A 72,089-nucleotide genomic window follows, 5' to 3' on the forward strand; every position below is an offset into this window, starting at 1 on the left:
ATCTAAGAAGTTCAAAGAATAAGAAATGGAAGAAATTCACATACACAATCATATTCAAATGCTGAATCAGTCATATATCTATAGTAATATTTTCTCCATTTCTTCATAGATTCATCAAATTTCAGAATATAGGGAAAACAGTGTTAACCTTCTCCATTTCAGAGATAAGAAAATTGAAGTCCACAATAGAAACTTGCTCAAATTGAAAATGTTTTGTCATTTTATGACTAACAAGTGGTTAAACTATAATTATTATTCAAATTGTTAGAAATACCAGACAAGGACAACATATACAAATATTTGGTAGTGACTGGAAGCACAACTGAAGATAGTTTAGAGATATAATTGTGATGTAACAATACATTTTCCATTTTGGAGGAGTAAAAACTGAAAGAATGTAATGATTTTGTTTGAATTATTACGCTAAGAGTTTGGATTAAATATTATAGAAGACATTTGACAAAAGAACTAGAGTCCATCCCTCACTCTTCTCAACTTTGATCACTCCCTTTTATCCAGCTGTTAATATGTATTAATTTTATCATATTTATATAGTCTGTAAATTATGCTAACTTAGAGCTATAAGAAAACTTTAAATATAAACTTAGGCCAATGTATTAGTGAGAGTTCTTCAGAAAAATAGAACCAATTAGATATATTCAGGTGCTCAAGGGATTGGGTAATGACAACTCACATTGGTGAGAGAGATTTGCATTACTCAGTCTCTGATTCAATGCTAATCTCATTCAGAAATATCCTTACAGGCAAACTCAGAAAAAAATTGTTTAGCCAAATATCTGGGCACCCTGTGTCTTGGTCATGTTGACATTAAATTGCCATTATAAGTCCACTCTTTACAAATTTTATACCCATTCAGTTCAGTTCAGTCGCTCAGTCATGTCCGACTCTTTGCAACCCCATGAACTGAAGTACGCCAGGCATCCCTGTCCATCACCAACTCCTGGATTCCACCCAAACCCATGTCCATTGTGTCAGTGATGCCATCCTATCATCTCATCCTCTGTCATCTCCTTCTCCTCCTGCCTTCAATCTTTCCCAGCATCAGGGTCTTTTCAAATGACTCAGTTCTCCGCATAAGGTGGCCAAAGTATTGGAGTTTCAGCTTCAACATCAGTCCTTCTAATGAACACCAAGGACTAATCTCCTTTATGATGGACTGATTGGATCTCCTTGCAGTCCAAGGGACTCTCAAGAATCTTCTCCAACACCACAATTCAAAAGCATCAATTCTTCTGCATTTAGCTTTCTTTACAGTCCAACTCTCACATCCATACTTGACTACTGGAAAACCATAGCCTTGACTAGATGGACCTTTGTTGGCAAAGTAATGTCTCTGCTTTTTAATATGCTGTCTAGGTTGGTCATAACTTTTCTTCAAAGGAGTAAGTGTCTTTTAATTTCATGGCGGCAGTCACAATCTACAGTGATTTTGGAGCCCAGAAAAATAAAGTCAGCCACTGTTTCCACTGTTTCCCCATCTATTTGCCATGAAGTGAGGGGACCGGATGTCTTGACTTTAATTTTTCTGAATGGTGAGTTTAAGCCAACTTTTTCACTCTCCTCTTTCACTTTCATGAAGAGGCCTTTTAATTCTTTTTCACTTTCTGCCATAAGGGTGGTGTCATCTGCATATCTGAGGTTATTGATATTTCTCCTGGCAATCTTGATTCCAGCTTGTGCTTCTTACAGCCCAGCATTTCTCATGATGCACTCTGCATATAAGTGAAATAAGCAGGATGACAATATACAGCCTTGACATTCTCCTTTTCCTATTTGGAACCAGTCTGTTGTTCCATGTCCAGTTCTAACTGTTGCTTCCTGACCTGCATACAAGTTTCTCAAGAGGCAGGTCAGGTTGTTTGGTATTCCCATCTCTTTCAGAATTTTCCACAGTGTGTTATGATCCACACAGTCAAAGTCTTTGGCATAGTCAATAAAGCAGAAATAGATGTTTTTTTGAACTCTCTTGCTTTTTCAATGACCCAGTTGATGTTGGCAATTTGATCTCTGGTTCCTCTGCCTTTTTGAATCCCAGCTTGAACATCTGGAATTTCATGGTTCACATATTGCTGAAGCCTGGCATGGAGGATTTTGAGCATTACTTTACTATCATGTGAGATGAGTGCAACTGTGCACATACACATCTCCTCAAGCACATACGCATATGTTTACCCATATGCATCTCTTTAATTAATCTGTAAGTGAAGACAGAAACACAGTCATAATTCTACCTCACATGATACACTTTTGTACAAATAAACCTTTCCCAAGAAAAGGAGGTAATGTTTTTGACTTCAGCTCAGTTCACTCGCTTAGTCATGTCTGACTCTTTGTGACCCCATGAACTGCAGCATGCCAGGCCTCTCTCTCCATCACCAACTCCCAGAGTTCAACCAAACTCTTGTCCATCGAGTTGGTGATGCCATCAAGCCATCTCATCCTTTGTTGTCCCCTTCTCCTCCTGCCAATTCCTCCCAGCATCAGAGTCTTTTCCAGTGAGTCAACTCTTCCCGTCAGGTGGCCAAAGTATTGGAGTTTAAGCTTTAGCATCAGTCCTTCCAAAGAACACCCAAGACTGATATCCTTTAGAATGGACTAGCTGGATCTCCTTGCAGTCCAAGGGACTCTCAAGAGTCTTCTTCAACACCACAGTTCAAAAACATCAATTCTTTGGCACTCAGCTTTCTTCACAGTCCAACTTACATGTACTCTTTTCCTTGATATCCCATTCCTCAAGTGATATGATATAAAATTGACAATACTTTAAATACTATAAAGTAGATTCAATATATCTTATTTTATATAAAAGAATAAATAAGGAAAGAAAGATATTTCCTGACACACATATTCATAACAAAATATAGAGGGAACACTGATGACAATTACAGTCCCCTTTTCTGTAACTGCTCTGTGCCTGTAATGTGGTTGTGATGGGTATTTATAACTACCTTATTCCACTTCCCATTCTGTATTTACTTTTCCCTCAGCAGGCACCTCAGCTAATCATGATTTCTTTACCTGACAGGGTGACTCTCAACTTCATTTGTGAGGGGTCTGTGACATTAGTAGTCTCGCCTAGATTAGATTGTTGTAGTTTTCTATTGAACTTAATCACAGGGCATGATAATACTAAAAGTCACTCTATGGGATCTCCTGTAATCCAGATTATTACCTTACCTCCATTGTGGAATAGCAGTTCAATTTCCCATTGGTTGACAGGATTATTCACTCAGTCAGCACAATAACTCCTTGTTTTGCCTATTGAGTTAGAAACATGAGGAATCTAAATTAACTGGGTGACAGTCTTAACTTCCACTTCCATAGAATCATTGTTGTCTCCAGATGGAAGTATTCCTCCCTCTTGAACTAAGACATCTAGTTCAGCAAAGCATAAGGATATGGAAATGGGAAGCAAAAATCTTGATTGCTGTTAATTAGGAGTAATAGAGAATGGTGGCAATCTCATTTCCATTCCTTGATATGTGGACCTGCACATCTTCACTACAGGAGAAACAGGACCTTGTATTGGATACTTCCCTGAGAAGCTTGCTTCTGTCTGCAAGCTATAGAGATCTAGCTAGTATTGCATATTCAAAAGGCCCTAACACTGATCTATCAAGCCAGTCTTTTCAGGATGGTAGAGAGTATAGTAAGACTAATGAATTCCATGAGTATGGGCTCACTGATGCAATTCTTTTGCTGTGAAGTGAATTCTTTAGTTAGAAACAATACTGTGTAGACTATCAGGATGATGGATAAAGTATTCTCTAAGTCCATGGATGATAGTTTTGATGGCAGCATTGCATACAGGGAAGTCAAATCCATATCCAGAGTATGTATTTAGTCCAGTAAGAACAATTTCTACCCTTTTCATGATGGGAATGGTCAAATTTAATCAGTCTGCTCTCAGGTAGCTTGCTGATCACCCCAGGGAACAATGTCATATAAAAGACTCAGTGCTGGTCTTTGTTTTCTGACAGATTGGACATTCAGTGTTGGCTCTAGTCAGATAAGCATTGGTGAATGGAAGTGCATGTGGCTGTATCCTCAAAGAACCTTCACTCCTGCCAATATGGCTCTTTGTTCACGAGCCCACTGAGCAATGACGAGGGTGGCTAAGGAAAGAACTGACTGGTATCTGCCAAAGAGATTAATCCACTTGATTATTAAAATCCTCCTCTGCTGAGGTCAGCCTTTGATAACCATTCACATGAGATACAAATATGTTCTTTTATTTTGTTTTGTTTTTGCCCATTCAGAGAGAGGTCTATGCACATATCTTTTCATCACCTAATGATATTAACAGGATGATTTTGAAGAACATTTCTTTATTCAGTACTGTTCAGGCAATCTAAGTGTCAATATAAGCTCTTAGAAGTCCAGGTCCAATACAGGATCCTTGGGGCTGGTGCACTGGGATGACTGGGAGGGATGGTACGGGGAGGGAGGTGGGAGGGGGGGTTCAGGATGGGGAACATGTGTACGCCTGTGGCGGATTCATGTTGATGTGTGGCAGCACTAATACAATATTGTAAAGTAATTAGCCTTCATTAAAATAAATAAATTTATATTAAAAAAGAAGTTAAATCTATTCATACTAAGAGTTTGCTTTGTTATGCAGATATGTTCTTAGGGCATACACGATTTATAAATAAATTTGTATTATCCAAGCACTACATCTCACATTATAAAGGATAAACAGGAAAAGGAGAGTGAGGAGAAAGAGGGAAGGGAAAGGAAATACAGAATGAGTAAGGAAGAGAAGAAGGGGAGAGACTGCAATAGAGGGGAAAATAAGTTGGTCCGCTCTCACTATTATGTATCAGTAATTGCAAAGTTCCCTCAACTTGAGCCTTTGTACATCAGAGTGAGATTAAGAATATTTAGCAGATTATCCCATTGGAAATATTGTGCTTTTTAAAATTTACTACCTGACAGTTTTTGTTTTACATATGTCACAATAAGTTATGCGTTATATGATGAGGTGAATTAACCATTATTAGAAACTTAATTCATGTTTTGGGAATTTTGTTTTAACTCAATATTTAAAAAGAAAGGAGAAGATATTTTAAAATAAAGAAACACTTCAGTAAACATGTGTTTAATTATTTCTTCTGCTAATATAGGGAAAAATATTAGTTTTTTCTCCTTTCCTTCTTCACAGGAAATTAAACCTTTGAGAATGATGAAAGTATATATTGTATAAAATACATTAATATAAATTCCAAGGTACTGCTGTACCACAGATTTTGGATAGGGGAAAAAAGTCATTTTATAAATAGTTACCTTGAACAGTAGTTTAATTTTTAGTGTCTTTGCAATCAAGGGCTGACACCAGCCAATGTAGAACCATTTTATTTAAATATAGGTGAAAAATTGTAAGAAATAGTTGATTTGATAAATTGATCATAATGATAATTTACTCAAAATGACAATGTGATCAAAAGTAAATACTTCTAAGTACAGGTTTTCAATTATTTATAATTTTTGCATCACAGGAATAATTTTGCAAGTTTCATGCTGCTTTAAGAATTTTTCATCCTTTTATCAGACTTTTTTTTTTGTAAACTCCTTGAGAAGGGCTTTTAAACTGTTTCTTAGCATTTGGTTCATTTTTCTATACCTAAACTTGTCACAGATTGCACAGACTTCTTTCTATAGCTTCAGTCTTGAAAGTAAAAATTGTTTCAAATTGTAGCAATATAAGGAAATAGTGTAGGAAATTATACTTAAAATTGTACTCAATAAAGCTCCTAAATTGTAGGAAAAAACTGCATAGAAAATGTAAAAAACAAGTTTAAAGAGGTAACTTTAGCATAGTTAATGGAATATAAGTTTTATCTTAAAAATAAAGATACTTGAAAAACATGATTTTTTAATTAAATAGTTTTTATATTTTAAATGAATGGAAACTAATGCATGGAAAATAGTATTTGAAGAAAAATTTCCAAATAATTTTTGTCAATTAATTTGTTTTCAGATAGTTACCTGAGAGAGACAAAATATAAAAACCTAAGAAATATAATTCACTGAATACTAAATAGAATAAGTCTAAAAAGAAGACAGAATGCTTAACCATTGCAAAACCACTGACAATGTGGAGAAAATTATGTGGGAAAAAAAAATCGGTGACAGGCAATATGTTTCTAATTTCAATCAGTATATTTTTGACCTTGTATTCAGTTCAGTTCAGTCGCTCAGTCGTGTCCGACTCTTTGCGACCCCATGAGCCTCAGCACGCCAGGCCTCCCTGTCCATCACCAACTCCTAGAGTTCACTCAAACTCATGTCCATCGAGTCGGTGATGCCATCCAACCATCTCATCCTCTGTCTTCTCCTTCTTCTCCTACCTTCAATCTTTCCCAGCATCAGGGTCGTTTCAAATGACTCAGTTCTTCACAACAGGTGGCCAAAGTATTGGAGTTTCAGCTTCAACATCAGTCCTTTCAGTGAATACTCAGGACTGATCTCCTTTAGGCTGGGCTAGTTGGATCTCCTTGCAGTCCAAGGGACTCTCAAGAGTCTTCTCCAACACCACAGTTCAAAAGCATCAATTCTTCAGCCCTCAGCTTTCTTTATAGTCCAACTCTCACATCCATACTTGACTACTGGAAAAACCATAGCCTTGACTAGACGGACCTTTGTTGGCAAAGTAATTTCTCTGCTTTTTAATATGCTGTCTAGGTTGGTCATAACTTTCCTTCCAAAGAGTGTCTTTTAATTTCATGGTGGCAGTCACCACCTACAGTGATTTTGGAGCCCAGAAAAATAAAGTCAGCCACTGTTTCCACTGTTTCCCCATCTATTTGCCATGAAGTGAGGGGACCGGATGCCTTGATCTTAATTTTTTGAATGGTGAGTTTAAGCCAACTTTTTCACTCTCCTCTTTCACTTTCATCAAGAGGCTTTTTAGTTCGTCTTTACTTTCTGCCATAAGGGTGGTGTCATCTGCATATCTGAGGTTGTTGATATTTCTCCCGGCAATCTTGATTCCAACTTGTGCCTCCTCCAAACCTTGTATTATCAAATTAACTCTTTAGCTTATCTGGAAATATCTTGATACTATTATTATCCATAAATGAAAGGGGATACTTTTAAATATGCATAAGATAAATTACCAAATGTTGATATGTAAATGTAAAGCAAAACATAACCTTTACTTATGACTTAGTAGTTGCAGTATAGCTTTTAAGACATCTTGATCTGATATAATCTAATGAAATTAATTCCTTGAAAATGCATCATGTCTTCTAATCCCAAAGATTAAGCTATCTCACACTTTTTCTTCAAATACTTTGTCTGATAGCTGGTATAATATCAGAAACTCCCATTACATATCTTCTTGTACTTTATTCTTTACAAGTTTTGATTACTGACAGCATGCTCAAAATAAACAAAAGACACTAACATTTTCAAACACTGCTCCTTTATGAAAAGTTATTGATTTTTCTATTTTATGGAAACTGATATAATTAGCTGATATTAGAAATTTTAGGGATAATGGACTTCCCTTCCAATATTATAATTATTTTGAAATATCTCTATTTAGAAGAGATATTCAAATTGATTGATGAGCCTTATCTCTTCAGAAAAAAAGTATTACTTGGAATACAGATATGAACTTCCCTTATTTTTGTAATAATAATCTGGTTTTGTATAACTCACCCAAGTCATTCCAATTTATCCACTCAGGCTATGTGATGTAAAGAAAGGCAGATGTGTGTGTGTGTGTGTGTGTGTGTGTGTGTGTGTGTGTTTATCTCTTTTAACTTACTCTGATAAGCCCAACAACAATAATCTATAACTAGTCTACAACACCTTAAGTGAAGTGGGAATGTATTCGGTCAGCGAGTCTTAGTGTAATGTTCCTATATTACATGAGAGGATGTCTTCACCTCCTTGGCATTCAGCTAAAATTCTTCCTTTTCCTTCAAATTTTGCTTATGAAAATTACATATAAAAATTTCTGGAAGTCAGAAAATTTGTTTCTTTTTGAAATGGATTTTTGTCTTTGGGGGTTTTATAAGAGTCTGTTTTGAAAAACTCTTGCTTAAAAGACAAGTTCAATGATTTCTCCCTTTTCTTTGTTGACTTCTACCCTCATTGAGCCTCACATGGAAGGCTCTAAGGAAGCAGAATTTACCACTTACCCCACAGAAATGTCAAATGAAAAATAAAAATTACATAAGTTAGTATTTTAAAATACAAACTGTCTTGTTTGGGCTACTATGATAACCTGGCTTATAAACAACAGTGATGTATTTTTCACAGTTCTGAAGGCTGGGAATTTCAAGATCAAAGTGTCAGCACATTCACTGGTGTCTGGTGAGCACCACCCCCTGGTAGGGCACCTTCTTGTGGTGTCCTCACATGGCAGAAGGGGCGAGCTAGCTTTCTGAAATCTCCTTCATAAGGGAAGCTCTGCCCTCATGACCTAATTAACATATCAAGGGCTACACCTCCTAATACCAGCACCTTGGTGGTAGTATGGTTAATATTTCAACATAGGAAATTAATTTATTGCAGAGGCATTCACATCATAACAAAAATCTATTTCACTTATTTCACATTAGAGCCAATAAATGGGCTGTCTACCAAGGTTAGATCCAAAAAATGGGCTATCATCTTGGGAGGAACAGAGTTATCTTTTAAATAAATGATATAAATGCCCAATTTGCTTCCTTTTTTAAAACCCAAAATATGATTGTACTTTAAAGATTAGGATATAAGAGTCTTATAAGAGGGCTGAAACATTTCCATTATTACCTCCCTGGAATTTGATCATACATTTGTTTCTTTCCTCCTATATTGATAAAGATGAATTGCTCAAGGTTTGTGGCCTAAAAGAATAATTTCTCTCACTCCTTAGACCAACTGTTTCAGTTTCTGTTGGTCACTCCTTAGACCAACTGTTTCTCAAACCACCAGTTAAGGCTTGTTAATGCCACCTTTCTGTGAGGCAGAACACTGCTTCACAACTCTTGTAACACAATGACATGGAAAGAGAAGCCTCAATTGTTTGCATTTTTCTCAAAAAGACTTCCTTCCACATTAAAATGCTTCTTACAGATGCACTATAAGCAATGTATTGACATTGTAACCAATAAAAGGGTTTGTTAGAACTGTCTCTAGGGTTACATATTTATTGAAGAAAGCAATAATATACACTGCAAATTAAAATAATATTGCAAAAGCATTTTAGATAACTTATTTTCCTGTCATTTAAAAATATCAATTCCCCTTAAGTCATGATTCTTCTGATTTTGTATGGCAAGTTTGGATGTTCTGAAAAATGCACATATACAGAAATTACATCCTGTAATGTATAGTATGACTAGTATAACTTTGTTTATATTCCAAAGTCAATATGGAGTACATTTATGGCCAAGGTAATTATGTTACATGAAAGCAGGAGCATTGTTTGTGATGGAGGGGAATGCCACCAATCACATGGCAACAATTTAAAAGATTCTGATGGTGCTAGACTAAGTAAGAGAATGAAAAAAAATATTTTATGTATGCTGCAATCATGCATTTAGTGACACCAATGACTGAGGCCCAGAGAAAGAAAACTGATTTCCAGCACATCTAAGTTGGCAGGGAGTTGCTCTGGTACTTAGTACTTAGAACCAAGGCTATGATACTCTAAGTATATATGGCAAATATACTGCATGGAACCAGAGGGAATCTGAATTAGGAAATTATACCTTACTGAGAGCAAAGTTATGTTGCACATCCCTTGGCACACTGAGTCTCTGAGAGACTGAAAACATAAGTATGGCACTTCATCACACTCTGCAACCTGAGACTATAAGTGATGTGTAAGCTGATTCACTAAGTCAAGAAATAATAAGCTTAAAATAATCACTAAGGAAAATGTACACATAATTTTGAACTCAAGCAGGTAGTAGCAGCACAAGCAAGTTCCATGACAGATGTTTCACATCTCAGTACATTCCTGCTACATAGTCAACAGCATCCTAATCCATCCCTACAACATCAGAGAGACTTCACTCTGATATGTTTATTGAAAAAAAAAAAAAAAAGAAAGAAAATTAAGCTTAGACCCTTGAATGTTAAATTCTATGAGCTTTCTCTGTCAGTAGAAATAGGACTTTTTCCCCTGTCTCAGGTGGCTGATTTCCTCTTAGCTCACTTTCCACTTCTAAAGTAGTTTTCATGCATGAGATTGTTCTTCAGAATCCACTTACACCTCTTCTCACGGCTTCTAAACCAGAAGTAAGACCTGCACACTACAAGAGGTCAAGTGAATAGTCTGGCCTTGAGAGGTGCCAGACATACCTAAATAATTCCAAGATGTTGGTAGTTTACTACCAACAAAGGCTAGAGAGCATGTGTGGAAAAGTCCCCTGGGAGTTGGATCAGGATAGAATAGAAACACTGAATTGGGAAAAGTTTGTTCTCTACGTACCCATGGTACACCCAGCAGAGATTCTGTATTCAATGTGTCAGCTTAAAACAAGCTGAGAGTGTTCTTTTCAGTTTGTTTGGCTGAATAAAATCTGGAAGCAAAGGTAGATGACAGAATAAAAATGAAATACCAAACTTTATTTTTATGTTGCAAGGTAAGATAACTAAAGATATTGATAGATGGAGAATCAGAACTGAATTCTTATATAAGAGCTGCTGACACATATGCTTACTATAGACACTGGCATACCTGCAAAACTGCAAAAAATACATTAGTGAGGGGGATATTAACATTCCTGAAAGTTCTGTGGGAATATCTTTGTAATAAAAAAAAATGACAGTGAGAATTGCTGTCATTAAATTTGGCTTCCCGTATTCAATGAGGGCAGAATCCTGGGATGGGTGGGTCAAGTGGTGGCACTTAAATGCCAGAGTCAGCGGAACATATTTACCATAATTGAAAAATATTCAGAATCATGATCAGAATGCTTTTACTCTCAGATACATTTGTCATTGATTTATGTATAATAGTGGAGAAGGAAATGGCAGCCCACTCCAGTATTCTTGCCTGGAGAATCCCACGGACAGAGGAGCCTGGCAGGCTACAGTCCATGGGATCGCAAAGTGTCAGACATGACTGAAGCAACTTAGCAGCCTATATATAGCATCTAAAGAACTGAAATAGATGGGTAGTGTACTAAAATCTTACTTGGCTTGTATAAACAGAAAAGTTTTAGCTCTTTTGAACAAAACTTTGAATTCTTCAATCGCAATAAAAATTGCTCCTCAAAAAGTTTCTAGATATGAAACAGTTCACAAACTCAGAGCCTTTTGAATAAAAGATGAGCCCCCTTTCTGCTCGAGAAAATGTTCTGCTACCCAGGTGAAAAGTTACACCGTAAATCTTTCGTAGCCTTTTCTAAAGGAACTTGAAATCATTCACTTGGTGTCTTAGCAAAGAAGAGAGTAAAATAACCAAAATTTTTATTGATTACTTGACATTAGCCCTGACATGACACTAATTGTACAAATGCGGCAGTAGTCAATCAGTCATATAGAAGTTTAACGGTCAAGGGATTCAGTTCAGTTCATTTCAGTCGCTCAGTCGTGTCCGACTCTTTGCGACCCCATGAACTGCAGCACACCAGGCCTCCCTGTCCATCATCAACTCCCAGAGTTTACTCAAACTCACGTCCATCGAGTCTGTGATGCCATCCAACCATCTCATCCTCGGTCGTCCCTTTCTCCTCCCACCTTCAATCTTTCCCAGCATCAGGGTCTTTTCATATGAGCCCGTTCTTCATATCAGGTGGCCAAAGTATTGGAGTTTCAGCTTCAACATCAGTCCTTTCAGTGAACACTCAGGACTGATCTCCTTTAGGCTGGGCTGGTTGGATCTTCTTCCTGTCCACGGGACTCTCAAGAGTCTTCTCCAATATCACAGTTCAAAAGCATCAGTTCTTTGGCGCTCAGCTTTTCTTATAGTCCAACTCTCACATCTATACACGACCACTGGAAAAACCATAGCCTTAACTAGATGGACATTTGTTGGCAAAGGAATGTCTCTGCTTTTTAATATGCTGTCTAGGTTGGTCATAACTTTTCTTCCAAGGAGCAAATGTCTTTTAATGTCATGGCTGCAGTCACCATCTGCAGTGATTTTGAAGCACAAAAAAATAAAGTCTCCCATTGTTTCCATTATTTCCTGATCTATTTGCCATGAAGTGATGGGCCTGGATGCCATGATCTTAGTTTTCTGAATATTGAGTTTTAAGCCAGGTTTTTTCATTCTCCTCTTTCACTTTCATCAAGATGCTCTTTAGTTCTTCTTAACTTTCTGCCATAAGGGTGGTGGTGTCAAGGGATTAAATGGAGCTTCGTCTTGATTCTATCACTCTATTAGTACAATAATTAATTCCTCAGGGTATTACAGAGATTCACGCTATCATCAGAGACTTTAAACATTCAGGGCTGGTCATGATTATCATCAGTTCAGTTCAGTTCAGTTCAGTCCCTCAGTCTTGTCTGACTTTTTGCGACCCCAGGAATTGCCGCACGCCAGGCCTCCCTGTCCATCACCAACTCCCGGAGTTCACTCAGAGTCGCGTCCATCGAGTCCATGATGCCATCCAGCCATCTCATCCTCGGTCGTCCCCTTCTCCTCCTGCCCCCAATCCCTCCTAGCATCAGAGTCTTTTCCAATGAGTCAACTCTTCTCCTGAGGTGGACAAAGCACTGGAGTTTCAGCTTTAGCATATCCCCATTTAATGTGTTTTTGGCCTCTCTAGAAAGAAGGCTGGCTTTGAAAAGTAGCTATGAGCTATGCAACTTATTTGCATGGTGACTCCAGTTACAGCTACAGTTCTAGAAAGTAATTGAACAAAGACTTTCACAATGGGTGTTTAATATAGAACTGGTAAGTACTTTCTCTTTATGTGAAGCCCTAGCAGAATTCATTTACTTCTACTTGGCAAATAGTAGCCCATCTCCATGGTCAGTCCTGCTCTATGTCACATGAAGAGCTACAAAGATCTTAACTATCATAATGTTCCACAAAACATCACCCTAGCACTTCACAGAGCATCAGCCTTGCCTATAATACTGATGACATTAAGATAATTGGACCTGATGGGTAAAGTTTTGCAAGCATTTAAAATGCTTTCTTATGACTAGCATGTAGGAGATGAAGGCAAAACATTCAGAGGCCTTTTACCTCAGTGAAGTTTTGGGGGTTCCAGGGGTCTAAAGCATGATGAGACAAAATAAGCTGCTGCAAATTTTGGTGAAAATGTTTAGATGTGGAAGGCAAAAACAGGCCCTATCTGAGTGTACTACACTGATCCATTTACCAGGTAAGACAAACCACTTCCACTTGTGAGTGGAGTCCACAGCAGGAATGGTCTCTACAGCAATCCCACAATGCCATAACCAGACATGGCACATGAGCCTCTGACTCAGCTAATCCAGATTATTTAGTCAGACATTTTTTTAAGTTGCTGAAGATTTGTGTTTAACTCTAAAACAAGTAATTTTAATACAATTTAACCTGATAAGCCATGAAGAAAAACTGAAAAAAAAAAATCCTTCTCACAATAGAAACATAAGACAATAAAAGGGAATAAAAGGTATATACATCAGGAAGGATGAAATAAAATTGTCTTTGTTCTCAAGGGTCATGGTTATCTATGTATGAAATTCCACAGAATCAACAACAGCAACAACAACAAAAAACAACAACAAAACAAGAATTAATAAGTGATTATAGAAAGGTGACAGAATACAGGTTTGTTATTTTGTTGATAAGACTTGTCCAACTCTTTTGTGACCCTGTGAACTGTACCCCGCCAGACTCCTCTGTCCATTGGATTTCTCAGGCAAGAATACTGGAGGGGGTTGCCCTTTCTTACTCTAGGGGTTCTTCCAGACCCAGGTCTCTTGTATTGCGGTGGAGTCTTTACTGACTGAGACACCAGGGAAGTTCCAGTAAACCTACACAAACGAACCTGTCTACAAAACAGAAACAGACTCACGGACATAAAGAACAGAACTGTGGCTGTCGAGGGATATAGGGGGGCAGATGGATGGAGTGGGAGGTTGGGATTAGCACATATAAGCTATGAAATATATGCGATATATAGGCAACAAGGTCCAACTGCATAATTCAGAGAATTATATTCAGTATCCTGTGACAGATCATAATGTAAAAGAATGTATATACATGTATAACCAAATCACTTTGCTATACAGCAGAAATTAATACATTGTAAATCTAATTAAAATAAAAATAATCACCAAAAAATAAAATTAAGCATAATAATAATAATAATAATAATTGTGCCTGGTTTGCAGTTATTAAAAATCAAATCATCTGGGTCAAAATTTTAAATCAGTTTATTTTATTTTATAAAGTTGAATAACTGTTTATAATTATAATAATCATCTCTCATTATACCTAACAAGTTCCTTTAACCATATCTGAATTTGTTAATGAAATGACTTTTGTAATGTCCCTAAGGATAAGGGCTGGTTGCAAGCTAAACCAACCACATGATTAGAGGGTTGAAAGTTTCAGTACCACCACTACCTTCATCTTTGGGAAGATCAGAGGAGCTTGATATTGAGTTCAGTCACTGATAACCAATGATTTAATCAATTGCAGCTATTGTACTCATAAAAACTCAACAGGATGGATGGAAGCTCCATACAAAGGTACTGGGAGAGGGTATGGGGACTCAGAGCCCATTTCCACATACCTTACTCTATGCTACTCTTCCACCTGGCTGGTCTTGCATTTAACACGTTTTCTAAGCCAGTTACGTAGTAAGTGAACTCTTTCTAGAAAGTACTGGGTTCTGCCAGACCTTCTAGCAAAGAAACGGAACCTGAGAAGAGGGTCCTCCAATTGACAATCTGCAGCTCAGAAACAAAGATAACAACCTGGTCTAGAAAATGAGTTCTGAAATGGAGTGATAAGGTTGATTGAATCCTTAACCTGCAGGTGATGCTAACTCCAGGCAAATAGTGTCATATCAGAACTGAACTGTAGGGCAAGAACCGCAGTCTCAGAATTCCTTGGTGTGAGGAAAATCCCTACATATTTGACAACCAAAAATGAAGTATTGACAGTAAAGGAGACACATAAGATTGTTTTCTTTTCCAGTAAACAACGTTAAATTTCGCAACTCTCTTGAAATTACATAGAACCAACTGAATTCCAGCCAAAAATGTAAACAGACTTGAAATATACCACCTTCATCTCAACCTAACCTCCTCACTCTTTCTCACTCCATCTGCCAGTCAGATGCAGCAAAATCCTGTCAATAGTTCAAGGACTAGGAAGGATCCCAGATATCTATGCTGCCCTGAAGGTGGTCTGCTATATACCCAATAGTGTGTGTGTGTGTGTGTGTGTGTGTGTGTGTGCGTGTGTGCGCGCGCGCGTGCATGCACGCTAAGTTGTTTTAGTCATTTCAAACTCTGTGTGACCCTATGGACTATAGCCCGCTAGGCTCCTCTGTCCATGGGATTCTCTAGGCAAGAATACTGCAGTGGGTTACCATTCCTTTATCCAGAAGATCTTCCTGACCCAGGGATAGAACACACATCTCTTATGTCTCCTGCATTGGCAGGCAGGTTCTTTACCATGGCACCACCTGGGAAGCCCATATACCCAATAGTATTCTGTTAAAAAAATGTTTCATTGATTTAATGAATAGGACTTTTGAATTATTTTAAACAAGGTTAATTTTTCTTTATCAATACATTTTTTTAAAAATGTGGACAAATTTCTGCCTTCTGGGAAGAATATACATGTGACTTACTTTGTTTTATTTTATTCCCATTCTTGCCTTATCCTAGATAACTTCAATTGTTTTCAAAATTTCTTAATCTTTTCTGTAGCAATAACTTTCACTTTATTTTTCTTCAGTAAACACCTGAGGCCACAGTCAGGATTTATTATTTCCCTGAACTGAACTATATTCTAAGTCATTAATTTCAAATCCCTCTATCTGATAGCAAACTTGCTTCCACTAAGTATATTTTTTCATTCACTTCAGTGTTTAAATCCCTTCATATGTTTTTAGATTATAATTTTCTTCTTGGTTTTATTTTCCAAACTAAATGCATCATCACGATTGGACATTCAGGTCATGCTTCTCTTCAGTTCCCTTCTCCTGCTTTGCTGCTTTCATATAAACACACTCCCAAACTGGATCTCTCTAATCAAAAACTTTTCCCCACTCCTGAGCTTTGCTGGGAAAAAAAAACAAAAAAACAAAACAAAACAAAAAAAAACCTAGATAACTTGGTCAGATGGGGCAGATTTACAGTTTCCAATTTTAGCTGAATGCTCAGAATTGCTTGGCAATTCTATCTCTTGTCCACTCAAATGACTCTTGGTTTGATGGCCCTGACCTATATGATGGTGTGGGCAAGCTCTCTTCCCCAGTGTCCTATAAGACAAATTCTTCTCGTATACCCATTTGTGAAGTTATAAGCTGCAGTCCTCATGTTGTGTTACTCTGGCATTACTCTCTTACTTCAGCTTCCATTTGCCCACACCTGCTTCCCTGGCTTATGGAAAGCTTTACCGCACAGCAGCTTGCTATCCTGAAATGCCAGCAGGGGAGCTGTCTCCCAATTTTTTGAGGACATTTCTTACTTGGAGGGTGAGAATGATGCAGAGTTTTCAATGGAGGAAAAGGGGTTCTTGCCAACCTGATGCCACATGGCATTATTTAAATACACCTTCCCTGGTGGCTCAGGTGGTAAAGAATCTGCCTGCAAGGTAGGAGACCCAGGTTTGAACCATGGGTTGGGAAGATCACCTGGAGAAGAGAGTGGCTACTCACTCCATTCTCTTGCCTGGAGAATTCCGTGGACAGGGAAGCCTGGAGAGCTACAATTCATAGGGGCACAGAATCGGACACAACTGAGTGATTAACACTTTCAACTTTCAGAGACTCAAAGTATTTCTATAACTCTAAAAGTTTGAGGCCCTCCTTCCTCAATCCAAGATGTTCAAATTTGATCCATGTGAGATAAAGAAAAGAGACACACTACCTTCTTTTTTCTCCTTTTTCCTCAAATGTTTGCTTCTATCCAAATCTCTTTTCACCTACCAGGTATAAAGCAAAATATTTCTTGAATTCTACTGAAGGCTAAGATTTCATGGGGTCTGTAAAGAAGTATTAATAGACTAAGCATGTTGTCTAACACACACTAGGAGTGATAACACATATTCTTTGTTATACTTGTCTAAATTAATCATTGTCTATATATTTCTCAATTTAGCTTATGAAAATAGAACATTCTACCTAAGCCACCTTATTTTTTGATGTTCACATCTGTTCTGCTAACTATACGCTAAAATTTTTACCTTAAACTTAAAAGAGAAAAAATAATTTTCCCATTCATTTATTCAACAAAAATTTCATCATTCATTCAACATGCAATGAACTATAATGTTAATATAAACGCTTTCAAAGCTCATCTTTGTATCCAAGGAACAAATAGTGTAAAAACATGTAATTGAAAACTAAGTTAAATAAATGTTTAAATGCTATTATTAAAATGTTTAAATTGCTATTATTAAAATTTGTGTAATATATTGTAATGTCAAATGAAGTGTTAATCATCCATTCGTGTTCAATTCTTTGTGATCTTCACCAGGCTCCTCTGTCCATGGAATTATCCAGGCAAGAATACTGGGGTGAGGCATTGCCATCCCCTTCTCCAGGAGATCTTCCTGGCCCAAGGACTGAACCTGGGTGTCCTACATTGTAGGCAGATTCTTTACCATCTGAGCCACCAGGGAAGCCCCGATGATAAAGTTATTTTGTGACTTGACTAGGAAAGTACTGAGAAACGATGTCAAATGAAGGGAGGGAGCAATTTGATTTGGAATGAAAAACAGACTTGTTTGAAGAAATGGATTGTTTAGTAGGATGTGATTATATAAGGGGTGGGCTCTATCTCCTGTGGAAATTAATTACAAGCATCAAATTAATACACATGGAATGATTCTGTCACATGAGAAACAATAAGTGTACAATTTAAACATGCAGATGAGTATGTGTGAGTTTACATGCTACCATAAAAAGAAGACCTATTTTTGGCCTCCTTTTCACTGAAAAAAAAAAAAAAAAAGTACACATCTCTTTTCACTTCTATGGACTATCTGGGAAAATCTTTGAGTGGGTGTCTTTTATTTAAGTTTAGCTATTTACCCATTTTGACATTCTACCCAAGGTATCTTTCATCATTTTCTCCTTCTTCTTGAATTTAAATTTTAATAATTTATTTGCAAATATTTACAGAAAAATTACTTGAGGGAAAATACTATGCCATAAATTATGAATGAGCACTCTTGAGGGGGAATTATATTGATGATTAAGGTTTGATCTTGGCCTTCAAACTATCGTCCTCAGACAGCAAGGATATGATAACTTTGCATCATTCAGATAGGCCTCAGTTTTCAGAAATGGAGCATAAGTATGTGTAGCTCTCTATTTTTTTCTTTTATTCATAAAACAAATTTTAAAACTTACCTCTCAGCCAAAAGGTAATAATTTTTCTATAATTGGGGAATAGGTTTAAGGTCATATACATGTAAAAGCTCTTAAAACCAACTATACTGATAGGAACTTTAAAAAATATACTGAAGTATGATTGATATGAAAAAAGCTATACAAATTCAGTGTATAGACATTGCTGAGTTTGTGTACATCTATGAAAGCTTTCCAGGTGGCTCGGTGGTAAAGAATGAAGGCTTTCCAGGTGGCTCGGTGGTAAAGAATCTGTATTCCAATGCAGGAGACATGGGTTTGATCACTGGGTTGGGAATATCCTCTGTAGAAGAGAATGGCTAGCCACTCCAGTATTCTTACTGGGGAAATCCCATGGACAGAGGAGCCTGGTGGGTTATGGTCTATGCGGTTGCAAAGAGTCAGACATGAGTTAGCCACTATGCATGCATACATATTAACTACTATGAAACCATCACCACTACAGGGGATAAAAAATAATTTTCCTCTACCCTCTGAATTCTTATCAGATATCTCTATAATAAAAGAGATTAACAAGAGAAAAGCAAACTGTAGTTTATTAATATGTATGCCTTATGCATTTTGGGAGATATCCAGGGAAAATGGGTAATTCAAAGTGGTGACTTAGAATTCAGGATTATATACTATTTTCATAGGGAAAAGGGACAAAAGATGAGGCATCTTAGAAGAGAGTGAAAGAATTTTTTTGGAGAGATGAATGGATATTCAGAATAATAGATGGGAAGTATGATGGTTTGTGACAAAGTTTGTCTGGCTGTGGTATCCACGTCTAGTCTCGTTTCCTGTGATGAGTCAATCTTCCCTGGTTGATGAAACTCCCAGAAAGGAAATTTATGATAGCTGAGTTATTTTAAAGGATCTGTCTTTAGGCAGATGCAGAGAGTTCAGAGAAAGCTTCTCCCTGAATTAGGTGTTTTTCAAATACATATAGATCAAAATAATCAATATATCAAAACAGCATATTTGGACTTGGCATGTTCTAAATACCTACAGTCAAATTTTGTACAGCATATTCTGCTACCCTTCAATACAATGAAGATCATAAACATATTCAGAACCTCACAAAGTTTCTTTTATTAATATTTTTTAAGTGCGGCAAGACACGATTGCCTCAACAAATTTTAAGTATACAAATCAGCATTGTTAGCTATAAGCACCATGCTGTATAGCAGATCTTGAGAATTTATTTATCTTGCATAACTGAAGCTCTGTACCCTCTGACCATTACCTAATTTCTCTCTTTGTGAGTCCCCTGGAAACAAATATTCTACTCTCTGCTTCTGCATATCACTACCTTAGATTCCACACAGAAATGAGATAATGCAGTATTTGTCTTTGTGTCTGGTTTATTTTTCACCTAGTATACTGTTGTTGTAAATTGCATGATTTCCTTCTTTTTTTAAAGTTTGAGTGATATTCCTTTGTACATGTACACTAAATTTTCTTTATTCATTCATCCATTGATAGACATTTAGTTTATTTCTATATTTTGACTATTGTGGTAACTAAAGGTGCAGTGAACACAAGAGTGCAGGTATCTTTGAGATCCTGATGACAGTTCCTTTGGTTATATACCCAGAAGGGAGATTACTGGATTGCATAGTACTGCTATGTTTATTTTTTTGAGAACCTTCCATACTGTGTTCCAGAATGGCTGTGTCAATTTATATTCTTGCCAACGGTATACCAGAATTTCCTATGCTCCACTTTCTCACCAACATTTTCTATCTTTTTGACCTTTTAATAATAGCCATTCTAAGATGCCTGAGGTGATATCTCAGTTGTTTTGGTTTGCATTTCTCTGGTGATTAGTAATGGTGAGCACGTATCCACCAAAGAGCACATGTCTTTTTTGAAGAAATGTATATTCAGTTGCTCATTTTCCCCCCATGTTTTTGACAAAGGATTTATTTGCTGATCCTTAAGAAGCAGAATTCAGAAAAACATCTCTCTCCCCCGCTGCAAGAAGAAAGGTATAATAAAACATTTTCCATCCTCCTCTCCCCTCTTCCAATGGTGGGCCCTTCCATGTGCACATTATCATAGAGCAGACTGACATCCAGAAATTGTCAGAAAGGCACCTGGCATGGTCATGTTGCTCATGCCTTCCACTCCTCCTCCCTGGCAGGCAAGTGGAACCTTTTCTTTAGCTTCTTGCTTTCAGTAGAAATTTACTGAAAATTTTTCTTGATAGCAAAACATTTAAAGATTCTCTCCCCAGGCTCATCTTTCATTTATCTACTAGAAAAGTACTGATTGAAAAAAAAAAATTTTTTCTCCCCAGTTGTGATCAAAACATGGAATACTGAAGAACTTCCAGATTACTCTTAAATTCTTGGGATACACATGTAGATATGTACAGAGGAAGTTGAACCCCAAGTTGTATTCCTTCCCAAAATGGGTAACAGAGGATTTGATTAGAATAGCTAAACACACACACACACACACACCCAAAAAAACAAACCCCTGATAATCATTCTATTGGGTTGGCCAATTTAGTTTTTCATTTAGATTTTTGTTTTGCTTTGTTTTTGTTTTAGTATAAATTTTTTTATTTTAATTGGAGGCTGATTACTTTACAATATTGTATTGGTTTTGCCATACATTGACATGAATCTGGCATAGCTGTACATGTGTTCTCCATCCTGAACCCCCTCCCACCTCCCTTCCCATCCCATCTCTCTGGGTCATCCCAGTGCACCAGCCCCGAACATCCTGTATCATGCATCAAACCTGGACTGGCGATTTGTTTCTTATATGATAATGTACATGTTTCAATGCCATTCTCACAAATCATCCTACCCTCGCCCTCTCCCACAGAGAACAAAAGACTGTTCTATACATCTGTGTCTCTTTTGCTGTCTCGCATACAGGGTTATCATTACCATCTTTCTAAATTCCGTATATATGTGTTAGTATACTGTATTGGTGTTTTTCTTTCTGGCTTACTTCACTCTGTATAATTGGCAGCAGTTCTATCCATCTCATTAGAACTGATTCAAATGTATTATTTTTAATAGCTGAGTAATACTCCATTGTGTATATGTACCACAGCTTTCTTATCCGTTTGTCTGCTGATGGACATCTAGGTTGTTTCCATGTCCTGGCTATTATAAATAGTGCTGCGATGAACATTGGAGTACATGTGTCTCTTTCAATTCTGGTTTCCTCAGTGTGTATGCCCAGCAGTGGGATTGCTGGGCCATATGGCAGTTCTATTTACAGTTTTTTAAGGAATCTCCACACTGTTCTCCATAGTGGCTGTGCTAGTTTGCATTCCCACCAACAGTGTAAGAGGATTCCCTTTTCTCCACACCCTCTCCAGCATTTATTGCTTGTAGACTTTTGGATCACAGCCATTCTGGCAGGCGTGAAATGATACCTCATTGTGGTTTTGATTTTCATTTCTCAGATAATGAGTGATGTTGGACATCTTTTCATGTGTTCGTTAGCCATCTGTATGTCTTCTTTGGAGAAATGTCTATTTAGTTTCTAGACCCATTTTTGATTGGGTCATTTATTTTTCTGAAATTGAGCTGCAGGAGTTGCTTGTATATTTTTGAGATTAGTTGTTTGTCAGTTGCTTCATTTGCTATTATTTCCTTCCGTTCTGAAGGCTATCTTTTTACCTTGTTTATAGTTTCCTTTGTTGTGCAGAAGCTTTTAAGTTTAATTAGGTTCTATTTGTTTATTTTTGCTTTTATTTACAATATTCTGGGATGTGGGTCATAGAGGATCCTGCTGTGATTTATGTTGGAGTGTGTTTTGTCTATGTTCTCCTCTAGGAGTTTTATAGTTTCTGGTCTTTAATCCATTTTGAGTTTATTTTTGTGTATCGTGTTGGAAAGTGTTCTAGTTCCATACTTTTACAAGTGGTTGACCAGTTTTACCAGAACCACTTGTAAAATAGATTGTCTTTTCTCCATTGTATATTCTTGCCTCTGTCAAAGATAAGGTATCCATAGGTGCATGGATTTATCTCTGTGCTTTCTATTTTGTTCCATTGATATATATTTCTGTCTTTGTGCCAGTACCATACTGTCTTGATGACTGTGGCTTCATAGTAGAGCCTTAAGTTAGGCAGATTGATTCCTTCAGTTCCATTATTCTTTCTCAAGATTGCTTTGGCTATTCAAAGTTTTTTGTATCTCCATACAAATTGTGAAATCATTTGTTCTAGCTCTGTGAAAAATACCGTTGGTAGCTTGATAGGGATTGCATTGAATCTATAGATTGCTTTGGGTAGTATATTCATTTTCACTATATTGATTCTTCTGACTCATGAATACAGTATATTTCTCCATCTATTAGTGTCCTCTTTGATTTCTTTCACCAGTGTTTTATAGTTTTCTATATATAGGTCTTTTGTTTCTTTAGGTAGATATATTTCTCAGTATTTTATTCGTTTCGTTGCAATGGTGAATGGGATTGTTTCCTTAATTTTTCTTTATTTTCTCATTATTAATATATAGGAATTCAAAGGATTTCTGTGTGTTGATTTTATATCCTGCAACTTTACTATATTCATTGATTAGCTCTAGTAATTTTCTGGTGGAGTCTTTAGGGTTTTCTCTGTAGCGGATCATGTCCTCTGCAAACAGTGATAGTTTTACTTCTTCTTTTCCAATTTGGATTCCTTTTATTTCTTTTTCTGCTCTGATTGCTGTGGCCAAAACTTCCAAAACTATGTTGAACAGTGCTTGTTAGGGTGGACACACTTGTCTTGTTTCTGACTCTAGGAGAAATGCTTTTAATTTTTCACCATTGAAGATAATGTTTGCTGTGGGTTTGCCATGCATAGCTTTTATTATGTTGAGGTATAGTCCTTCTATTCCTGCTTTCTGGAGGGTTTTTTTATCATAAATGGATGTTGAATTTTGTCAAAGGCTTTCTCTGTATCTATTGAGATAATTATATGGTGTTTATTTTTCAATTTATTAATCTGGTGAATTACATTGATTGATTTGCAGATATTGAAGAATCCTTTCATCCCTGGGATAAAGCCCACCTGGTCATGGTGTATGATCTTTTTAATGTGTTGTTGGATTCTGATTGCTAGAATTTTGTTGAGGATTTTTGCATCTATGTTCATCAGTGATATTGCCCTGTAGTTTTCTTTTTTTGTGGCATCTTTGTCAGGTTTTGGTATTAGAGTGATGGTGGCCTCATAGAATGAGTTTGAAGTTTACCTTCCTCTGCAATTTTCTGGAAGAGTTTGAGTGGGATAGGTGTTAGCTCTTCTCAAAATTTTTGGTAGAATTTAGCTATGAAGCCGTCTGGACCTGGGCTTTAGTTTGCTGGAAGATTTCTGATTACAGTTTCAATTTCCATGCTTGTGATGGGTCTGTTAAGATTTTCTATTTCTTCCTGGTTCAGTTTTGGAAAGTTGTACTTTTCTAAGAATTTGTCCATTTCTTCCACGTTGTCCATTTTATTGGCAAATAGTTGCTGATAGTAGTCTCTTATGATCCTTTGTGTCTCTGTGTTGTCTGTTGTGATCGTTCCATTTTCATTTCTAATTTTATTGATTTGATTTTTCTCCCTTTGTTTCTTGATGATTCTGGCTAATGGTTTGTCGATTTTATTTATCTTCTCAAAGAACCAGCTTTTGGCTTTGTTGATTTTTGCTATGGTCTCTTTGGTTTCTTTTGCATTTATTTCTGCCCTAATTTTTAATATTTCTTTCCTTCTACTAACCCTGGGTTCTTCTTTTCTTCCTTTTCTAGTTGTTTTAGGTGTAGAGTTAGGTTATTTATTTGATTTTTTCTTGTTTCTTGAGGTATGCCTGTATTGCTATGAACCTTCTCCTTAGCAGTGCTTTTCCAGTGTCCCACAGGTTTTGGGCTGTTGTGTTTTCATTTTCATTCATTTCTATGCATATTTTGATTTCTTTTTTGATTTCTTCAGTGATTTGTTGGTTATTCAGCAGCGTGTTGTTCAGCCTCCATATGTTGGAATTTTTAATAAATTTTCTCCTATAATTGACATCTAATATTACTGCATTGTGGTCACAAAAGATGCTTGGAATGATTTCAATTGTTTTGAATTTACCAAGGCTAGATTTATGGCCCAGGATGTGATCTATCCTGGAGAAGGTTCCATGTGCACTTGATAAAAAGGTGAAATTCATTGTTTGGGAGTGAAATGTCCTGTAGATATCACTTAGGTCTAACTGGTCTATTGTATCATTTAAAGTTTGTGTTTCCTTGCTAATTTTTTGTTTAGTTGATCTATCCATTAGTGTGAGTTGGGTATTAAAGTCTCCCACTATTTTGTTAGCATTAGTCTTACATATTGAGGTGCTCCTATGATGGGTGCATATACATTTATAATTATTATATCTTCTACTATATTGATCCTTTGATCATTATGTAGTGTCCTTCTTTGTCTCTTTTCACAGCCTTTGTTTTAAAGTTTATTTTATCTGATATGAGTATTGCTACTTCTGCTTTCTTTGGTCTCTATTTGTGTGGAATATCTTTTCCCAGCCCTTCACTTTCAGTCTGTATGTGTCCCTTGTTTTGAGGTGGGTCTCTTGTAGACAACATATGCATCCATTCAGCCAGTCTTTGTCTTTTGGTTGGGGCATCATTCAACCCATTTACATTTAAGGTAATTATTGATAAGTGTGATCCCATTGTCATTTATTTATTGTTTGGGGTTCAAGTTTATATACCCTTTCTGTGTTTCCTGTCTAGAGAAGATCCTTTAGCATTTGTTGGAGAACTGGTTTGGTGGTGCTGAATTCTCTCAGCTTTTGCTTGTCTATAAAACTTATGATCTCTCCTTCATATTTGAATGAGATCCTTTCTGGGTATAGTAATCTGCGCTGTAGGTTATTTTCTTTCATCACTTTAAGTATGTCTTGCCATTCCTTCTCTGGACCGAAGAGTTTCTATTGAAAGATCAGCTGTTATCCTTATGGGAATCCCCTTATGCATTATTTGTTGTTTTTCCCTTGCTGCTTTGAATATTTGTTCTTTGTGTTTTATCTTTGTTAATTTGATTAACATGTATCTTGGGGTGTTTTGCCTTGGGTTTATCCTGTTTGGGACTCTCTGGGCTTCTTAGACTTGGGTGATTATTTCCTTCCCCATTTTAGAGATGTTTTAAACTATTATCTCATCAAGTATTTTCTCATGGTCTTTCTGTCTTCTTCTTCCGGGACTCCTATGATTTGAATGTTGGGGCGTTTAACATTGTCCCAAAGGTCTCTGAGAGTGTCCTCACTTCTTTTAATTCGTTTCTCATTTTTCCTCTCTGATTCATTTATTTCTACCATTCTATCTTCTACGTCACTTATCATCTCTTCTGCCTCCGTTATTCTACTGTTGGTTCCCTCCCAGAGTGTTTTTGATCTCAGTTATTGCATTATTCGTTATATATTGATTCTTTTTATTTCTTGTAGGTCCTTGTTAAACCTTTCTTGCATCTTCTCAATCCTTATCTCCAGGCTATTTATCTGTAACTCCATTTCATTTTCAAGACTGGATCATTTCACTATCATTATTTGGAATTATTTATCAAGTAGATTCCTGATCTCTTCTTCTTTTGTTTGGTTTGGTGGGCATTTATCTTGTTCCTTTACCTGCTGGGTATTTCTCTGCCTCTTCATCTTGTTTATATTGCTGTGTTTTGGGTGGCCTTTCTGTATTTTGGCAGTTTGTGGAGTTCTCTTTTTTGTGGAGTTTCCTTGCTGTGGGTGGGGTTGGACAGGTGGCTTGTAAAGGTTTCCTGATTAGGGAAGCTCATGTCGGTGTTCTGGTGGAGCTGGATTTCTTCTCTGTGGAGTGCAATGAAGTGTCCAGTAATGAGTGATAAGATGTCAGTGGATTTGGAGTGACTTTGGGCACCCTATATATTGAAGCTCAAGGCTATGTTGCTGTGTTGCTGGAGAATTTGCATGGTATGTCTTGCTCTGGAACTTGGTGGCCTTTGGGTGGTGCTTGGTTTCAGTGTAGGTATGGAGGCATTTGATGAGCACCTATTGATTAATGTTCCCTGAAGTCAAGAGTTCTCTGGTATTCTCAGGATTTTGACTTAAGCCTCCTGCCTCTGGTTTTCAGTCTTATTCTTACAGTAGCCTCAAGACCTCTCCATCTATACAGCACTTATGATAAAACATCTAGGTTAAAGATGAAAAGTTTCTCCACAGTGAGGGACACCCAGAGAGGTACACAGAGTTACAGGGAGAAGAGAAGACAGAGGAGTGAGATAGAGGTGACAGGAGGAGAAGCTAAGTCGCTTCAGTCATGTCCAACTGTGTGCGACTCCATGGACTGTAGCCTACCAGGTTCCTCCGTCCATGGGAATTTCCAGGCAAGAGTACTGGAGTGGGTTGCCATTGCCTTCTTCTCAGGAGGAGAAGAGGGGGAATCAAGAGGGAAGAGAACAAGCTAGCCAATAAACACTTCCCTATGTGTTCTCCACAGACTGGATCCTTCCGAGATGTTCACGGAGTTACATAAAGAAGAGAAGAGGGAGGAAGGAGACAGAGGTGGCCAATAGGATAAAAGGGGGAACCAAAAGGGGAGAGACAGATCTAGCCAGTAATCAGTTCCCTAAGTGTTCTCCACAGTCTGGAACACATAAAGAGATTCACAAAGTTCGGTAGAGAAGAGAAAGGTGAGGGAGCAGATAGAGGTGAACTGATGGAGAAAAAGGAGAGTCCAAAGGGGGAGAGAGAAGTCAAAGAAGTCAAGCCAGTAATCTCACTCCCAAGTAAAAATGGGTACTGAACATTGGGTTCTTAAAGGTACAAAATTGATAACAAATACCAAAAAGCAAAGATTAAAAATCTAGAGTAGAGTTTGGATTCTCAAAAATACAATATTAAAGAAAAAAGTCACAAAAATAATCATATATATATGTATATATATGAAGTTTGCTTTTAAAAAGGGGTCTTTTTTTGCAAAGTAATAGTAGGTTATAAAAATGAAAATTAAAGAAGTAATAGAGGACTTAAAAATATATATATTATATTTTTAATTTAAAGAAAGATAATAATAAAAATATATCTAGGACTTTCTCTGGTGTTGTTGTGGACAGTGTAAGGTCAGTTCATTTTCAGATAGTTCCTTGATCCGGCTTATAATTTTCAAGATCTATAGGCCCCTTCCTATGTAGTCGGTGCTAACTACAGGGTTTTAATCTGTTGCACCTGTCACTTCCAAGGTAGTTCTCTCTGTTTTGCTTCTTCTGTTTGCTGGTCTCTTCAGTGTCTAATTTCCGCCCTGACACAAGAGGGCAGTGGTTGACACTTTTTTTAGGCTCACTTGTTCAGTTGTACTGTGGGGAGGGAGGAACACTGCAAACAAATAACACTGGTGTCTATGGGGAGTGTTTGCAGTGTCTCGGCCACACTGGGTTTGCCCCCACTCACGGCGTGTGTGCCTTCCCTGTCTACACTGCTTAGGCTCTAGGTTGCTCTGCTGGGAACCGTCTGAGGGTGGCCCTGGGTTGTATGCACTTCCCAGGTCTAAGCTGCTCAGGTTCAGGTTCTCTGGTACTCCACAGAAACGCAGACTCAGTAGGGCCTGTGTTTGTGCCCTTTCCAGGTCCAAGCAGCTCAGGTGACCTGGTGTTTGGCGAGCACAGTTGCTGCAACTTATCGCCGCCCATGTCCCTGCCACTCAGTTTTCTGGGTGTACAACCAGCACACCTTCTCAGACAGATGTTGACCATCCAGAATCCCAAGAAGTCTTGGTTAGCAATGAAGCCTGCTTGCAGTTTGGTAGATGATGCCTCTGTGGGGCTGTGATTGCCCCCTTCCAGCTCTGGCTGCCCTCGCCTGCCTGTCTCTGGTGGGAAATGGGCTGGTCCACAGCTGGCTAGCTCTGCTCAGTCCTTTGTTCTTTGAGCGGGCCTGGCAGTGTCTTAGGTTAGGGCTTTATGCAGGGTAGCTATCCCACAGTCTGGTTTGCTATCGCAAGTTAGTTCCTCAGATTTCCCTTGGGGCATTCTGGTCCGTTCCTTACTCTAAGCAATACAGGCCGTGCCTCCCTACTCAGCACCCGCTTGCTAGTGGTGGATGTGGGCGTCTGTACTGCTTCTCTGATGGGAGTTACCATCGGGCATGTAATCTATGGGTTTTAATTATTTATTTATTTTTCCTCCCTGTTATGTTGCCCTCTGAGGTTCCAAGGCTCACCATAAACTCACCAGTAAGTGTGTTACCTGGTGTTTGGAAACTTCTCTCTTTTTTAAGACTCCCTTCCCAGGACAGATCTCCATCACTAACTCTTTTGTCTCTCTTTTTATCTTTTATATTTTTTCCTGCCTCCTTTCAAAGACAATGGGCTGCTTTTCTGAATGCCTGATGTCCTCTGCCGGCATTCAGAAGTTGTTTTGTGGAATTTACTCAGCATTCAAATGTTCTTTTGATGAATTTGTTGGGGAGAAAGTGGTCTCCCTGTCCTATTCCTCTGCCATCTTAGGACCGCCCCACCCCCTACCCTGCCCTGTTTTTTCCATTCAGGTTTTAAAAAGTGAAATGAGCATTTCGGCTGACACTATGATGGAGCAAAGCAGGCTTTTTCAACCATAAACTGATACCACCTCTTGGTCATAAACCCTGCAGAGATTCAAGATGAGTCTCAAATTTCAAAGAGAGTCAGCAGAGAGTGCAAAGATATATGAACAGAGAAGAAAGCTGCTGAAGGCACAAAGGACCCCAAGGGATTTTTAGAACCATTTTCATTTAATAAGCCAGAGTAGCAACCTAAAGACCTTGGCTGTCATCACACCAGAATATTTTTAATGGCTTGCTGCAGGGAAACATGATGGACAGCTGCCGTCCTCTGGCTCACAGTGTTAGGAGGGCAGCTCCAGCACCAACTCCATAGCGAGCCTATGGCTAGGGGTGTAGTAGAGGTATTTCTTGCCAGATGGGAGCTCTTTGGTGAGAAGACTCCTTTAGGGAAAAGTCTTTTGGCTTCCTCTTCAGGAATGGTTGGAAGGACCATCATTCTGTCCCCGTTCTTCCATTCAACCAGGGTGACCTCCTTCTTCTCCGCTCTGAGCTGGAAAGAGAATCTCATCAAAGTTCCTGCCAGTGGTAGCTGAGTAGAGGATGGACAGTTTTGGTTTATTATCAGGACCAAAACAAACGCCACATGAGCGGTCACAGGCATGCCCTTTTCATCATTCTCTGCTGGGTCCAGCATGCCCAACTGGATGGCAAGGACCCCATTCTTATCATCAGTGATGGGAAAGCATAACTTTTCTGTGGCTCTTCACCATTGTAATTGTTGATATCCTTGCTCCATGCAAGATAGTCTTTCACGCTGTCTATGGAAAGAGCAATCATCTTAATTTTTCTCTTGGCAAATTCTGGTGCCAGCTTTGCTGCTCTGCCAAGTTCCATGGTACACACTGGGGTAAAATCCCGAGGGTGCGAGAAGAGAATTACCTATGAGTCTCCCAGATAGTCATGGAAACGGATGAAGCTGATGGTAGTACTTGCCTTGAAGTTGGGAGCCTCATCCCGCAGGAGGAGACCTCCACGCATGGTGGCAGTGGTGATAGGGACGTAGGAGGAAGTGCAGGACTGCCCACCACTAGCCTATGGTTCTAGTTTCTCCAGTTGCTAATTTTTAATGTGCTTAGTTTTCATTACTGAGTGATAGAATTTTCTTATTTATTTTGGATATTAATCCTTTATCAGGCATATGGTTTACAAATATTTTCTCCCATTCCATAGGAAATTTTATTGATTACTTCCTTTGTTCATTTTTCTTAGTTGCCTGTGCTTTTGTATCATATAAAAAATTCATTGTAAAGACCAAGGTAGAAATTATTTTTATTTTTTTAATCTAGGAGTTTTACAATTTAAAGTCTAAGTTTTTAATTAAAGTTGATTTATGTACATGGTGTAAGATAAGTGTCCAATTTCATTCTTTTGTATATGAATATGCAATTTTCTCAACAGTATTCATTGAAGAAGTTATTTTTTCCCCACCTTATATTCTTGGCACCTTTGTTAAAGATCATTTGATTATACATGTGTGGGTTTATTTGAGGGTCTTCATTCTGTTCTGTTGGTCTATGTGTTTCTTTATATGCCAGTATCATACTGTTTTGATTGTTATATTATTGCTTTGTAGTACAAATAGAAAATTAAAAGTATGATGCCTATAACTTTTTTTCTTCTTTCACAAGATTGTTTTAGCTATTTTGAATCTTTGTGGTTCCATTTGATTCTTAGGATTATTTTTCCAACATATGTGAAAAATGCCATTGAAATTTTGCCATGGATTTTATTAAATCTGTAAATTACTTTTTCTAGTACAGATGTTTGGTGATGGTGAAGTCGCTCAGTCGTGTCCGACTCTTTGCAACCCTGTGGACTGTAGCCAACCAGGCTCCTCCGTCCATGGGATTCTCCAGGCAAGAATACTGGGATAGTGCCGGGGGCCAGCGTGAGGAATTCCGCCCATGGCAAAGGTCATGAGGAACGAGGCTGGGCATACGCAAAGGCATGATCAAGCCTCAGGAAACCCCCTGTTCCCAAGCATCAACCCCAAAACCAGAGTCTGTTTTACGCTCTCACCTACACCTCTGACTTTATGGGGGGCTCTCCCCCATAACCGTTTCTCTTGGAGAAGGAGTAAACACACAGCTCCAAGGCAATAAAAATTCTTGGGCGTGACAAGAGTGTTTCAGCTTACGGACTCCTCTGAAGGTTATCTAGCCCACCTGTATAGGTTCGTCCGGCCACATGTGATTGCTTACAGCCTCCCAACCTGAGAGGCACGAGATGTTTTAGACTTACTAAAGGCAAATTCTTTTGGGGAGTTAGAAATTATTAGTATAGTTGGTTAGGAATTATATCGGTGAAGGGTTTCTTCATTTGTTGTGTCAATAATTGCTGCTGATTCCCTGCTCTGGGTGGGACAAGGATGTCTCAGGTCAAACCTCTCTGCTGACAGACTGGCTTGTGTGACAGGATTATCCATACTCCTGCCACTAGACACATGATTGTTTACTACCTCTCAACCATAAACAGCACAGAGAGTTTTGGAGTATTTTGAGGGTCTTAATTAGAATTGGACTTTTTCTTCTTGTTGAGTCAATGATTGCCGCCAGGCCTCCATATCCTTAGGCACCTGGGAATATATTAATCAATGTATTTGGAATATAGCAAAGGAAATATAGTAGTTTTTGATGTTAGCAATGCTAGACTTTTTGAGTTAATGGATTTTCTCTTTTGTAATAGATCACTGTACTTTGTTATAAATCACTGTGTCCTTGCTATGTAAGAATGTAACTTTATCATATCTTAAGACTAAATAGATCTTAAGGGGAGCATTGGTGAAAGGATTTTCATTTGTTGGGCTGATGTTTGCTGCTAAATCTCCATGTTCCCTACCTTTATAATGAATATAACTAACATATAGGAGAAATAAGTATTAACCTTTAAACATATAGGAGAAATAAGTATTAACCTTTAAACATATAGGAGAAATAAGTATTAACCTTTAAGACTAATCATGTTAACCTTGGGTTGAATAAATTCCTTTCTTGATTGTAACTCACTACACCCCCACCCTATAGGAATGCAACTTTATTTGGAGGGTGGTGCCTGGTTTAAGAAAAAACACCCTTGGAAGAAATAAGTTTTTTGGTTATCAGAAAGAAAAGATCATAAAATGTCAGCAAGTCTCACTCATGGCCAGAAGATGATGTAATATTCCTAAGACCTTTTTTATACATTTATGTGAAGCACCTGATTTTGATAAAGGTCAGGACTGCTGACCCCCACGTGACTCTGTATTCATACCTATGTGTAACAAAAGGTATATAAGCAAACCCAAAAATAAAGAAATCAGATCAGTTTCCGGAAAGACTGATTCCCCCATGTCGCTTCTTTTTTGCTCCCGTTTTTCTGGCTGAATTCCCATCTGGAGCATGGATGCTATTCCATGTAATCCAAGTTATTCAGCCTCCTTTTCTCCACTAATCTTCCTACTACACTATTCATTTCTAATCTCTCTATATCTGTGATTAAATATGTATTTTTCCAAAGACTCCGACTCCGTCCCCCCACCTTCAAATCACCCTGGATCCACCGGGGCGGGACCCCGGCAGGATAGGTTGCCATTTCCTTCTCCAACAGATGTTTTAACAATACTAATTCTTCAAACAGACCTTCCCTATTGGCTCAACAGTAAAGAAACTGCCTGCCAATGCAGGAGATGAAGAATCAATCTGGAGAAGGAAATGGCAACCCACTCCAGTATTTTTGCTTGGGAAATCCCATGGACAGAGGAGCTTGGTGGGCTACAGAGTCAAAAAGAGTCAGACATGACTTAGACAAACAACAATAGCAATACTTGAACATATAATATTTTTCCATTCATGTGCATTTTCTTCAATTTCTTCCCTTAATTTCTTGTAGTTTTCAATGTACAAGTCTTTAACTTCCTTGGTTAAATTAATCCTCAAGTATTTTATTCTTTTTGATGTTATTATAAAAATGATTGTTTTCTTAATTTTTTTTCTGAGAGTTTATGCTTCATGTATAGAAATGCAACTGATACTTCAATGTTGCTTTTGTATTCCTGAAACTTTACTGAAATTAATAACATGGAAGGAAAGAAAAAAAAATAGAATTGTATTCGGTAAAAGATTCTGATAGACTGAAAAATTTCCAGTGACACTACCAACGTCTTAGCTCTCAACTTCTGTTTCCTGAACTCTTGCTAAATCCAAATTGGCCAACCAGTGGCTATTCGCTCATTCAACAAACATTCAATTATTCATCATGGGCTTAATTACAGCCCCAGTCTTAATTATGCTGCATCCAGTCCTATAATTAAGGGAACCTCAGTTTCTCCATGCTGGCCAAAAATTTCAACAGATTTTTCAACAATGTTTAGAATCAAGTCATACCAAACTCTAGTAACCTTTCCCAATCTATCTTATAAATTTTTGTTTCCTATTTTCACAGAGGCATCTTTTTTATTTTTTAAACTGTTCTCATATAGCAAAGATGTAGTAAAAATTACAGTTAATGTATTTGGTTGTCTTTCTCCTTCAATGACTCCAATTTTAGCATAGTTTCTAAAAATGTAACTAATTTGGAATTAATGAAATTTTTCTTTTTATTTTCTAACAAAATGCAATATGGTAAGACAGTATATTGAAAAGAAGTACAATAATTCCTTGGCATCCATGAGGGATTGGTTATACTCCTCCCTCAAATCTCCCCACAAGGCCCCCATAGTAAACCTGAGATGCTTGGGTTCCTTAGTCAGTTCCACATTCATGATTCAACCAACTGGGACAAGACCAGCTGTTGGCTGATTCTGGATGTCAAATGGCTGATTTCATGGGCAAGATGGTGCAGGATATACTGAAAATTGCTATTTTAGTCAATTTGATGCTTTTAGATTATTCCTCTGCCTTATTTGATTGAATAGGTCATATAGTGACACTAAATTTTATTTTACTTATTAAATATATTCTGTTCAAAATTTATGTGCTAGTTGTTCTGTAAAACCAAATATAATGCTATTTATATTTCTCTAAATAATTCTCATTAGCAAATTAATGTTTTCCTTCATAAAAATAAAACTAATGCAATGCTTTTTGATATATTTTTGATTCCTGTTCATTAATGTGTTATAACAGTCATGCACATGCACACTTACACATCCTTTCACTTAAGTTGGTAAGTAATTATAGCAACAGGAATTCGAATTCTGTACTTATAGTAATTCCTTCTTGATTCTTACTAGTTATTATTATTTTCTATAGTGATGAGATATGTTACAATAGTAAACTAATTATAATATATTATTTTTTAATTTATCAGGATTCATGGATATAGAGCCATAATATAGTTCTTACAAAAAATCTGCCTTTTGGATATCAGATTTTTTTCTTTTTGGTTAAGGTAAGATAACACTGATTTTGCAATAGCAGAGTATGTGTGTGTGTGTGTGTGTGTGTGTGTGTGTGTGTGTGTATCTATGTTAAAATACCTTTTAAATTAAAATGTCAAATTCAGCTTAGCACTGGAAGGGCAGTCTATGCTGGTTTGAGGAATGGCTGTCAAGTTGTCTTTTGTCCTGTCAAATTGCAAGCTCTGCTATGGTGATTATTTTAGGCCGAAGGATCACAGAACTCTATATCGATAGTGGCCTGACAAAACTGGAAGAAAGTTGAGACAGTCTATTAATTGTTTTGGAGATTAGATTTTGCACTTTGAATTATTTAATGATATTTTTGCCACCTTCCCTACTGATGAATGAGTAAGTCAGGAATTCATTCAAGTTAGCCATGAATAAAGAAGTTGAAATCCACCAGGGTAGTAATTTCCATGAAAAGTTAAATATTTTAGCCTTGTGCTGTAGTTGTAGTTGTAGAGGCCATGTTTGTTCTGTTGTTTGCAAAAGCAAATTTTTACTTGTATGTATTTTTTTTAATTTTCTCAATGACTATCCATTTAGAAAAAATTTATATATGTTTGTATGTATCTATCAATTTCTAGCCTGAAAGGATTTGATGATTAGGATTCTTGGGATCCTTTTTTCAAGTGATAAGAAAGGTCTAGGATTAACTCACCCATGTAGATTCTCCAGAATTGCCTAGGAAATCCAGTGGTGTCAGCAGCTATATCCAGCTATAGTGTTGGTGTCAGCTGCTCCAGCTGTGTCCACGTGACATTGTAACCTGACTGTCCTTTGCATTATAATCATGATGCAGTAGCTGAAACTTAGCATTGCTGTCTTTCTTTCTGTGTATCTAATTTTGTAAACTTTTTGCCAGCCTTAGGAGCTAATCAGTAGCTTTCCTACATGTTTTTCTTATTTGAGATAGAGTTTATTTCTCAAGCTGAAAATGACAGAACCAGCACTTAAACAGAAAATTTGCAGCTACATTCTCAAGTATAAGATAAATTAAAATTCTATATTTTCCTTCTGAAATAATTATGGTCATTATAAAATGACCATAATTTTAGCCAGCTTCACTTTGTTTTATCCTTAAAGTCTATTTTGTTGGATAGTAATACAGCTACAAGCACTTTTTATTTTTGTTTAATTTAGAATTTGCATGTTATAACTTTTTTGATTCTTAACCTTCTTCTTGCCTGTGCCCTTCCATCTTAGATATGTCTCTTGTGAACCACATAGACTTGTCAGTTAATTATGTATGTTTCAACAGAGGAAACAGTGGCAGACTTTATGTTTTGGGGCTTCAAAATCACTGCAGATGGTGACTGCAGCCATGAAATTAAAAGACACTTACTCCTTGGAAGAAAAGTTATGACCAACAAAGACAGCATATTAAAAAGCAGAAGCATTACTTTGCCAACAAAGGTCCATCTAGTCAAGGCTATGGTTTTTCCCATAGTCATGTATGGATGTGAGATTTGGACTAAGAAGAAAGCTGAGCGTTGAAGAATTGATGCTTTTGAACTGTGGGGTTGAAGACTCTTGAGAGTCCCTTGGACTGCAAGGAGATCCAACCAGTCCATCCTAAAGGAAATCAGTCCTGAATATTCATTGGAAGGATTGGTGCTGAAGCTGAAACTCCGACTTTGGCAACCTGATGCAAATAACTGGTTCATTTGAGAATAACCTGATGTTGGGAAAGATTGAAGCCAGGAGAAGAAGGGGACAACAGAGGGTGAGATGGTTGGATGGCATCACCAACTCAGTGGACATGAGTTTGAGTAAGCTCTGGGAGTTGGTGACGGACAGGGAAGCCTGGCATGTTGCAGAGAATCAGACAGGACTGAGTGACTGAACTGAACTGAACAACTTTACAATATATAAACAATCATTCCCGGTGAAGTGGGCAGTTCTATAAATCATGAACTTCTTTGAAGCTGAACTCCAATAGAAAGCCCTGGAGAGAAAGGCATGTGGGTTACCATCACCATAAACTGCTTTTCACTAGTAGCAATATATGTTATCCCTGCAGCAATTTACTCAAGCTATTTAATGCAAGTATAATTGTCTCCATTTTATTGTTGAGCACAGGAAAATCAATTTCCCAAAGAGACACAAGAAGAAAAACAAGGGTTCAAATTCATAGCTTGTGATGTTATGATATATTTTTTAAAAAAATATATCATTGTCATGCATAAACTGAGATTAAATAGATTGTCCAGCTTCATGCAATCTCTTTTGAATCCACTCATTTACTTTTTCACACTTCTATCTTCATATGCCCTTTGATACATGACTCCAAAATTCACTTTCTGTCTGGGAAGCAAATGTTTAAATTTGAAGGGAGGGGAGATATAGGGAGGTAGAATTTTTTTAAAAAAATTCCTAAAAAATAATATTCTGTGCATGTATTTACATACTATTCACTAGACATTTTTCTATAGGCTTTTACCTGCATTGATTAATTAAATTCACATAGCAATCATATGAGGTAGTAATAGTTAAATGATTCATTTTATTCTTATTTTACAGGTGTGGGAACTAGACAGCGAGATTAAGGGTCTCTTTCAAGGCTGTATAGCTAATAAATGGAAGAGCTGGGCTTTAACCTGAGGCTTTCTGCTTCAGAGTTTATGCCTTTAACCATTCCTCTTAATGACACTTTGTCACACTGAAGATTTTAAACAGAAAGTACTTTTGTAATATATTATTTGTTTGGGGAAAGATATTAATGATATTGGAGAACAGTATTGGTTTCCAAGGCATCCCTCAATTAACAAAGACAGATTTCTTGGAATATAAAGTTATTAAGATTTGATTTTTCTAATTTATATGTTCCAATAATATATTTTACTACACTAAAAATGATACAATATTTATGAAATATGAATAAGCTAGTTAACATTTCTTATCTCAAGACAGAATTTTTAAGCCTATAGCTAATGGGAATTCTTCACTTACTTTTTTAGTCAATAAATTTGAGTATTAGAAATAAAACAACATCATTTCCCACAAATATGCATGCATTGGGCATTTACTATTTAACATGCAGCTGTCCTGATCTTTAGGGATATAGCAGTGACCAAAGCAGTCAATAAAATCTGTAATCTAAAAGGATCACATATTAGAGGGGGAAGCTTGACCATGAACAAATAAAGACAATATGTATTATGTTTGATGTGGTTGTTACTATGAAGCAAAGTAAGGAAAGTAAGCAGTGTAGATAAAAAATAAAAAGCAACCTTGATAGTAGACGTGAAATTTTATCTTTAAGGTGATCAGGAAAAGAGAATTTGACATTTAAAAGTCAACATAAAGAGATAAGGGATAAATATCCATGTATTTTAAGGAAGGGAGAATTCCAGGCAGAGGCACTCACAAAGCACTATTCCTGATGTGGGCAGATGCCTGGTGTTTTCCCTTGTATTAGGAAAGTTGATCAAGCATATACAGAGGAAGTCTGTGGATCTTTTCTTTCTTTCCAAGAACAGCAAATTGTAGATTTCATCGAGTTAAAAATAAGGAGTATTTTCACTTTTTAAAATAAAAGTGTATTTAAGACACAAGTTCCTTAATGATATTATGTATGTTTTGTTATGAAACATGATGAATATTTTAGGTATGTCAATTAATTGTGATCACTCATTAAACTTGATAGCTTAAATACAAAATACAATATTTTTTACATTTTTAATAATTCATTTTATATGTATTTTGAATATCTTTCAAATATAGCTATTTTACTTAATAAAATGTTTTTCTTATCAAAAATATACATTTAAATCACCCAATTATAATAGCAAAAAAAAACACAAAAAATGAAAACAGTTTAAGAGATCTCTGTGATAACATTAAACATAAAATGGGGTCTCAGAGAAAAGAGACAGAATAAATCAAAAATGTGTTTGAGGCAATTATGGCTAAAAACTACATGAACCTGAAGAAAGACAGATATCAAGGTTTAGAAAGCAGAGAGCATTCCAAACAAAATTAACCCCTAAAAACCACATCAAGAAATATCACAAGTAAAACTGCAAAAGTTAAAGGTAAAAAGAGGTTCTAAAAAGAAGAGAGAAAACAAAAGAGTCATATACAAGGGAAATTTCTGTTCAGCTATCAGCTGACTTAAGGAAGGTTTATAGACCAGAAGAGAGATGGTACGATATATCCAAAGTGCTGGGAGGGTAAATCTATAATCTAGGATACTCTACCTAGCAAGATTATTATTTAGAAACAAAGGAAAAACAAGTAACTTATCATATATGAACCCCTTGGTAATAAAAATCAAAAAACCTATATTAGATATAATGAACAGATGATCTGTTCTTTAATACAACTGTGATTTTAAAGTCTCCTACTATTATTGTATTATTGCCATTTCTCCCTTTATGTCTTTTAGTATTTGTTTTATATGTTTTGGCGTGCCTAATATTTGGTGCATACATGTGAACAGATTTTATCTCCTTCCTTTGTATTGATTGTCTCTTGTATCCATTATCATTATATAATGGCTTTCATCATTTTTGTTCTAGAATTTGCTTAAAAGAAATATGTTGTTATCCCCTCTTTCTTATCATATCTACTTGCATGAAATATCTTTTTCCATTCCCTCATTTTTAGTCTGTGTGTGTCTTTGGATCTGAAGTGATACCTTGAAGTAACTAAGTAGAAAGAATTGGATTTTTAAAATCCAACCATCTACTCTGTGTCTTTTGATTGGATCATTCACTGACATTTAAAGTAATTATTGATAGATATGCTCTTATTGACATTTTATTACTTGTTCTCTAATTATTTTTTTCAGTTTTTCTCTGCTTATTTCTCCTTTTTGCTTCTTCCCTTGTGGTTTGATTTTCCTTAGCAGTATGCTTGTGTTATTTTAGGTTTATTTTCCTGGGTTTGACAAAAAAATCTTATATTAATGGACAGATCATCTAGATAGAAAGTTAAAAGGTTTTCTTTTACATTTTCTTAAACAGTGGTATGAAATGAAACAATAGGCCAGCTGAACTCAATAAGTACCAATAGGACATTATATCAAAAAACAGAAGAATGCATATTCTTTTCAAGTGCCCATAAATTGCTCTTCAAGATAGATTACATGCTAGGCCACAGTACAAGTCTCAATAAATTTAAGAAGATAGAAACTATATCAAGGACTTTGACTGACCAAAATGGTATGAAACTAGAGACCAAATGACATAAATAAAAATGGGAAAAGAACAGGTATGCAAATACTGAAAGGTTGTTACTGAGCCATGAAAGACACTGGGATTCTTGGCCTCTGGAGGAGAGGAATTTAATCTGGGGTCAGTGACAAGGCTTGATCACTCAGAGCTTTTGTGTAACAAAGTTTTATTAAAGTATAAAAGATAGAGAGCACTTCTGACAACAGACATCAGAAGGGGTCAGAAAGTGTGCCCCCCTGCTAGTCTTTAGCAGGAAGTTATATATCTACCAGCAGCTGCTAATTAGAAAAAGGAAATGTCCTAAAACTCAGAAAGTGGCACCAGGCCCCTCACAACATAACATGGATTCTGAGATAACATTGGCACAAGGTTAGTCATCCTGGGCCATAAAATTATTGATATGAATCTTTAAGAAAGGCAGGTTTCTAAACAAATACAGTCTCATCAACATAGGTTAGGTGAACATTTGCATAAGTAAAACATACTGGTTTGTTGGTTAAAATACACTGGTTTGTCCAGTTGGTTCTGATTCTTAGGTGGAACAGACTTGAAGAAAAACAGAGTCTAAGCTAAATACATAGTTCATTAACACAGCTTAAGAAAAATATTTCCATAAGAAAAGCTCAAGGGTTGAGAAAAGTTAAATTCAGGTGGAACCAGGTGTTGTCATGGAACACAGAATTTTAAAAGAAATCTTTTAATTTTGTATAGAGAAGGGAAAAATATCTGGCACTTATAGTTTGTTTCCTCCTGCTGCTGAAGAGACAGAGAAAAACTCTCTAACACTTGCAGTCTATTTCCTCCATTTGGGGCCCCCTAGCCTTCTTGCCTGTTACCCTCTCAACACTAAACAAAATGCTACTATAAAAATGATGGGTCAATGATGATATCAAAGAAGAATTCATAAAATACCTCAAGACAAAAGAAAATAGAAACACAGCTTTCCAAAGTCCATGGGATTTACCAAAAGCAATTTTAAGAGAGAAGTTCATAGTAATACACACATCCCTCAAGAAACAAGAAAAATTTCAAGTTAACAACCTAACCTACCACCTAAAAGATTAGGAAAAGAAGAACAAAGCTTAAAATAAGCAGAATTAAAGAATTAATAAAGAGAAAGAAAATAAATAGAAAATAAAAAAAATAATATGAAAGATAAATGAACACAAGATGGAGGCTTTTGAAAAAATAAAATTGATAAATCATTAGCCAGTTTTACTAAGAAGGAAACAAAGTACCCAAATAAAAATTATAAGAAATGAAAGTGGATAAATAACAACCACTACCAAGAGATAGAAACAAAATCAGAAAAGAATACTATGAGTAGTTATACATCAATGTAGTGGACATCCAAAGGAAATGAACAGATTTCTGGAAACATACAACCTGCCAAGAAATGAAGCAAGAACAAAGACAATTTGAACAAACTGAACACTAGTAGTGAAACACTAACCTATAAAACTTCCAGCCAACAAAAGTCTTGGACTATATGGCTTCACAGGGAAATTCCATCAAATATATAAAGAAGAATTAATATCTAACCTTATCAAACTATGTCAAAAAATTGAAGAGTTTGTAACATTTCCAAATGTATTCCATGAGGCCACAATTACCCTGACACCAAAAACAAACACACAGTACAAAAAGAGAAAATCACAGGCCAATATCTTTGATAAATATAGATACAAAAATCCTGAAAAATATTAGCAAACAGAATCCAATGAGAGATTAAAAGGGCCAGTTGAACTCAATAGGTACCTAGGTATCTCAGTTGGTAAAGAATCCCCCTGCAATGCAGGAGACCTGGGTCCGATCCTTAGGTTGGGAAGATCCCCTGGAGGAGGACATGGCAACTCTGTCCAGTATTAGGGGCTTCCCTGATGACTCAGACAGGTGGTAAAGAATCTGCCTGCAATGCAGAAGACATGGGTTCTATCCCTGGGTCAGGATGATCCCCTGGGGAAGGAAATGGCTTCCCACCACAGTCTTTTTGCCTGGAGAATCCCATGGACAGAGGAACCTGGCAGGTTACAGTACATAGTGTCCCAAAAAGTCAGACATGACTGAACAATAAACACTTTCATAGGGTGTTATTTCCAAAATCCGATATATATCCAATATCATACATTATGACCAAATTAGCTTTATTTCAAGGATTCAAAGATGACTTGATATCCACAAATCAATCAATGTAATACAACAAATTAACAAAAGGTCAGAAAAAAGCCATATGGTCATCTCAATAGGTGCAGAAAAATCATTTGACAAAAGTCAACATCCATCCTTGATTAAAAGAAAAACAAAAACACTCACCAAAGTAGGGATGGAGGGAACAAACATATCTCAACATAATAAAGGCCATTTACAAAAAAACCTATAGCCAATATAATATGCAGTGCTGAAAAACTGAAAGCCTTTCCTCTAAATTCAGGAACAAGCCAAAATCGCTTACTAACGGCATGTTTATTTAGCATAGTATTGGAATCCTAGCCACAATAGACAAAAAAAAAAAAAAAAAAAAGAAAAGAAAAGAAAAGAAATAAAAAACATTCAAATTACAAAGAAATGAGTAAAACTGTCGCTAATAGCAGTTTAAGTGAACTTTATATAGAAAACTGATGTCTCCACCAAAAAAGTATTTAAAAAATCATTATGAATTCAGTAAAGGTGCAGTATAAAAGATTAACATGCAGAAATCTGCTGCTTCTTTCAGTTCAGTTTAGTTCAGTCACTCAGTTGTGTCCGACTCTTTGTGACCCCATGAATTACAGCACACCAGGCCTCCCTGTCCATCATTAACTCCCGGAGTTCACTCAAACTCCCGTCTATTGAGTCGGTGATGCCATTCAGCCATCTCATCCTCTGTCGTCCCCTTCTCCTCCTGCCCTCAATCCCTCCCAGCATCAGAGTCTTTTCCCATGAGTCAGCTCTTCGCATGAGGTGGCCAAAGTACTGGAGTTTCAGCTTTAGCATCATACACTAGTAATTAAATATCAGAAGGAGAAAGTAAAGAAGTGCTGTTTAAAATTTCATCAAAACTTAAAATACCTAGGAGTAAACTTAACCAAAGTAATGAAAGACTCATAATCTGGAAGCTATAGACTACTGATGAAGGAAACTGAAGTTGATAAAAAGAAATGGAACGATAGCCTATGCTCTTGGTTTGGATGTAATATTGTTAAAATGTCTGTACTACCCAAAGCAATGTACAGATATCATACAATCTCTGTGGAAATATCCATGACATTTTCACAGAACTAGGACAAATTATCCTAAAATTCATATGGAAACAGAAAAGATGCTGAATTGCCAAAGCAATCTTGAAACAAAATAACAAAGTTGAAGATACGACCTTCCCAGACAATCCTATGAAGCTCAGGTGGTCAAAACAATATGTATTGGCACAAAACAGACACATAGATCAATGGAACAGAATAGAAAGCCTGGAAATAAACTCACATACCTATGGTCAATCAACACAACAAAAGAGACAAAATATGTAACAAAGTTAAGACAGTCTTGTCAATAAGTGCTGCTGGGAAAACTGGACAGCACCATGTCAAAGAAAAAGATTACAACTGTTTCTCATAATACCATATACAGAAATAAACTCAAAATAGATGAAAAACCTAAATGTAAGGCCCAAACCATCAAACTCTTAGAAGGGAACCTAGGCAGAACAGTTTTTGGCATAAAACATGGCAATATGTTTTGGCTCTGGCTGGTTACATGTTAGTAATTAGTTTTACAACATGCAGGTGCAGAAGGATTAACAATTACAGCATGCAGGTACAGGCGATATCATTAATCTGAGACAACTTGACCTTTACTTTCAAATCTTTGTTTGCCATCTGTGAGGAGGGGTTTCCTGGTTTTTCTTTAATGATGGTTAATGGGATTCAGAGCCAAGCCACATCAAAAGCAATAAGAAACAAAAGCAAAAATAAAGAAATGGGACTTAACGAAACTTAAAAGCTTTTGCACTGCAAAGGAAACCACTGACAAAACAAGAAGTCAAACCAGGGAATGGGATAAAATATTTACAAACAATAAGACTGAGAAAGTGTTGATATCCAAAATATCTAAACAGCTCATTAAAGACAATCTCAAAAAAAAAAAAAAAAACACAAACCCAACCAACTCAATCAAAAAATGGGCAAAGACTTGAATAGGTATTTTTCAAAGGAAGCTATACAGGTGGATAATAGCCACATAAAAAGATGCTCACTATCATTAATTATGACAGAATTGAAAATCAAAATAACAATGAGATATCACCCCACACCTGGCAGAATGGCTATCATCAAAATGTCTACAATTACAAACGTTGATGAGGTTGTGGAGAAAAGAAAGAGAACCCTGGAATGCTGATGATGGGAATATAAATTGGTTCAGCCACTGTGGAATCTGGTATAGAAGTTTCTCAGAATGTTGGGGGGAGGGCAAGAGGGATTTCATCCTGAAGACTGTCAGCCATCTCAAGGCAGGATGTGAACTGGGTCTGAACTCTGTTAACCATCCTTAAAGAAAAACCAGGAAACACCTCCTCACAGAAGGCAAACAAAGATTGGAAGTAAAGGTCAGGTTGTCTCAGTTAGATTAAGGATAGCACCTGCACCTTCATGTTGTAATTGTTAATTCTTCCTCACCTACATGTTGTAACGGAGAAGGCAATGGCACCCCTCCAGTACTCTTGCCTGGAAAATCCCACGGAGGGATTACATGGAGGGCTCCTCCTCCCATGGAGGAGCCTGGTGGGCTGCAGTCCATGGGGTCGCTAAGAGTTGGACACGACTGAGCGACTTCACTTTCAATTTTCACTTTCACGCATTGGAGAAGGAAATGGCAACCCACTCCAGTATTCTTGCCGGGAGAATCCCAGGGATGGGAGAGCCTGATGGGCTGCCATCTATGAGGTTGCACAAAGTCAGACACGATTGAAGCGACTTAGCAGCAGCAGTAGCAGCAGCAACCAGCCATGTAGCAAAAGGTATAAAACTGAGTCCTCCTATATCATTAGGGTCCTTGTTGGGAACAAATTTCCCTTCCTTGGACCTGATAGCTTAATGAACTATACTCCACTGTCTTGAGTGTCCTCTGAGAAGTATTTTGTGACTTCAGATTCTACAACAAAAATACTAAAAATAGAAGTACCATATGATCCAATAATTTCACTCCTGAGTATGTATTCTAAATGGACAAAGAAAAAAATATTAATTAAAAAAGATACACACACCTCCATATTCATAGCATTCTTATTTACAAAAGCCAAGCTCAAGAGGTAGAGGACATATGTATATCCAAGACTAACTCATGTTGATGTATGGCAGAAACCAACACAATATTGTAAAACCATTATCCTTTAATTAAAAATGGATTTTAGAAAATCAGAGAAAGACAAAAAAAAAAAAAAAGAAAGCTATGGAAGCAAACTGAGGGTCCATCAACAGTGTATTAACAGTCTACCTTTATTTATCAACAATGAATAAAGAAGATGCGGTCTGTGTGTGTGTGTGTGTGTGTGTGTGTGTGTCTATCTATCTATTGAAATTTTACTTATCCAAAAAAAAAAAAAAAAGAAAGAAAGAAATTCTGCCATTTGCAGCAACAAGGATGGACCTAGAGAATATTATGCTTAGTGAAATAAGCTGGACAGTAAAAATAAATACAGTATGATGTCATTTATATTTGGAATATGAAAAGTAAAACCAACAAATATATATAGCAAAAACATAAACAGACTCAGAGATATGGAAAACAAGCTTATTGGTTACCAGAAGAGGGTGGGGTGAGGGAAGGGAAAAGGATAAAACTGTGATACTGGATTAAGAGAAATATTGCACAGTATCACTGGGATTTATACCCATTATCCTATAATAACTTTTAGGAGTATAATCCTAAAAATAATGAATCCCTTTGTTGAAACTAATATGATATTATAAATCATTACACTTTTAATGATTAAAGGCACTAACATTTAACAGAAGTAAATATAAATCTTGGAGATATTTTTAAAAAATATTGTTTTTCTTTCTGGCTTACTTCACTATGTATAATAGGCTCCAGAAGTAAGCCAGAAAGAAAAACAGCAATACAGTATAATAACACATATATATGGAATTTAGAAAGATGAAAAGCTGAGTGCTGAAGAATTGATGCTTTTGAACTGTGGTGTTGGAGAAGACTCTTGAGAGTCCCTTGGACTGCAAGGAGATCCAACCAATCCATTCTAAAGGAGATCAGCTCTGGGTGTTCTTTGGAAGGAATGATGCTGAAGCTGAAACTCCAATAATTTGGCCACCTGATGTGAAGAGTTGACTCATTGGAAAAGACTTTGATGCTGGGAGGGATTGAGGGCAGGAGGAGAAGGGGATGACAGAGGATAAGATGGCTGGATGGCATCACCGACTCAATGGACATGAGTTTGGGTGAACTCCAGGAGTTGGTGATGGACAGGGAGGCCTGGCGTGCTGCAGTTCGTGGGGTCACAAAAAGTCGGACACGACTGAGCGACTGACTGAACTGAACTGAATGATAACCCTGCATGCAAGACAGCAAAAGAGACACAGATGTATAGAACAGTCTTTTGGACTCCGTGGGAGAGGGCCAGGTTGGGATGATTTGGGAGAATGGCACTGAAACATGTATATTATCATTTGTGAAATAGATCGTCAGTCCAGGGTCAATGCATGAGACAAGGTGCTCGGGGCTGGTGCACTGGGATGACACAGAGGGATGGGATGGGAAGGGAGGTGGGAGGGGGGTTCAGGATGTGGAACACATGTGTACCCGTGGCAGATTCATGTCAATGTATGGCAAAACCACGACAATATTGTAAAGTAATTAGCTTCCAATAAAAATAAATAAATTTATATTTTTTAAAAATTATTTTTACTCTGGATACACATTTACAATATATTTTGAAATTTAGTTTAATTTGATTATTTGTATATCCAGTGCAGAAACTATATTTCTATTACAGGAACTATATAGAATCAGCACCATGAGCTTCTAAGGGTGTATATAAGCTTGTTCTCTATGATTTTCATCCACTCAATAACTTTGATGCTAATTCTTAAATTTCTCACAAATTATTTGAAAGTACTAAGCTAGGGGAAATAAAACGTTAGTTGCTCAGTCCTGTCTGATTCTGACTGATGTAGCCTACCAGGCTCCTTTTTCCATGGGATTTCCCAGGCAAGAATACTGGAGTGGATTGCCATTTCCTTCTCCAAGGGATCTTCCTGATCCAGGGATCGTGGGTCTCCCATATTACAGGCAGATTCTTTACTGTCTGAGCAACCAGGGAAGCCCAGGCTAGGGGAAGTATTCTATTAAATCCAAAGTCTATTGACTGCACAATTTTGATTTAGTTATTTTGAGCACATGCTTTATAAAGTTTTATGGAAATATTGGTGAAAGATACTAATTAAAGTTTTCCATTTTTACCTGGCAATAGTATTTTTTATGATCACAGGGAAGAAAGCTGCTTTGACAAGGACTGGTTGGTTTTACTGATTTTCTTAAACATCTACCTAGTGTGGTTTGGTGAGTGTGAAGGCAAAAGCTGATCAACTACTAGGCTGTTTCACAGAACTCCGCAAAAGTTATGGTTGTACTAAAGTGTCAACACGAATGGAAAGAAGAGGAGAGATTCAGGTAATTAGTAACAAAACTGAGCGATACAGAAGCCTGCATTCCTCAGTCCATGGAGTTGCAAAGAGTCAGAAATTACTTAGGCAATGACTGAACAACAACAAAATAATCTTAATAGGTCTTTTCACATATGCACAATTACAGAGGAAGTATGTTAAGGGTTTATCATCATTCAGCTTTCGGCTTCAGCAGCTTCAGAGATATTGGTGCCATTCTTTGAGATAGGAAACATAGGAGAAGTCTGTCAGGTAAAATAAATTGAGTCTTGAATATATTAAACTTGAGATGCCCTTGAATCATGGAACTACAGGTAACTGAGAACAGATAAATATAGGTATTGAGATGGAAAGAAGCTCTCAGATGGAAGTTTTTGTGGGGAGTCATCAAGCTACAGATGGACAATACTTGAAGACATAGTGGTAAGAACTCTCTAAGGCAGAATATGTATATATCTTCTCTCTAACTTTACATATATAGAAAGACTAAGTCCTGTTAAGACTATCATGTTACTAGTGTCTGAATCTATCCTATTCTCTCCATTCTCAGTGATGCTACATTATCAAGACAACGTAACTCTTTTGTGGAGTTGTATGAAGCAACTTTTGTCTGACTCTCACCAAATCATTTTCCAAAACACAGGCAATGATATTTTCTTAAATACAAATGTTATCATGCTATTATTTTGCTAAAACAGTTGTTCATGTGCCCCCCACTTTTCCTAGAAATCTCTCACAACTTTCTAAAGTATGTACTTTACTAGATCTAGTTTATTTTACTGTTAAGTATCTACTCTATTCTACTGTTCTTTAGTTCATAACATCGACATGAGTTCTTTGAAAACTTCCTTAAACCAAACCTGGTTCAGTTTCACAAACACACGGTTTATCACCATGCATTTTCATTCCTTGATAACTATTCTTTCTCTACTAGTTTATAAACACTGAGAAGGAACTGTCTTTTAAACTTTAACATGCAAGGCTGAGTGTAGTGTTGGATTTAACAAATAGTATTTGCTGCTCTTTTAGAGCAGGCATAGTTAATACATGATTTGAGTCCTATTTTGAAGCAGGTAATACACTAGGTACTATAGTGGTGTTGGATGTATAGTGAAGTGTTAACTTGCCTCCCTCGAGTAGCTTATTGTTTAATGTTGGCCATGCAAGGTATAAACTCATGGAAAATAATGAACGGTAAGCTATTTACCTTTGTCAAATACATAATACTGGGAATAATTTTTGTATGAAGTAATTCGAGGACAAACAAATAATTTTATAATGCTTCTTTCCAAACCCCAATTAAGCCTCCTTCCTTGGCTGTCAACAGTGTCATTTCCATGATAAATGAGAATCAGGCATTCAGTTTGAATAATAAGCAAGCATTTTATGAATAAACATATTCATTTATATTCAGTTATATAACAAACATTGAAATTCTCTCATGTGGTCTATACTATCCTAAATATGTAGACAAATAGCCACTAGTCACGAATAGTTCACATGATAAAAAGAGAAGAAGCAAACACATAATTTAAAACAATATGGTGATATTTCAATGATAGCCATTTGCAGAAGGTAAAAGTCAGAATCAAAACTACCTTGGATATCCATGAATGTCTGATATATTGGGGGAAATGGGTGGTATTATAATGATTAAACTGACTTAAATGTCCACATGTCATCATTTTAATATCACTTAAATTTAATGGATATTTTCTGATATCTTCAAACATAAAAATTTATGTTACAACACTATAGCTCTATTATTTAATAAAATATATGTATATCAATAGTTGAAGTGAAAATAAATTATTAATTTAATTATGTGTGGATAATTTTATCTCATAAATATTTATAATGTAGATTATTTATTCAGTAATGCCTTATATAGCATCTAAATTTTATATGATTTCTTTTCTTTTCCAATCCTTTCTTAGGCTAAGTGAATGTTGACCAGAAATTAAATAGTGAATGGAGAAAATGTAATAATTTCAGCAATTTAAAGTTTTTATAATAATTATGCAGAGATAGTTAAATCATTAGTTTAAAAATAAAATTATTAGTAACAGAAAAAATGGTTATGAAGTTTGATATGATCATAGAAAGACAGATTATAAATTTTCCAATAAGGTAGAGTCATTTTTAGAAGCATAAATACACGGACCCAACTTAAAGACCAAGCTTTCTTTCCTGCTGTTTTAGTGCTTTGAACTTAGAGCAATTAGTTTAAGTTAGTTTTCAGTCAATATTGAGGGTACCATTTTATGTAAAACAATTTTGTGCCAATTATCCACCTTTGGAGTATAGTTAAGAACAAAGTGTTATTAGGCAGTTCATGTCGTTATTTGAAGGAAAAACAAATGAGTACTGTCTTCTGCTAAAGAAAAGGCACAATGCTGTGTCTCACTTAGGCACTGGAAAAGAAGGCGTTTTTCTCAACAACCTTGAAAACGGATGTGAATCAGTAGTATTTCCCCAGGAAGCAAAACCTACCTACGGGAACGTCACAAGATACATCTTCTGGCCCACAGCACTGCACATTTGGAATGCTGCTGAAAGAGGTGGAGGTCATGGTGACAGTAGCGCCCCAGTGGAGAAGGTGCTAGGACATGAAGATAGATCTCCCTGCCAAAACCAATTACTATTTAACACTTTTCCTTGACCCAGGGACAGTTTCTTCTCTCTAAAGACTAAAACTGGGAACACCTGCATTGCATTAACAATATTAAATTCCAAAAAATGACTCAGATGAGGGAACTATTGAAAGGCTTAGTTATTCATATAAGTGTCATACTGAAGCAAGTAAATAAAATAATATAATAAAAAGATGTTTCTATCAAGAGAATCTAGGACAGATTTCTTGATAATTCAGACAACTTTCCTGATATTTCACATAAAATGTGTAAGGATGTCTGTGATTCCATTCCTGCTTTAAAATACTTTCACGTTGACAATAACTTTAAAGTAATTGTACATTAAACCATGGCAACTACATTTTGGTTGATTTTACACATTTTCTGTATTTTTCAAAATTATTTCTTTGTGATACAACTTAGTGAATTAACTGTTTTTCTTTTTTTCCCCAGGCCTGTCAGCTTAAGGACGCACAATACTTGCAGAAATTTCATAAACAGTTTAATTCCCCACCAGTGTGACCTGAGGAGTCATCAGCCTTTTTGTTTCCCTCTTCTTCTGAGTATCTTATAACACATGTCCTCACAAAAAAGTCTGAGAAGTTCTTTCCATTGTGATTCCCATTCTGCTACCAGTCCACATGATATTGCCCTTGAGCAAGGGTTTGGGCCATTTCCACCTTTACTCTTTCACCTATACAACTGATTGTCCTGGAGGATAGGGACCCTAGCTGTTCCACTGCACTACCTCCTCATTCTATATTGCTGCTGGAGACTCACAAGGTGACAATGCCGAACACATAGATTCGCATTTCTGAAGAACTAGTTAAGTCTTGCGTATATAGATTTTGTTTTCCAATGCAGATTTTATGTTAGTTTTACGGAAAGGCATAAACTATTTTGAAGATATTAATATATACACAATTACTGGGGTAGGAAATACTTAAAAATGACTGCAGCATCTTGTGGTATCAGAAAACTAGGAAGTGTTCAAAAATTAAAACAACAAATAGCTCATCCAGGATGAAATGTCTGTCAAAGGGATACAGGAGCAAACTGAAAGAGCTCCCAGTGGCCAAACCTGGAACTGTTTGAACAAAAATGTAGAGTATTCAGCATTACATTAAAATCCAATGTATACATTAATATTGGTAAGTCCATACTAGTGTAAATAAATACATGAAACGTAAATGAATGTATGACATATAAATAAGTAAGAGAAATAACACAAAACTCTTGTACAGAAGAATTGTAAATAATAAGATAGTCCACTCTCAAGGTAATGAAGCTTTGCTGCTGCTACTGCTAAGTCGCTTCAGTCGTGTCTGACTGTGCGACCCATAGAGGACAGCCCACCAAGCTCCCCCGTCCCTGGGATCCTCCAGGCAAGAACACTGGAGTGGGTTGCCATTTCCTTCTCCAATGCATGAAAGTGAAAAGTGAAAGTGAATTCGCTCAGTCGTGTCTGACCCTCAGCGACCCCGTGGACCGCAGCCCACCAGGCTCCTCCGTCCATGGGATTTTCCAGGCAGGAGTACTGGAGTGGGGTGCCATCGCCTTCTCCGCATGAAGCGTTAACTCTTTACTATTTAAGAGTGAGCTGTGAAGAATGACTTCCTTGCAAAGAGTACAGTACCGAAAGAGAAAAAAAAAAAAGATGTACTTTTAGTGGAGAAATCTGTAAAGCACTACTTTAGTCAGTGATTAAGGTCAGGATCTACAGTAAGTCATGCTCCTAGTATGACATCATGTGATGAAAACTGTATTGTACTTTTGTGCTTTTCTTATGCTTCTAAGCTCTTGCCTAAAGATCTGAGCAAACTTTGGGAAGCTTCATGCAAACATTATGGTTCTACTTAGATTCTATCTCTCTAATTTTTGCAAATATTTCTATATAACTTCCCTGGTGGCTCAGTGGTAAAGAATCTGCCTGCAACGTAGGAGACTCAAGATCGATCCCTAGGTTGGAAACATTCCCTGGAGAATGAAATGGCCACCCACTCCAGTATTCTTGCCTGGAGAATCCCATGGATAGAGGAGACTGACGAGTTATAATCCATGGGGTCACAGGAGTCAGTAGGATTTATCCACTAAACCACCAGCCACCACCATGCCCTAATTAGAGTCAGCTATTCAGATATTTTTAAAAATCTATTTAAATGGTTTAGACATTATTGAAATAATATTTTATTATTTAATATTTTATACCACACTTAATAGCCATGATTATTAAAATGGTAGTTATAAGTGACTCTTTTTTATTTTAATATACTTTTTTTTAGGCATTCATGGTCATCCAGATTATGAACAAAAAAGATGGAAACATTAGAACAACATGGTTCTTTTAAAGTATTAGAGTATATTTTAGAAAAAAAATTGTGTGGGCTTCCTATCACAGTGTTTTCAGTAATAGTAGTTGATGTTTTAAAATTATAGCTTAAAGCAAGAATTATAGGTATAAAAATAAGAAAAAAATCATTTTAATATCTTTCCAACAGAGACCTTTTCAATTGTTATTTAACTGAGTTTCCAGGGATGAATTTCTCACTGTATAAGCATATAAGAGGGCATGGTCTCTCAACAGTGAAAATTGTTTGAGTGCATGAGGAATTTGAAATTTATAATGAATGATATAAAATGTTTCCATAACTGATGTTATTTATCTTCAGTGTTTCATATATGTCAGTGCTTATTTGATACTTCCAGTGGTCATATACAGAAGTGAGAGTTGGACTGTGAAGAAAGCTGATTGCTGAAGAATTGATGCTTTTGAACTGTGGTGTTGGAGAAGACTCTTGAGACTCCCTTGGACTGCAAGGAGATCCAACCAGTCCATTCTGAAGGAGATCAGTCCTGGGGTTCATTGGAAGGACTGATGCTAAAGCTGAAACTCCAAAACTTTGGCCACCTCATGTGAAGAGTTGACTCATTGGAAAGACTCTGATGTTGGGAGGGATTGGGGGCAGGAGGAAAAGGGGACAACAAAGGATGAGATGGCTGGATGGCATCACTGACTCAACGGACATGAGTTTGGGTGAACTCCAGGAATTGGTGATGGACAGGGAGGCCTGGTGTTCTGCGATTCATGGGGTCACAAAGAGTTGGACATGACTGAGCAACTGAACTGAACTGAACTGAACCAGTTGTTAGTTTAATTCTTCTATTTTACGTAATGAATGTAAATTCAATATTTTTTCCTGTTAATGACACTCTTTTACATGGAATATTAGTAGCCATTCTTATTTTTTGCTGCATTTTCAATGGTTTTGACCAGAGACAAAAGCTCCTGTCTTCAAAACTCACTTTGGTTCTGACTGCTCTCAGGGGAATAATGACCACAAAAAATTGGCAAAGGTTAAGACACTAGTATTTACTTAGATCATTTTTAAATAAAAACCCTGTGTAAGGGCAAGTATTCAATAATACTTGAAAGAAAGCTGCCAAAATAAAACCTTCAGAGGAAGAATGTTTCTATTCTACCTTCATATACGTGATATCTGGGAACATATCAAGAATGTTAACATGGGGAACCCCATACTTTCTCTGCTATAAAGAAAAGAGCAAACTGGCAGGAAAAGACATTTTTAGTACTGGCATGAGTTTTGTAAAATGTAAGATCAAGTAATTTCTACCAAATAAAGAATGACCACAGTTGGACTCAACATCAACTCGGGTAAAGTCAACAGAAGTTCCCTGGGCTGTGTATGGCTTATACTTTGTTCCCAGTTTGTCTCCAGGCATACTGATATAGATTGTGCCAGCATCAAGGACAAGGCACCAGAAGGGCCTGTGGAGCAGATGCATACAGGATATTTCACAGGATATTCACATAATTTTATTCTTAAAAATATTCTGGGGGATACACTGATGATGTACTTCTGAGATAAAAATTCTCATCAGAAAGTTCAATTCTATGATATTTGAAACTTGTTTTTGTAATTTTAAATTTGATTTATGGATCGTTTTGAGGATCTGATTTGGTCTAAGAAAGCCATACTTTTTTAAAAATGCACATTTATCATGCTCTTCCAAGATGTTTGCAAATTCTTCAGACTGCATATATCCAAATGGAGAATGACTGGAACTTAAGTTTTAGAACTTCTATATGGAATGTCATCATTTAACTAAGAAAGATAAACAGGTAGATAAGAAGATGATTAATAGACATTGGATGTCAGTGTCTGTCATTTTTGCTCTTTTTGGTATTTTGTTACATTAATCTGGCTTTGTTAATCAGTTAGTGAGATCTGGGGATAATAAGGACAAAATAGTTGATTTATATATTTTTAAATATATTGAATATATAAAGGCCAAGAAATGTATGTATATCATAGGTAAACTATGTAGTTGTAAGAATTTTTCAATAAGTGAATGACGAAGGCAAAGAAAAATCACTCCTAATTAGAAAATCAATTCAATGTATATGATGAATAAAATCAAGTAAATTATTCTTGTCTGTTATTTTAGAATCCAAAAAGCTCTGAAAATAAAAGTTTTTTAAAAGTGACAGACTTTTGGCTATACAATCTGAATTGAATTTTAGTGACGCTATATATAATCATTATTTTACATTATTTTGTCCCCATTCCTTTCTGAGAACATACATATTTTATGTAAACCTTTACCCTTCTGAAAACTTAAAAATAGTGTCTGAAATAAATCTGGCACTTAAATAAGAATCATTGAATCAAACTAAGAAAAATATACTGAATTACACATTTTATTTTTTTATATTTCTATTTTTTAACTATTTTGTTTTCCAGCATATTCTCCTTTTCTTTTGCAAAGAAAGGGAAATCTGGTGTCACTACCTGTTGAAGACCAGGATCTCTGTGTATTCTTGAGAATTTACTATTCTCTAAGTAAAGGGAACATTGTTTTAATTGCTAAGCCCTGTCCAACTCTTTTGCAACCCCATAGACTATAGCCTGCCAGGCTCTTCTGTCCATGGGATTTCCAGGCAAGAATACTGGAGTGGGTTACAATTTCCTTCAACAGGGGATCTACCTGACCCAGAGATCGAATCCACGTCTCTTGCATTGGCAGGCAGAGTGGTTCAGTGGTTAAGAATCTACCTACCATATTGGCAGGCATATGTCCAATCCCTGGGTTGGGAAGAGCCCCTGAGAAGGAAATGGCAACCCACTCCAGTATTCTTGTCTGGGAAATCCATGGTCAGAAGAGCCTGGTGGGCTACAGTACAAAGGGATGCAAAAGAGTCAGACATGACTTAGGGACTAAACAAGAGTGACAAATTAAAGGGAATAGTCAGATTTGGAGTCATGATTATTTATGCTTTTTTCCTGGATTACTTAATTTTATTAAACTCAGAATTCTCATTTAATAATAAAATTAATATACAAATAATGGGTTACTAGGCTAATTATGGTAAGCAAAAATTTCTAAAGTATGTAAATACTTAGTACATTTCCATTTGTATTCAACTCTGTAACTACTTCAGAAGGAATCTAGAGAATATTAATAAAGTAACATCTGTGGAAAAAATACTTGTTTCCATTAATAATTTATAATTAATAAATTATTCATAAAATTGTTTCATTAATAATTAAGATGTGAAGAATCAAAATTGGTTTATTCTTCACTGAAATGACAGTAATAGTAACAAAACGACGACAGTGATAATAATAATTATAGTAAATACTCAGTATTTACTCTTTACTTGGTGCTTTTCTAAGCCTTTTACTATTTAACTACTTATGTGAAAAACCTTATGCATTAGATACCATTATAATTTACTTTTTTTTTTTTAACAGAACAGGGAGCTGAGGCACACATGTAACTGCTGAAAATAACACATCAAGCAAATGACTGAGAAGGTGCTCTTAACTATTGTGCTATATGGTCGCTATTAGAAGTCAATTATGTCTAGATGCATTTTATGAAAACAGCAACATAGCATTTTAGGCAAACACTTCTCTTATTAGAAGACTAATTCCTCACCAAAATACTATTATGTAGTCAATATTTCTATTTTCCATGATTGGTTGGTAGATGGTAAATAGTTTTGTCGTGAGCAGCAAAATCAAAATTTTTCATTCTGGCAGATAAAAATCACATGCTTATTTCATTAGCATGGCTTTATAGATCACTTTTTAAACTCCAAACATTAGACAGCTTTTTCTTAAAAATGCTAATGGCCTTGTTAATTAAAATGCAATGTCTATTTTCAAATTTCTCTTTGAACCTGGGGCAATTTTTTTCATTCTTCTATGTCTCATGAAGCCATAATAATTAGTGGTTAGAATCATGGTTTGAAGTTTAGGGTATTTATTTCAGGAAAAAGAAGTTGAGCATAATTTAAAGGCTAAACTTATATAAAATTGCCTTATTATCACAGTGTTTCAGCATAACATGTGCTGAAAAACAGCATAGTACTCCAACTAGCCTAATTATCTTTTAGACACTGAGCAACTTGCTATGAACAGCAGACAGAGCTGCCTGCATTTCCCAGGGCATCCAAACAAGTACATGTGGAATTTGATGATGCAAAGTGCTTTTGAGTTGTTCTCCTAAGGTAATTCTCTATTCCTTGCGGTATTCCCCATTTGTCACTCCACTCCTTTTAATGCTCTACTGCACTGTCTGCTTTGCTTTGTTTTGTATTCCCAGCTGCTACTCAGTTCTTGGCTCTGACAGCTGGATTATGAATGGCATTTGAGGTTAATTAAATCAGTGATGAATTTTAAATAGAGGCACATAATTAAGGCAGCAAGACCTAGAAGAAAAATCAAATTTACTGAGAGTAGTCTAGAGGAAACCAAGTATAATGCCCCAGTTAGAGAGGAGCCGAGCCTCTAGGAACTCTCCAGAGCTTATCCAGGAAGTAAATGTCTACCCTAAATGGAGAATCCGTCACTCATCATACCATCTAGACAGCATGAAACTGGGTTAGTGTCATTGTTTGGACCATGTAGGATATTAAAAATATGGATGTGATTTCTGAATTTTCATTTATAATTGCATTTGGCACTATTTTTGACAGAACTTAGGACACCACCCATGCAAGCATAACAGATTTTTTTTTTCTTTCTGAAAGTCACGTATCAAACTGCAAAGCACCAAGCTTCCTTCATAACAGTGCATAACAGAAAGATGTTTAGAAATGGTTTAAATCCTACAGACTTTGAAAAAATTACTTTTTACTGTTGCTTTTTTTTTTTAAGAAAAACTTCTTTAACATATCTTTTCCTTAGTTTTGATCCTCCACATCAATGCTGATCTTAGTCTAAACTTCTCACTTATAAACTTCTGACTTAGTCTAAACTTCTCACTTATGAACTTATAAGCTTCTCATATATAAACTTAAATTTGTATGTCACATTATATGTTGACTAAAATTGAAAATTGAAATTTGCATTTAATGTTAACTTTATCAGTCCCATAAGACAAACAAAAATGTCAAAACTCTGCAAATATTGGCACCTACAGAGCACATTCTATAACAAAATGCTTACTTTAGCAGTTTATTGATCCCTATCTGAGAAAGAATAATATACATGTAAGAGTATGTTTAACACTTTTGAAGATAAAAGTTTATTATTCTACTTAACAGTTTATTTTCAATAAATAAGTTTTAATACATTATCTTATATCTTAATACATAATCTTTTAATACATTATAAGATAATGTATTGTATCCCACTATGCAATTAGTTCTATGTCTGTGAAACTGACAATAACTACAGTACAAGTAGGGCTTCTACTTCCAGGCATGCTGCTGCTGCTAAGTCGCTTCAGTCATGTCCAACTATGTTCAACCCCTTAGACGGCAGCCTACCAGGCTCCCCCGTCCCTGGGATTCTCCAGACAAGAACACTGGAGTGGGTTGCCATTTCCTTCTCCAATGCATGAAAGTGAAAAGCGAAAGTGAAGTTGCTCAGTCCTGTCCAACTCTTAGAGACCCCATGGACTGCAGCCTACCAGGCTCCTCCCTCCATGGGATTTTCCAGGCAAGAGTACTGGAGTGGGGTGCCATTGCCTTCTCCAAAACTTTTAGGCATGAGTAAGTGCTAAAACTGTAGAGTAAACACAAGAAAGTAGACAAAATGTATAAAATGACCCTTTTCAGTAAAAGGACAAAAAGCAGAGCAGGACAGTTATCCTGCCTTAACAGAAAACAGTAAGGTTAACTCTACTATCACTGTTGAGTTTGCAAAACATTCTTCACAGAGAAAATCAAACAGAGCCAAGTAATTTTGTAGAGTTAAGGAACCAGAGATAGTTCCAGGTTGCTGAGTCAGCAGAAACCTGTGGGGACACTCACTGGAGAGGAAGATGCTAGGCAAAGAAAGAGCTCAAGAAACCTGTGTATTATCCCCTAGAGGATGATATTGACTATAGTCACATAGGCATAGGGTGAAATTGAAGAGGCCAGGAAAAGCATGACAAGGGAGACGAAGCAGCTCATGTATACCTGCCTGCTTGTGTGTTAAGTCACTTAAGTCATGCCCTACTTTGTGCAGTCTTATGGACTGTAGCCCCCCAGACTCCTCTGTCCATAGGATTCTCCAGGCAAAAATACTGGAATGTGTTGCCATTCTCTCATCCAGGGGATCTTCCCAAACCCTGTCTCTTATGTCTCCTTCATTGGCAGGTGTGTTCTTTACCACTAGGACCACCTGGGAAGCCCCATGTGTATCTAGCAGACTCTAAAATTCCATAGCACAAATGGACAGTTTTTGTTGAATGATTGTGATTCAGTAGAGACTCGAGCAGGGGCACCACCTTGATAGTAGAACTAATCTGGCCTATAGTGAAATTTCAGTGAGACCTGTGTTAACAAGGATTGTAAACAAGCCTCAAATACTCACCTGAATCACAAGGAAATTGAATGACTGCTCAACCAACTTGAATACCCCATTTCATTGTGTGAGTGTTTAAATTACTTTTCTACATCAGTCAGATACAAAACAAGTAAATAAGATGAGGAAGGGATACTACTGTTACTGTTAAGTCATTTCAGTCATGTCCAACACTGTGCAACCCCTTAGACGGCAGCCCACCAGGCTCCCCAGTCCCTGGGATTCTCCAGGCAAGAACATTGGAGTGGGTTGCCATTTCCTTCTCCAGTGCATGAAAGTGAAAAGTGAAAGTGAAGTCACTCAGTTGTGTTTGACTCTTAGCGACCCCATGGACTGCAGCCCACCAGGCTCCTCCGTCCATGGGATTTTCCAGGCAAGAGTACTGGAGTGGGATGCCACTGCCTTCTCCGAGAACTGATTCCACTCTAAAGTCATGCCAGCACAACTCCAAGGGATACCTTATAATTTTCCTTCAACTGTTCTTCAGTAACTTCCTTCACCATACACTGTAAGGATAACAAAGTCTCCTCTTCTAAACAATGGTCTTATCCCTTTCTCCATTGTGCTGGCATGACTTTAGAGTGGAATCAGTTGTCACACTTGTAAGATTATCTACAGAGATTTATCTGTCCTTATGCACAATAGGAAAAGATAGATTCTTGGAATATCCTGAGTTGGACTTTGCCATATGAGGCCAACTATGGGAGAGACAGGCAAAATATTAAAAGTCTGATTATAGATATAGGATTCTGGGGAAGTCATTTGTGCAGCCTATATCTCAGTTTTTTCACTTATAAAAATAGGTGGTTGTTCTTAATGATTCTCTACAATGTAAGCACTTTTATAATTTATCTATTTGTTTTATTACAACAAGCGGAATTTTAGTTATTGGCTAGAAATGGGAAATTTTTGCAGAGACTGTAAGATACTATTATGTTTGTTCTATTTCTCCATTTACACTGAAAACAATAGTATAAATGCTGACCTAAGCTCCTTAAAATAGTTTAGAGTTTTAAAAAATGTTTGAAATATTTACTCTGCTAAAATACAACCATAGAATCTGAAGGATAATTGTTATACTCTGTTGAATAAAGAAAGCCTGAGAAGAATGAAAGATAATAGTGGTAGCTAGGATCCAGGCTTGAAATATAAGCTCTGATACTAAGCATAGGACTGATTCTATCATAAACATTGTGGTTCTGTAAGTGACAGTCACTCAGTCATGTCCAACACTTTGCAACCCCATGGACTATACAGTTCATGGGATTCTCCAGGCCAGAATATTGCAGTGGGAAACCTTTCCCTTCTCCAGGGAATCCTCCCAACCCAGGAATCAAACCCAGGTCTCCTACATTGTAGGCAGATTCTTTACCAGCTGAGGCACAAGGGAAGCCCAAGAATACTGGAGTGGGTAGCCTATTCCTTCTCCAGGGGATCTTCCTGATCCAGAAATTAAACCAGGATCTCCTACATTGTAGGTGGATTCTTTACCAACTGAGCTATAAAAAATTGTTTTCAATTTTTAGTAAACAAGTATGCTTATTGATTAATACAACTGACGTTTCCTTAGGACTATTCAAATATTATATACAAGTAAAAAGTCTTATTCATGCAATATTCATGATTTTATTGTGAAGATAAAATAGTTTAAAGACTAACTGAAAAAAGAAGAAAAGATATAGTTGCCCAATTAAGCACTTCGACATTAAAAGTGTAATATGTCTGATGACATTTAAATTTAAAAGGCCATGCCTTGCTTCCAGCTCTGCTTTTAATTCTAAAATATCTGGCTTAATGAAAATCTTCAATAAGATTATTATCTTTCCTTTCTGGAATGAGATGTATATATAATTTTACATGAGTCTGTTATTCAAATGATAATGATGCTATTTGATTGGCTACATAGTATAGATATTATTTTCCAAAATATTATAGAAATATTCTTTCAAAGATGTTATAGAAAAATAAAGTTAAATAAATAAATATTTTTTATCTAAACCATAAAGTTTTTATTTCTGAATACAGAAATCTTTCATTTTAAATCTGTGGTTTTATTAAATAAGAAATCAAACACATTTAAATAGATGAATTAAAATTCTTAAATTATAATAAGTTGTTTTTTAAAATTTTCATGTTATTTTTATTATAAGGATATCAGAAGCGAATGGGAAAAAATAGAGTATAATAGAGTATATTCTCTACTTCTATGATTATTTTGAGCCTCTACCCTCTGCTCCCTGTTCAAGTGATTCAGATATATGCACTGCAGGAGACATGGCTGAGAACTATGTTTGGGTCCAGGGAGAAAATAAGAAATAAAATTAAGTTACTTTGCTGAAGAATATAATAATCTAATATTTTTATCTGTTTGTGGGTTCTGCATTAGTAAACCTGCATGCCTATGAGTGAGGGGACAATTTAAAAAGCAAAACAAATCAGAGGTTAAAATGTAGGGTATTTAAATCAAAGTACAGCAGAGGGAAATTTGATCTAAATGGTAGGGCCAGGGAAGCCCTTGTGTTGGATATAACTTGTCAATGCAAAGTTGAATCAGGAATAATGCATCTTTAGGCTGAGCAATGTGGGAAGGATTAAATAATGAGATGAACAATGTAGAGATTGAAAAAGCATAGTATTTTCAGAGGATTCAGTTCAGTTCAGAGGACTCAGGGTAGTTTAAATACAGTATTTGAGGCAAGAATTGGCTGTGATACTAAAAAAATTTAATCACATTCAAATTGTGGAAGGTCTTGAATTTTTTTCTAAGAACCTTCATGTCTATTTTCTAAATAGTTGAGAACCATATGGGATATTCAGAAAGGTAAATGAGAAAATCCCATCTGTATTAGGGAGGAGAATTCTGACAAATATATGAAGAATTAATTGGAGAGAGAAGAAAGAGTCACCTGAGAAAAATGAAAATACTAATCAGTAATTCCCATAGTATAATGTTATTGAGAAGCAGTTGAAGTGAGAATAGAATATTAAACCCAAAAAATCCAATGTTATTTGCTTGAAAGTTAATTCAAGTTTGTAACTGAAATCATTTTTCAATATAAGACATCTATCTACCTGTTGCTTATAAAAGCACGTGCTATTGATAAATCATATTTTAGAATCTAATTTCAAGTATTTACAATTTATTGTCAATTGGCTGTACATCAACAACTGTTAAGTGTTGAATGTGTGATGATAAAATAATATCTATGAAACATACTTCAAAAATATATAGATACTAAAATTATGGCTTATTTGCAATATTCAAACTTGTAATTATGTGTGTCTTTAACCTTACATATGCTTCAGTCTGGCAGATAAAATCAGCAATACACATATTAACCTTTATTTTCATGTTTAGCCTTGAAAACTTAGTTTTTAGATTAAAATATATCCCTATTAAAATCGAGGAGTTAGCATACTTCTTGTCTGCAAATGCTCACTTGACTCTTAACACAGACATTTCCTCTGTACTCTGTTCCTTTGTTTCCCACATATTGAGGTTCAGAGTGGATAGGAAAACCAAATACTAAGACCATCTGTCAGGACCTGGGGGAGTTTGTCATTATTCACTGCTTCCTCATGGTGTAAGGTCAATACCACAACAAGGTATGATTGAATAAATATTCAAAAGGAAGACAAATTGTTTCAAAGTAGGAACTACTGGCAGTCAATACAATCTGTGTAACAAAAAAGCAGAGAAGCAGATTCAAGACTCTGTGTTGCCACTAGGACTGATTACTTTGGGGAGCTGAGAAGTCTCAACCTAAAAGTAGCATTGTTATAAGTGGCATTATTTAATAGTATCTTCCCAGATACAGTTTCTAGCTACCCAAAAGTGATTATTTCAGCATGGGTGGCAAATTATATTTGAAAATAAGAACAAATGAAAAGGTATTTATCTTTATCCATATGTGGTACTTCCTGTAAGATATAATCAATAGAATATTGTCTTAGGAGATAGTTAATTCTAAATAGAACAACGTTAAATGTTAAAAGCTTTCATTTAGGAAGTAGGGTAAAACATGGCTTACACTATAATAAATATTTCCTTTGTCCAAAACTGAATAATGTATGATAAAATTTTTGACAGCTTCTAAGAGAGAGTAATAAAATCTACATGATATTTTAAAACTGTGTGCTAAGTAGCTTCAGTCATATCTAAATCTTTGTGACCCAATGGGCTGTAACCTGCCAGACTCCTCCATCCATGGGATTTTCCAGGCCAGAATACTGCAGTGGGTTGCCATGCCCTTCTTCAGGTGATCTTTCTGGCCCAGGGATCAAATTCGTGTCTCCTGTGGCTCCTGCATTGCAGGCAGATTCTTTACCTCCGAGACACCAGGGAAAAAATACAGCATGCTAGACATTGTACATTAAAAAAAAAAATCCTATTTTCTTCAGTGTTCCTTTAGGTTTTCCCTCAGCAGAGTTAGTTTACCTGGATCAGCCATGCTAATTTCACTTTTCAGGGATAACTATAAGCACCTTTCTCTTTACTCAATTCTATATGTAACTGGTCATTTTTACTTCAATGAGAAATGTTTTGATGGACCTGAACAACATATTCCAGTGCAGTTGTAGTGACTCTACAATCATCCCAGGCTACATTTTCTGGTAAGTGTTGTAGAAGCTAAAGGCTGTTAGTATAGAGGTTGTACACAAGATGACATGTCTTTAGTAATAACAAGGCAAATATGCTATAGTAATGCATGCATTTTTGCTGGTATATACCTATAACCAAACTAATATTGAAAACATAAAGTCAAATATTAAATTGTATTTGCTCTCTTTGACATAAATTGCAGTAATTTTTTTTCTGATCTACCTCCTATAATAATGAAAATAAAAGCAAAAATAAATGGGGTTTAATTAAACTTAAAAGCCTTTGCACAGCAAAGAAAATCATCAGCAAAGTGAAAAGATGATGCACAGAATGGGAAAAAATATCTGCAAATGAAGTGACCAACAAGAGATTAACCTTCAAAATATACAAACAACTCACAAAGCTCTAGGTCAAAAATCAAACAACTCAATCAAAAAGTGGGCAGAAGATCTAAACAGACATTTCTCTGAAGAAGACATCAGTTCAGTTCAGTGCAGTTCAGTCGCTAAGACATACATATTGTCAAAAAGCACATGAAAAGATGCTCAATGTCACTAATTATTAGAGAAATGCAAATCAACACTACAATGAGACACCACTTCATACCAGTCAGAATGTCCATCGTCAAAAAGTCTACAAAAAAAAAATGCTGGAGAAAATGTTACTCTCCTACACTGTTGGTGGGAATGTAAATTGGTAAAACCACTATGGAAATCAGTATGGAGGTTCCTTAAAAATGATACAGAAATATCACTACTGGTCATATATCCTGAGAAAACCATAATCCAAAGAATGCATGCACCCCAATGTTCATTGCAGCACTATTTACGATAGCCAGAACATGGAAGCAATGTAAACATCCATAACCAGAGGATAAGGTATCCATAGGTTCATGGATTTATCTCTGGACTTTCTGTTTTGTTTCACTGATCTATATTTTTCTCTTTGTGACAGTACCATACTGTCTTGATGACTAGCTTTGTAGTAGAGTCTGAAGTCAGGGAGGTTGATTCCTCTGTTTCAATTTTTGTTTCTCAAGATTGCTTTGGCTGTTTGAGTTTTTTTGTGTTTCCATACAAATTGTGAAATTATTTGTTTTAGTTCTGTGAAATACTGTTGATAACTTGGTAGGGATTGCATTCAATCTATAGATTGCTTTGGATAGTATACTCATTTTCACTATATTGATTCTTCTGATCCATGAACAAAGTATATTTCTCCATCGATTTGTGTCATTTTTATTTATTTCATCGGTGTTTTATAGTTTTCTATATGTAGGTCTTTTGTTTCTTTGGGTAAATTTATACCTAAGTATTTTATTCTTTTCATTGCAATGGTCAATGGGATTTTCCCCTGAATTTCTCTTTTTGTTTCTCATTGTTAGTGCATAGGGATATGAAGGATTTCTGTGTATCAATTTTATATCCTGAAACTTTACTATTGATTAGCTTTAGCAATTTTCTGGTGGTGTCTTTAGGGTTTTCTGTGTAGAGGGTCATGTCATCTGCAAACAGTGAGAGGTTTACTTCTTCTTTTCCAATCTGGATTCCTTTTATTTATTTTTCTTCTTTGATTACTATACCTAGAACTTTCAAAACTATGTTGAATAGTAGTGGTGAGAGTGGGCACCCTTGTCTTGTTCCTGACTTCAGGGGAAATTCTTCAATTTTTTGCCATTGAGGATAATGTTTGTTGTGGGTTTTTCATATATGGCTTTTTATTATATTGAGGTATTTTCCTTCTATGCCTGCTTTCTGGATAGTTTTTTTTTTTTTTTATCATAAGTGGATGTTGAATTTCGTCAAAGGCTTTCTCTGCATCTATTGAGATAATCATATGGGTTTTATCCTTCAATTTGTTAATGTGATGTATCACATTGATTGATTTGGAAATATTAAAGAATCCTTGCATCTCTGGGATAAAGCCCACTTGGTCATAATGTAGGATATTTTAAAATATTTGTTGGATTCTGTCTGCTAGGATTTTCTTGAGGATTTTTGCATCTATGTTCATCAGCAATATTTGCCTGTAGTTTTCTTTTTTTGTGGCATCTTTGTCTGGTTTTGGTGATGGTGGCCTCATGGAATGAGTTTGGGAGTTTACCTTCCTCTGCAATTTTCTGGAAGAATTTGAGTAGGATAGGTGTTCGCTCTTATCTAAAGTTTGGGTAGAATTCACAAATGAAGCCATCTGGTCTTGGAGTTTTGTTTGTTGGAAGATTTTTGATTACAGTTTCAATTTCTGTGCTTCTGATGGGTCTGTTAAAATTTTCTATTTCTTCCTGGTTCAATTTTGGAAGGTTATACTTTTCTAAGAATTTGTTCATGTCCTCCAAATTGTCCATTTTATTGACATATAGTCCCTGACAGTAGTCTCTTATGATCCTCTGTATTTCTGTGTTGTTGTTGATATCTCCATTTTAATTTCTAATTTTGTTGATTTGATTCTTCTTCATTTTTTTTTCTTGATGAGTCTGGCTACTGGTTTGTTTATTTTATTTATCGTCTCAAATAACCAGCTTTTAGCTTTGTTGATTTTTGCTATAGTCTCCTTTGTTTCTTTTTCACTTCTTTCTACTCTGATTTTTGCTACATCTTCCCTTCTATTAACTACTGAGTTCTTAATTTCTTCTTTGTCTAGTTGCTTTATGTATAAAGTTAGGTTATTTATTTAATATGTCTCTTGTTTCTTGAGATAGACTTGCATTGCCATGAACCTTCCTCTTAGCATTGCTTTTACTGAGTCCTATATGTTTTAGGTTGTTGTGTTTTCACTTTCATTTATTTCTATGTACATTTTTATTTCCTTTTTTATTTCTTCCATGATTTGTTGGTTATTCAGAAGAGAGTTGTTTAGCCACCATCTGTTTGTGTTTTTAATAGTTTTTTCTTGTAGTTGACATATAATCTTACTGCACTGTGATCAGAAAAGTTGCTTGAGATGATTTCAATTTTTTTTTTCTGAATTTACCAAGGCTACACTTATGGCCTAGGATGTGATCTATCCTGGACAGTGTTCCCTGTGCACTTGAGAAAAAGGTGAAATTCATTGATTTGGGGTGAAATGTCCTATAGATATCAATTAGGTCTAACTGGTATATTGTATCATTTAAAGCTTGTGTTTCCTTGCTAACATTGTTTGGTTGATCTATCCACAGGTGAGAACAGGGGTATTAAGTCTCCCACTATTATTGTGTTGCTGTTAATTTCCCCTTTCATACTTGTTAGCATTTGCCTTATCTATTGAGTTGCTCCTATGTTGGGTGCATCAGTTCAGTTCAGTCACTCAGTCATGTCCGATTCTTTGCAACCCCATGAATCACAGCACGCCAGGCCTCTCTGTCCATCACCAACTCCCAGGGTTTACTCAGACTCACGCCCATTGAGTCAGTGATGCCATCCAGCCATCTCATCCTCTGTCATCCCCTTCTCTTCTTGCCCCCAATCCCTCCCAGCATCAGAGTCTTTGCCAATGAGTCAACTCTTCCCATGAGGTGGCCAAAGTACTGGAGTTTCAGCTTTAGCATCATTCCTTCCAAAGAAATCCCAAGGCTGATCTCCTTCAGAATGGATTTGTTCAATCTCCTTGCAGTCCAAGGGACTCTCAAGAGTCTTCTCCAACACCACAGTTCAAAAGCATCAATTCTTTGGCACTCAGCCTTCTTCACAGTCCAACTCTCACATCCATACATGACCACAGGAAAAACTATAGCTTTGACTGGACGGACCTTAGTTGGCAAAGTAATGTCTCTGCTTTTGAATATGCTATCTAGGTTGGTCATAACTTTTCTTCCAAGGAGTAAGCGTCTTTTAATTTCATGGTTGCAGTCACCATCTGCAGTGATTTTGGAGCCCCCCAAACTAAAGTCTGACACTGTTTCCACTTTTTCCCCATGTATTTCCGATGAAGCGGTTGGACTGGATGACATAATCTTCGTCTTCTTAATGTTGTGCTTTAAGCCAACATTTTCACTCTCCTCTCTCACTTTCATCAAGAGGCTTTTAGTTCCTCTTTACTTTCTGCCATAAGGGTGGTGTCATCTGCATATCTAAGGTTATTGATATTTTTCCCGGCAATCTTGATTCCAGCTTGTGTTTCTTCCAGTCCAACGTTTCTCATGATGTACTCTGCATATAAATTAAATAAGCAGAGTGACAATATACAGCCTTGATGTACTCCTTTTCCTATTTGGAACCAGTCTGTTATTCCATGTCCAGTTCTAACTGTTACTTCCTGACCTGCATACAGATTTCTCAAGAGGGAGGTGAGATGGTCTGGTATTTCCATCTCTTTCAGAATTTTCCACAGTTTATTGTGATCCATGGAAAAGAAATGAAAAAAAAAGCAAAATGGCTGTCTGGGGAGGCCTTACAAATAGCTGTGAAAAGAAGAGAGGCAAAAAGCAAAGGAGAAAAGGAAAGATATAAGCATCTGAATGCAGAGTTCCAAAGAATAGCAAGAAGAGATAAGAAAGCCTTCCTCAGGGATCAATGCAAAGAAATAGAGGAAAAGAACAGAATGGGAAAGACTAGAGATCTCTTCAAGAAAATTAGAGATACCAAGGGAACATTTCATGCAAAGATGGGCTTGATAAAGGACAGAAATGGTATGGACCTAAGAGAAGCAGAAGATATTAAGAAAAGGTGGCAAGAATACACAGAAGAACTTTACAAAATAGATCTTCACGACCCAGATAATCACGATGGTGGGATCACTCATCTAGAGCAAGACATTCTGGAATGTGAAGTTAAGTGGGCCTTGGGAAGCATCACTACAAACAAAGCTAGTGGAGGTGATGGAATTCCAGTTGAGCTATTTCAAATCCTGAAAGATGATGCTGTGAAAGTTTTGTACTCAATATGCCAGCAAATTTGGAAAACTCAGCAGTTGGGTGCATATATATTTATAATTGTTGTATCTTCTTCTTGGATTGATCTTTGATCATTAGGTAGTGTCCTTCTTTGTCTCTTTTCATTGTCTTTATTTCAAAGTCTATTCTATCTAATATGAATATTGCTACTCCTGCTTTCTTCCGGTCTCCATTTTCATGACATATCTTTTCCAGTTCTTCACTTTCAGTCTGTATGTGTCCCTTGGCTTGAGGTGGGTGAGAATATACAAGGGTCTTATTTTTTTTATCCACTCAGCCAGGCTTTGACTTTTGGTTGGGGCATTCAACACATCTACATTTAAGGTAATTATTGATAAGTATGATCTCGTTGCCATTTACTTTGTTGTTTGGGGTTCCATTTTATAAACCTCTCTGTGTTTCCTATCTAGAGAAGATCCTTTAGCATTTGTTGGAGAGCTGGTTTGGTGGTGCTAAATTCGCTCAGGTTTTGCTTGTCTGTAAAGATTTGATTTCTCCTTCATATCTGAATGATATCCTTGCTGAGTATAGTAATCTGGGTTGTAGGTTTTTCTCTTTCATCACTTCAAGTATGTCCTGCCATTCCCTTCTGGCCTGAAGAGTTGCTATTGAAAGATCAGCTGTTATCCTTATGCAAATTCCCTTGTGTGTTATTTATCGCTTTCTCTTGCTGCTTTTAATATTTGTTCTTTTGTTTGATCTTCATTAGTTTGAATAATATGTGTCTTGAGATATTTTTCCTTGGGTTTATCCTGTTTGGGACTCTCTGGGTTTCTTGGACTTGGGAGGCTATTCCCTTCCCCACTTTAGAGAAGTTTTCAACTATTATCTCCTCAAATATTTTTTCATGGCCTTTCTTTTTGTCTTCCTCTTTTGGGACATCTCTGATTCGAATCTTGGTGTGCTTAACATTGTCCCAGAGGTCTCTGAGGTTGTCTTCATTTCTTTTAATTCTTTTTTCCCCTCTGCTTCATTTATTTCCACCATTCTTTCTTCCATCACACTTATCCTCTCTTCTGCCTCAATTATTCTACTGTTGGTTCCCTCCAGAGTGCTTTTGATCTCAGTTATTGCATTACTCATTATTGATTGACTCTTCTTTATTTCTTCTAGTTCCTTATTAAACATTTCGTGCATCTTCTCAATCTTTGTCTCTATTTATCTTAACTCCATGTTGTTTTCAAGATATTTGGATGATCTGGACTATCATTATTCTGAATTCTTTTTCAGGTAGACTCCTGATCTTCTCCTCTGTTTGGTTTGGTGGGCATTTTTCATGTTCCTTTACCTGATGAATATTTATCTGCTTTTTATTTTGTTTAGATTTCTGTGTTTTGGGTGCCCTTTCCATAGGCTAGAAGTTCATGTTTCTTCTATATTGTGGAGCCTGCTCCCTGTGGGTGAGGTTGAACTAGTGGTTTGTCAAGATTTCCTGGTTAGGGGAGCTTGCATCTGTATTCTGGTGGTTGGAACTGAATCTCTTCTCTCTGGAGTGCAATGGAGTATCCAGCAGCAAGTTTTGGGGGTTATGGGTTTGGCATGGTTTTGAGCAGCCTGTCTTTTAATGCTCAAGGCTGCGTTACTGCTTTGCTGGAGAATTAGCATAGTAAGTCTTGCACTGGAACTTGTTGACTCTTGGGTGGAGCTTGGTTTCAGTGTAGGTATGGAAACTTTTGGGTGAGCTCTTACTTATTAATGTTCCCTGGAATCAGAAGTTCTCTGATGTTCTCAAGTTTTGGAGCTAAGCCTCCCGCCTCTGGTTTCCAGTCTTTCTCTTACAATAACCTCAAGACTTCTCCATCCATACAGTACAGATGATAAAACAGTTAAGTTAATGGTGAAACAATTCTCCACACAGTGAGGGACCACCCAGAGAGGTTCACAGAATTGCATAGAGCCAGAGACAAGGGAGATAGAGGTGACCAGGAGGAGAAGAGGGGAGTTAAAAGAGAAGAGAGCAATCTAGCCAGTAATCAGTTTCCTAAGTGTTCTCCAGAGAGAGTCACAGAGTTAAGTAGAGAAGAGAAAGAGGAGGAAGAAGATAGATGTGACCTGAGGGAGAAAAGGGGAGAGAGCAATCAAGCCAGTAATCAAATCACTGAGTGAAAATTGATACTGTAGATTAGATTCTTAAGGGTACAAAACTGAAAACAAATACCAAAAAGCAAAGGTTAAAAATCTATCATAGAGGTTAGTCTCTCAAAAATACAATTAAAAAATACAAAATGAAATCAATTACAAAATTTAGTATATATATATACATATATATATATATGTATATATGAAATTTGCTTTAAAAAAGGTGGTTTGTTTTTTTTTGCAAGGTAATAGTAGGCTATAAAGTGAAAATCAAAGGAGCAATAAATAACTTAATTTTTTTTTTAAATTAAAGAGTGATAATAGTAAAAATATATCTAGGAATTTTTCTGGAGCTGCTGTGGTCAGTGTGGGGTCAGTTCAGTTTCAGATGGTTCCTTGCTCCATCTTGTACTTGTTCTCAAGGTCTATAGGCCCCCTCCAATGCTTAGTCAGTTTTAACTACAGGGTTTTAATCTGTTTTATCTGTCACTCACAGAGCAGTTCCCTCCTCTTTGTTTATTTTGGCTTTCTCTTTTTGCAAGTGTCTTCTGTGTCTAATTTTTGCCCTGACACAAGGGGGTGAAGGTGGTCACTAATTTAGGTTTACTTGCTCAGTTGTGTGGTGGGGAGGGAGGGACACTGCAAACAAATATTACTGGCATGTGTGGGGAGTGCTTGCAGTGTATGGACCACACTGGATTTGCCACAGCTTACGGCAGCATGTGCTTCCCAGGTCTACACTGCTCAGGCTCCAGGATGCTCTGCAAGGGGACTGTTAGAAGTGGGCCCTGCATTTCGTGTACTTTCCAGTTCTAAGCTGCTCAGGTTCAGGGGTACTCCACAAGGACACACACTCTGTTAGACATGCATTTTGTGCCCTTCCCAGGTCCAAGCAGCTCAGGTGACCAGGTGCTTGGTGAGCACACTGTCCCAGGTGGGCTGTGTGTTTTAACCACCTCCCTGGTCCCGGCTGCTTGGGTTCCCAAGTGTACTACAAGAGCACCGTCTCAGATGTGCCATGTGTCTCCTCTGGGGAGCTGATCTCTGGCTGCAACCCTCCTGGCAGATGTCAACCACCCGGGATCTCAGGAAGACAGGTTAGCAACTGGGAGCCTGCTCATAGTTTGGTGGAAGATGCCATCTCTCGGGCTGAGATTGCAGCAGTTCCTTGTCTTCTCCCTGGCTGTTGCATGCCTGCCTCTCAGCCTTGGGGGCAGGAGAGGGGCCTGTATGCAGCTGGCTAGCTGTCCTTTGGTATTTGCTTAATCCTTTGTTCTGTGAGTGGGCCAGGCTGCATGTTAGTCTTTTCAGGAAAGTTCTCTCTCTATTTTTTCTGTCTCTGGTAATCCCATAGTTTGGGTTAGCTCACGTTAGCTCCCTCAGATTGTCCTCAGGGCATTCAGGCCTGGTCTTTAACCCTAAACATTGATTATGCAGCCCACGTTTCCCTGCCCAGCTCCAGTTGGCTGGTGGCAGATGTGAGCATCTGTGCTACTTCTCCACTGGCCGTTGTGGTTAGGCGTGTATTCTGTTTTGTTTTGTTTTTACTTTTCTCCCTATTCTGTTGACCTCTGAGATTCCAAAACTCCCCACAGACCTGCTTATGAAAGGGTTTCCTGCTGTGTGGAAACTTCTCCTCCTTCACAATTCCCTCCCCAGGATGGGTCTCCATCCCTAACTCTTTTGTCATTCTTTTTGTCTTTTATATTTTGTCCTACCTCCTTTAAAAGATAATGGTCTGCCTTTTGGGGCTCCTGGTGTCCTCTGCTAGTGTTCAGAAGTTTTTTTGTGGAAGTTGTTCCTCATTCAAATCATATTTTG

General features: G+C 36.7%; 1 pseudogene; it reads right to left on the bottom strand.

The window, feature by feature from the left end:
* Positions 1-29,333: 29,333 nt before the first annotated feature.
* Positions 29,334-30,030, bottom strand: LOC101116731 (peroxiredoxin-6-like; annotated as a pseudogene).
* Between the last annotated feature and the right edge of the window lie 42,059 nt (positions 30,031-72,089).

The sequence above is a fragment of the Ovis aries genome, chromosome 6 (assembly GCF_016772045.2).
Source record: "Ovis aries strain OAR_USU_Benz2616 breed Rambouillet chromosome 6, ARS-UI_Ramb_v3.0, whole genome shotgun sequence".
Taxonomy (NCBI): Eukaryota; Metazoa; Chordata; class Mammalia; order Artiodactyla; family Bovidae; genus Ovis; species Ovis aries.